Source organism: Dendrobium catenatum, unplaced genomic scaffold, assembly GCF_001605985.2.
Source record: "Dendrobium catenatum unplaced genomic scaffold, ASM160598v2 fragScaff_scaffold_1546, whole genome shotgun sequence".
Classification (NCBI taxonomy): Eukaryota; Viridiplantae; Streptophyta; class Magnoliopsida; order Asparagales; family Orchidaceae; genus Dendrobium; species Dendrobium catenatum.
The window spans coordinates 265,808-337,896 of record NW_021320008.1 but is presented as its reverse complement, the minus strand read 5'-3'; the positions used below and the strand labels follow the sequence as shown (position 1 = coordinate 337,896).

At 33.4% G+C, this 72,089-nt stretch overlaps 2 protein-coding genes and 1 non-coding gene across 9 annotated transcripts; 1 reads left to right on the top strand and 2 right to left on the bottom strand.

Moving 5' to 3' along the window:
* Positions 1–26,330: 26,330 nt before the first annotated feature.
* Positions 26,331–26,410, bottom strand: TRNAL-UAG. The gene has a single exon. It is a non-coding gene; the product is annotated as a tRNA-Leu (tRNA).
* A 932-nt stretch (positions 26,411–27,342) lies between these two features.
* Positions 27,343–58,923, bottom strand: LOC110106354 (ABC transporter G family member 28). 2 transcript variants are annotated; one of them, XM_020836235.2, is made up of 14 exons: positions 58,371–58,923; positions 58,216–58,292; positions 54,045–54,317; positions 52,633–52,696; positions 52,404–52,550; positions 52,210–52,244; positions 49,037–49,110; positions 44,015–44,880; positions 40,982–41,278; positions 33,341–33,781; positions 33,021–33,169; positions 30,294–30,583; positions 30,071–30,195; positions 27,343–27,652 (listed from the first exon to the last, which is right to left on the bottom strand). In XM_020836235.2, the coding sequence occupies exons 1-14, from the start codon at positions 58,595–58,597 to the stop codon at positions 27,496–27,498; spliced, it is 3,222 nt and encodes a 1,073-aa protein (XP_020691894.2). In that variant the 5' UTR covers positions 58,598–58,923; the 3' UTR covers positions 27,343–27,495. The 2 variants fall into 2 exon arrangements, with proteins under 2 accessions (XP_020691894.2, XP_028556341.1); XM_028700508.1 differs by lacking the exons at positions 58,216–58,292; positions 58,371–58,923 and having other exon boundaries at positions 54,041–54,175.
* Positions 58,924–61,886: 2,963 nt separating this feature from the next.
* LOC110106351 (serine/threonine-protein kinase PCRK1) lies at positions 61,887–69,014 on the top strand. 6 transcript variants are annotated; one of them, XM_028700512.1, is made up of 6 exons: positions 61,887–62,169; positions 62,453–62,485; positions 63,256–63,670; positions 65,804–66,064; positions 67,185–67,307; positions 68,309–69,014. In XM_028700512.1, the coding sequence occupies exons 3-6, from the start codon at positions 63,290–63,292 to the stop codon at positions 68,813–68,815; spliced, it is 1,272 nt and encodes a 423-aa protein (XP_028556345.1). In that variant the 5' UTR covers positions 61,887–62,169; positions 62,453–62,485; positions 63,256–63,289; the 3' UTR covers positions 68,816–69,014. The 6 variants fall into 6 exon arrangements, with proteins under 6 accessions (XP_028556345.1, XP_028556346.1, XP_020691888.1 ...); XM_028700513.1 differs by having other exon boundaries at positions 63,185–63,670; XM_020836229.2 differs by having other exon boundaries at positions 62,453–62,489.
* The last annotated feature ends 3,075 nt before the right edge of the window (positions 69,015–72,089 follow it).

Below are 72,089 nucleotides of genomic sequence, written 5' to 3'. Positions count from 1 at the left end.
ACAATAATAAAAATATACAAACCTATAAATATATAAGAAATGATGTACTAATTAAACGTGATTTGGTCAATACGAGTGTTCAAGTTATAACCGTAATATTCACTATAGGAAAATCATTCATTACCGGCGGAAATGAGCTATTTTCCAGCGGTTTTCCGACGTAATTTATTCTGCTGGTCTAAACCACGTAGGAAACATATACCGGTAGATTTTTTTCATAGTAAACACTCTAAAAATATTTTATCACACATACTAGCAATATATGATTATGAAAAGTAAATTTTAACTTACAAATTAAACCAAAATTTATCTAAAATGATTAGATAATGTAAAATTTAAGAACTAATCACTAATGGTCATGCCAATGAAATCATATGTACGATACTCAATTAGTGATCATAGCAATCATATGCTCGATCAATAATTATATATTTGATTTTCTATTATAGAAAAATTTAGACTATTGATCATACAATGATGTCTATATATTAGCTCAATAAATAGTGTTAATCATTCAGTAAAATATTGTTGTATTAATACATAAATAAAATTATGTAAAATATTTATATTTTTCAAATAATGTTCATTACTTTAGGATTTTTTGTTAGTGAAATGGTAACTGATATATTCTTAAAAAATTATCTTGATCGGGCACGAATCTCGAGGCAAAGATCAATTCGGAAACTTCAAAAATTAAATCCGGGAGCACCTGAACTCCGATTTCAGCGAGCTTACAGTCAAACTGAGCGTCTCGGAAACACAAACCAAACGACACCAAATTCAACCCAATCCGAGCCCAAATGGGTCCAAATCAAGGACCCGAAGCGCTGTTGGAAGGTTCAAACCACAATTTGAGTTACCAAACGGTCTCCGATTTTAACGAGCTTATACTCAAATCGAACGGCTAGGCGAGAGGAGTCTAACGAGCCCAAGACCGCCGAATTCCAACATCATTAAGACCTCCAAATGTCCAACGAATGGTGCACGATCGAAGGGTTCAATATCGGCCGTCCATTCGACCACTCCCTTTCGCCCATGATCTCACACCTATTTACGAGCTATGCCACTTCATAAAAACTATAAATAGAGCCCTCATTCTACACAAAGGAGACTCAAGGGAAGAGAGAGAAGAAGAACGAAAGAAGAAGAGAATGGGGAAAGGGAGAATCCACTCCTCCTCGACCACCGCCGGAGCTCTTCCCGCCGCCTGAATACGCCAGAACTCTGCCGGATTTTCGGGAAACGACGGTATTTTGTAGAACTTCGTAACTTTGTTAGAAGCTAATTTGTAAACTGATTGTCTCAATTTGTGAGACGAATCAGACTATGTATTTCAAACAAACACTAGTGAAATTATTTCAACTGGGCGTGGCCCCTTGATTTTTTCCCTCTTCCAGGTTTTCCACGTAAAAATCCTTGTGTTCTTAATTTTATCTTCTGTTTGTGTGTGCTAGATATTCGTACAACGCTCAGACGAAAATTTTCTAACTCTACCGCCGCGTATATTCTAGCCCGCAACAGTAAGAAATACACTAAATCAATGGATTCAAACCCACTAATGTACCTTAACCTCAAATATATTGGTTCTTCACTTGATATTTCATATCTTGTATAATTTAGCTCTCTTCTAGCTGGCATATCTTTCAAATTACTTAGTAAAATATCCCATCATTTTCAAAATTGATATGAAATGAAAATTTTAAAATCAAACAAAAAGAAAATTTATATTATAAAATCATTATTAAGACACATGAGTTATATTATCTCACAAAATTAACAATTTAATCACAATTAGATTTAGGTTAGTTTAGGACAACTTCCTTATTACTTTAAAAAAAAATTGTACTACCAAGTTGCTTGCTATAATAGTTTTAAAAAGTTAATTTCTCTACAGCAGCTCTATAAAGAAGCCAATGAGCGGTGGCGAGGGTGGACCGCATGCGGGTGCGTCAAGCATGACTGAAATGAGCAAACAACTATGTTGTGCGCGAGCAAGGGCTGGTCGGACTGATGCGTGCCGCGTGAGTTGCGCATGTGGTGCGGGACAGGGGTGGGGCCGTTTGGGGGGGAGGTACAGGTCAAATCGAGTTGATATAGGATTATCAAGCTGAACCGAATTATAAATATTTCAAAAATAGGACCCAAATCAGACCCATTTCTTTATTAGGTTAATTTGAACTTAAATTTTATGGATCGTGTTGTCACCCCTACACTTCCCCTATAATTTTTCAGCTTGACAATATAATAATAATAATAATAAACAATTTCCATATTTAATAAACTTCATAATAAATTAAAACTTAATTAAATAATATTACACAGCATCCACCCAACGCTATGAAAAGAAAGTAAGAAACCTTAAATTCTCAGCGTTAGGGGTAAAGCATGTAATTAACTATTAAGCAGAGAAAGAAAAAAAGATAGCAGGAGACAGGAGCCCGTTGTAACAGCTGTAAAATGGGCCCCACCAATTAGGGCAAAATATGGGTGGAACGTGCCTGGCGATTATCGCGGATCCCACAGAAACCCAACCGCTATCCATCAATGCCAAATTATCACATCCACTTATGGTTTAATACAATATTCTTACAGTAAGATCATTAGCTGTTGGCTTCATTTAAAGTGTATGCTACAAAATAAAGTTACAATCTTAAAGAAGATCAGAAGGTGTTAATTTTAATGTTTAATCTTCCGTATCAACAATCGTGCATAGTGTTTTTTCCCTCAATCACTCACCTCCCTCCCAAGTAAAATAATCAAATCTCCTGCACCCAACTTCCAATCCCACCGCGCGTTCACCATAAGCCACGTGTCAACGTCTTTGATGTGATAATTATTTATCGTAATAAAATGGTAATAATAATATAATATATTTATTTATTATTATTATTTTTAATTGGAAGAGTAATACGTTGGGTTAGGCTTATGCGTGCGACGGGACATGATAATATGAACATGATAACCACGGTGGTGGGCCATGCTTGATAGGAATCTTCTTTACACGTGTCAGACTGTCAATTTACTAAGAAAAAATCCGGCTACATTTCTGGCTACACAAACGGCAAAAGGCCGGTGCTATTCTTTTCTTTAAGACGCCGGAACTCTGCCGGATTTTCAGGAAACGTCGGGAATTTGCACAACTTCCACGTGATGCTGAAATTCTTCTCATTTAACGACAGAGTTCCCTCCTGACGCCGAAACTCCGCCCAAGGGAGGCCGGATTTCTCCTCTGCCACCAACAGACGTCGGACTTCTACCCGATGTCGGACCTTCACTCTTCGGCAAGTCTCTACCTGATGCCAGACTTCTACCGGTTATCAGATTTCGCTGGACATCTATGCGAAGATGCATTTCTTTCCATTTCTGTACTTCTACCTGACGCTGTCCTACTGATCTTCGTCGTCAGACTACAGTCCTTCCGACCTTCGTTACCAGCCGACTACGGTCCTCCTGACTTACGTCGCCCGCCGAGTACAGTCCTTCTGACCTCCGTCGCCAGCCGACTACGGTCCTCCTGACTTACGTCGCCCGCCGACTACAGTCTTTCCGACATCCGTCGCCCGTTGACTACGGTCCTCCTGACTTACATCGCCCACCGACTACAGTCCTCCGTCGCCAGCTGACTACGGTCCTCCTGACCTACGTCGCCCGCCGACTGCAATCCTTCTAACAAAGCGAACATGTCAATAGTGATTCTTTGTATTTACATCATGTAATGTACTCCATAAGATGTACATCAAGCTAAGACCTTCCACCAAGGATGGGCCTCATTTGTAATCGACTGCAATACAAGTGGATTCATTTAAACTGGGCTAGGCCCCGTGGTTTTTCCCTCTTTTTCAGGGGTTTTCCACGTAAAATTCTTGGTGTCTCATAAATGCTAGACCCTTTCTCTTATCTGATTGCGTGCCGTATTTTCGTACAACGCTAAGACGATAAACTTTATATTTCTCTACCGCCGCGAATACTCCTGGACGCAACAAGTATATTACCACAATCCTCACTACGCAGTGTGCATCACTGAACTGCGTTGCGACCACAATAAATTCTAACATATGGCTTGAAAGTTTGCAGTCAGAACGAAGGGCTACAAGCCCGAAGACCATAAGTCTATGGCGGATTGAGCTCAAAAAGAGTAAAAAGTGGGTGGGTATGAATGGATATGACATCCCAAAAGTTACCATATATAGGTGGGTGTGGGTGGGTGCAGCTTGCACGCGCAAAACTTGGGTATCCAACCAAGACCCAATGTGGTCCCTTGCTGTTGAAAATGACTAAAGAATGCATTAATATAATGTAATATAAACAAATCATGAAATACAACCTTTGCGATGGTATGATTGTAGTTTTAAAATTTTAGACTCATTAAGCTTCAAGTGATGAATGTCAGACAAAAGTTAACGATGAATGTCAAAATATTTGGAATAGATATTACTAGACGTTCTCCGTAATCAAATTGGAAGGAAGACTCTACAACGTAAAGTACAAGCCTTAGATGTCTATGGTTGGTTGACAATATTGATGATCGAGATGCATCAAGTGATAGCTAATGAAAAATATTAAAAGGCATACAATGAAATGGTGATTCGCTTGATTCTTTTCTTGATGGAAGAGGAGATTGAACTGATAAGAATATGAGCATTAAATATTGATGGTTGATGGACGTCAAATGATAGTCATTATTAGGGTTTCTCCATATCAATGGATATAAGCTTTGATATAATTATTTTTAATTTACTTAAATTCAAGTCATAATTAAATCAAACAAATCTAATTAATAGCAATATCCCATACTATGACCATACTATAGATTAAAAGCAAAAAAAAAAAACTTTATTTTTAATTACAGTGTGTGAAGGCCATCGTGATTACTTTGAGGACCACCGTTTTCTCTCTCTACAAGAGTCTCATAATTCATGATTGCTTTTGTTTCTATACAAAGTTATTATATCTTTGTAGAGGAAGTAAACCAAACGTAAAGATCTCCCAATCGCATTCATTTGCTCGTAGAAATAAAACAACAGGGAGGGCAAATGGGGAAAATGCATGGTTGTTCATTTGAAATAGAATTACGATAATGCCCTTAATTGATTATAGTCGTGTATATAAACGAAAAATTATTAGGTCCGGTCACTGGACCTAAAAATAGGTCCAAACATCCAATTAAAACTTGTCAGGTGGACTGCACTTTGACAGCGTTTTACCAGTGCTTTTGACGCGCTTGACATAAAATTTTGCGGACACGTGTACATTTCACATGTCAATATTTTATTGGTGTACGGACGTTTCTCTACGTTCGGTGACCGGACCTAATAATTTTCTGTATATAAACATTGCCTAATTGAGACATTATTGTCGTTGGTCTGAAAACTCCACATACGTACGTTGCCACTTGACGGCATTTTTCTCCATTGAAATTTTGTGGTTGAGATCATGTTCTAGGTTTTTTTTTTTTTTTTGACTTAGTAAAATGTCAAAAGAAAAAAAAAAGATGTAGAGTAAATGAGTTTGTTTCTCGCATGCATGTGAAAAAAGGGCTATAGAGGATGGTATTTTGCATGATTGTTAGAATCTTAAAGCAATGTTATCATCAATGGTTGTGTCTTATACTAAAAAAATACTTTAGAAAGCAGTAAGAAAGCTAACCCAAACAAAGCCTACGGCGTAGTGTGGGATAGCTTCTCACTACTTAATTTTCTTTTCAAAACGCAACTACAATTTTTGTTTGATTAATATTTTTTTGTTACTTTCAAAATAATTTCTTATTAGGAAGTTATTTTTTTACAACAACTTTAAAAAGCAGCTTTCTAACTTTCTCTACAACAGCTTTGCAAAGCTGTATGAAAGCCGTTCCAAACGAAGCCTAAGGCTTTATATTATTTTCAATTAATAATGGAAATGTGGTGGTATTTTGGTTTAATGGCAACATAGTAATTAAAATGCATAGACACCATTATTATTAGGGAATGAAGACTGTGCATAAAGAGATTTATATCTTTGAATAAACAGTTAAAGTTAGTTTAAAAATGTATTTTCATCTTTAATGAGAAGATAATAATAAATAAATATAGTTAGAAGGAAATTAATCATAGTAGTTAAGCTAATTAAAATATTTCTTCATATATATAACCCCCAGGGTTTGATTGGAAAATTAGTTTTGTTGAATTCTTCAGCCTATCATTAATGCTCATCCTCCCTTTACCTGTTGAAACAAATTTTGCACTAAAGTCCCATTCCGGAGTAACTATAAGCTGCTAACTATCTATAGTTCTTCTGTAAGCTTATATTATTAAAATAATAATATTGAACAAAGTTTACTGTTTTTTGCAAATGACGTTGCATTGATGTGACACACAAAAAAAAATTCATTTGATCAAGCACGGATTTTGATGTAAATTTCATATCTCAAAGCACATGAGAATCTGCGTCAAAAGCTTGGAGGATTGATGCCCGCTTCTTAGAGCAATTTTTTTAGTATAAAAATTTTAATTTTTAAACTAGAAAGTTATTTTAAAAAGTAATAAAAAAACTGTCACAAATAAAATCTTAGGCTTCTTTTGGGGAACTTTTATTTGGTCCGGTGAACGTACGTTCCTCTTACTGTTTTTTGCAAATGACGTTGCATTGATGTGACACACAAAAAAAAATTCATTTGATCAAGCACGGATTTTGATGTAAATTTCATATCTCAAAGCACATGAGAATCTGCGTCAAAAGCTTGGAGAATTGATGCCCGCTTCTTAGAGCAATTTTTTTAGTATAAAAATTTTAATTTTTAAACTAGAAAGTTATTTTAAAAGGCAAGAAAAAAAATGTCCCAAACAAAGCCTTAGACTTCTTTTGGGGCGGCTTTCTTGCTGCTTCTCTAAATAACTTTTTAGTATAAAAATTAAATTATACTAAAAAGTTGTTATAGTCCCAAATGAAGCCTTAGGCTTTGTTTGGGATGGCTTTTTTACTGTTTCTTAAAGCAGCTTTCAAGTACAAAAATTTTAACTTTTGTATTAAAAAATTGTTTTAAGAAGCAGGATGAAAGCCGTCCCAAACGAAGCCTTAGACTTCCTTAGAGATAGCTTTTTTGTTAGTTTCTAAAACAACTTTGTTGTATAATTTTTTTTTTAATTAAAAACTTTTTATGGTAGAAATTTGTTTTAGAAAGCAGTATGAATTTGAGACAGTTTTGGTACTGCTTTCTAAAGTAGTTTTTTAGCATAAAAATTTTTCAAACTAATTTTTTTTGTATTAAAAAGCTATAAGAAAGTTGTCACAAACGAAGCCTTAGTTAGATAAGAGATTATGCAATTCTATAAGTTGAACCTAATGATACAGAGAATGTATGAATATGAGTTTAAATGGACCTAAGGCAAATAATTAGAAGCACAAATAAAACTTTTTTGAGGTTTTTTAAGGGATCGAACATCCTCTGATTGATGAGACAAATATATAACATTTGAGTTTAGTAAAACACTGAAATAAAAATATAAAATAACAATAATGATCTTTTCAAACAATCAAATTGAGCATCACAATTATTAGTGAAAATGACCAAAATATCCACTCATAAAATTCATAAATAGGCCAAATTTCTATAAATTAAGGGAATGATTATCATGAAAGACTAATATGTGATTTGTTGATAATTGCAATGCTCTTTATGTAGTAGCTTGCCGGTCTTCAATGATCAACATCAACATTTTATGTTGGTTGTCACCGAACACCGACTATTGGCTTACGAAATGCTAGCCATCAAGCAACACCAATGCCCATCTTCTCAATCGCTCAATCATGTCATCCCAGTCACTCCAATCTCCCCTCATATTAGTAGAATGATCAAGATGGCTTCATACCATCACTAAATCTCTGATGCTTGTTGTCGGCTGACACCAATGTCCATAAATAATTAATATCTAACATCTATCGGTCATCAACATTTGATGTTAATCTTTTCAGTCACCTAATCACCCTCTTATTGTGATTGTGACACAACTAACGACCTACATTGTTTGACCTTCAATACCCCATATCAACCTTTGTACAAGTCTTACAAATGACCTATATTATTTAACCTATATTATTATTATTATTGGATGACAAGATTGCTAAAAGATCATAACCTAGACTAAAAGAGTTATTTTCTTCATTATGCAATCCATCTCAACCAAAAACAAACCTTTCATTCAAGGCTAAAAAGGTACTATTGTGTTTTCTTGAAGTGTGCTGAACATTATTGGATTTTAATTTGAGAAGATTTGCACTATATGAAAGGATTAGAGATAATTTTTTTTTTTTAAAAAAAAGGTTAGATATAATTTTCTCCAACCAACTAAGATGCTATTAGATTAGTCATAATAGTTTCATTTGCTCAAACCCCAAAATCCTAACAATGTTAATTTTGTTCTCTTCCTCTTTATGTTTATAGATCCACCATATGTTGTTGTTTTCTTTGTTGTTAGTCAACCTTGCAAAATTTGTTTGATGTATACAATCCTTTGTAGCGCCTCATCTACAAAACATTTTCTGCCAATCATTATATCTGATTGATATTTGTAATCTTCTAAAACTCTTCTAGAGAAGAAAACCTCGAAAACCTACTCTATATATAGTGAAAAATCTTAGGTCTACTACAACCTACTAATTTTCTCTTTTGATTCAAAAGATTTTCATATAAAATAAGGGTTCTACTTTTTAAAATAATCATTTCCTTATTCAAAGAGGAGTAGATTTGTCTTTAGGTATTAGCTTCTTTATACATTATAGATCACTACCCCACTTGATCAAAAAGAGATGCATCAATTTTCAACATAGCAGCAATAGTCCTTCAATCATTTGATCAAAATTTGAAGGGAAGGAAATTAATATAGGGAAAATTATGATATGAACCTCAACATTATTGGAACTAAAGTCAATGGATTAAGTACACAATTTGAGTAAGAAAATTTCTCATAAAAATTTCTTCTAGTAATTTTTTTATTCAATATTAAGTTATGAAAAATAAATAAAACTTGTAGAATGAAACATTTCTTCAATAATTCAATTAGAAAATACCTCAAAATACTTTCATCTTGAAAAAAATTTGCTTATCATTTGATAATAATGCTTAGGCATTAACTAGAATAAAGTTTATTGATTATCAATTTAATTATAATATTAACTAGCTTCCTATTAGAATTACATGTTATATATATTTCTACTTTTATTAAACTTGATTTTATCTTAAGTTGGTTTAATTAATCCCTCTTTAAAAAAAAAGATTAGATGAAGTCATTAACTACACATTAAAGTCAATCAATATTGACCAATACATCCATAATATGATGAAACAAACAAGATGCCATTTCGTTACATATATAATAGAATGAAAGGGCCATCATTTTGTAGAGGCAGTAGCTTCCATGTTACATCAATGTCCACCTAACTCCAATCAAATCCTAAAAATATAAAATACTTCTAAGGGCAATATGGTAATTTCCTATCACTATTAAAATACATATTTTGCCAGAATATTAACCAACTTGTACTCTTTTTGTATTAACCAACAATCATGAATGTAAAATTCAATCATAAAATGTAATTTTTTTTTTCATTTTTATAATGATAATAAACTCTTACTTGTCCTCATCTTGTGATCTCAACAGTCACCTTCCTCCATAAGTTTATCAGCGCCCCTACTGAAATAATATGTTATCTGATTTTTTAGACACATATCAAAAATTAGAGACAGACTTCTGATCAATCTTCTTCAAATTAAATATATTTACTAACTAGTTGCCTTCATGAAATTTAATTTGTAACTAATATTGTGTCCTCATTATCTATAGTTATTTAATCTCATACCTATTTTTTTATTAGAATTGATTTCTACATATATTTCTTTAAATATTAAAAAAAAAAAAAAGCAAGCTCACATGTGCTTGCTAGCTTTAACAACTATTCAAATATCTTTGATTCTTATATCATTTTGTCTTATAAGGTACAATTCATCATGATATACCTAATTTCACCACTATGTTCCTCCTAACAAAGTTCTCAAATTAAAAGAGAAGGCCAAACCTTCTCATCTTATTTTGTTGAGTTAGGGAAATTTGATAGTTTTGATCTTGCATGCCATCATTAGTATACAAACAAAAGTTATTTATGATTTAATTCAAATTTTTATTTTATAGAATTAAAAAAAATAAAAATAGAAAGATATTTCAAGCTCTTAGTGACCTTATCAAAGCTAAAATAATGCATCATTGTGAAGGTATCTAGTAAATTATATGTCACATGATTCCTTGCTTGGTATTTTAGGCTGAGCAAAGTGCCTATCCCATGTGATCTCACCTTCTTATGCTTGCCAACTTAAAAGCATCCAAAGCTAATAAAAATACAAATTAAATATATACCAAAGTTCTTAATTATATAACATCTTATACCAACTTAATTAACTTTTGTATATTAAAATCATATTTTAAATATTATAATTAATTTTAACTTTTTTTTAAAAAATATTAATATTATTTACCTTTTAATATTAATATTAATTAACTAATTTCACTCCTTGATTATCATTGACTCACAAGAAACTTAAAAAATTATTATTATTTTCCTTAAAAGATGGATTGATGAGCTTTTATTTATCATAAAAATATGTTCTTTAATATGAAATTAATATAATATGATTAGTGTCATTTATGAAGATATTTTATAGAGTGAAGAAAATTAGGTGACATAGCACATGTCTCTGTTATTATATAGTGGCTTATCATTAAAAATTTAAATGGACAGCTTCAATGTGAATGGAAGAAGCAATTTCTTCTTTAAAGTGGAAGTTGAGATTAATTAATTTAATTATTATTGTTTGGTTGTAAATCACTGAGAGAGAAGATTTTTTCTTCTATTTTTTAATTAATTAATTGAATTACAATAACTATATTTTTATATTACTTTTTTAAACTTTTATTCAAAGCTAACAATAAGAGCTAAAAAGCTTTTTCTAGGTTAGTTTTGTGATTAGGTAATTAATAGTTTATTTATAAAAAAATTATAAAATTGCCAATTAATTAAGGATTTGATACATTGATTTATTTAAAAAATAAAATGAATGGTAGAAATTAAAGTCCTCACTTTGTGAGAGACAAATGAAAAAAAGGCTAATAGACATCAATTGATCTAATTGTGTTGTATTTTTTTTTTTATAGAAGTTAGGCAATCAGAACATGTAGAAAGCAATTTATTATGCAAAATTAAAGTTCATGATAGAGAAATCATTAAAAAAAAATTATGAATATTGAAAATACTATTCTCATAGTTCATTTTCAATGTTGTTTGAATCGGTAATTTCTTATATGTTAGGGACAAATTTTGATGAAAATTTCATATATCAAAGCACTTAAAATTGTATTAAATTTGTCAAAGATTACTTTTAAGATCAAATGAATTATTAATTTCCTCTCTTGTCATGCATGGCAATATCGCTCAAAATATTTTTATGAGAAGAGTTATGATCGATGTAATATCAAGAAGAATTCTCCTAAAGGAGTTGGATTCAATTTAATTGTCATTAAAACTTTTATTGGTCATTACAACTCATTAGTGCCATCCTCCAATACCTCTTACCGATATGGTTCAAGTTATCAAGCATTAATCCATATTTGGCATTATCAAGACCATCGTTGCTACCACCATCGATCTATCTACGAAAATATATAATTTATTGACTCTAATTTTGATTGTATAAGCTACCCTATTTGGATTCTCATCTCATTCCACTTAGGGTAAGAATTTCTTCAATAAATGCTACAAAGTTTCTAGTTTATAAATGTAATTCAATAGGCATAACGTTCTTTCCTATCTCATAAAGGTTCTAGTTCATTAAAGATTGTGACTTGATCACCTCCTCTATCAACTTTCTAGAGACACCTTTGTAATCAACCTACCTAGCTCAATTCTTGAAGTTGGATATCAGATTAGTCTATCATATTACATTTTGTAAATCCCTTACTTCATTAAAGCATTAAGAATGATATTAATCATCCAATGCCACCAACTGGTTTAACAAAGAAATGTCATGTCAAGAGATTTTCACCATGAACTCATGCATGTAACAATATCTTCCCAATAAGTTGTGTATGAGTTCTTAATTTGACTTTTCCCATTAAAATGAGGGGCAAATGACATGTCCTCGTAATATACTTCGATATACATATAACATCCACTTCAACACATTTTGCTTTCAAATAGTTGAGCAACTTGAAATTAAGTGGGGAATAAATTTGAGCATGATGCTAGAATTCAACAAGCTCAAGTTCACTATATTATGAGGTCGTTATGTCATTTAAATGATTCAATAGCAGTTGCTTGATGGTGTGTTATCAAAATTTGATCAAATTTATCAAAATGTCACTCCCAAAATATTATAAATAGGCTTTTATTTTCCACATATATGGAGGGGACTTAGACTTGAGTTTGGAGGAGTTTGAAGATATGAAGAACTCTAAAGCTCTATATGATCTTCTATCCTGATGACCTCCACTACCCACTGTTGTCATATGACTGCCATCTCCTGACAATTGTCGACCATCTTTGTCCAATCATCATAATCAATTTACCATCATCAGATTGTCATCTTTGTGTTTTAAGATGTATTAATTATATATATGTAATTGTGAATTGTCTAACATAATATATATGTATGTGTGTGTTCGTGTGTGTGTGTGTAATTTGATGAAGAAATAAATGAAGTTAACTAGATATGATATGGATTGAGCAAAAGACATATTTTGTCCATCATTTTAAGCCTCATGTTCAAATGGCGAATCTGATCGGCCAATTATTTTAGTTAAATAGACCAAATATTTGCCTCCCCAAAATAATAATTTTGACCTATAATAATTAAATAATTGTGTCACTTTTAATTAAATTGGTCAATTTAAAACTAAAATTTTCAATTCATTCTTGTTCTATCAATATTGAGATTCCTCATTGATTCGAAAGATGTCACTTTAAGGACTCCATTAATCAGATTTGACTATAATATAATATTATAAGTTTATAATGTAATATATGATATAAAAAAATCATCCAAATAAATATATTGTCTCATTATAACATTTTTTAGAAGCTTAATCATTGCTTGGTTGATTTTTTTAATGGTTGATTTATGATTATTAATATGCGCATAAAATATAAAACATTTTAATTGTATAATTAGATTGAAATACCCTTACAATAGAACATAAAAATATTGATTACATTAAGATCAATGAGATAGAGATCTAATGAAGAAGTTCAACATAATTCTTCATTTAGACCCTTTCGGAGCTTCAAGATCAAAAACAAAGTAGAACTGTTAAAGGCGATGTATTTGATTTACAAAATATTCTCCTTTTATATAAGAGAAATTATTAGGTGCTGACACAGGAGGAAGAGAACCGTCCGGTTTTTTCTCTATCTACAATGAAAGCACAGTCAAAATGCAGTTACTATAGCAACTGCGCTTTAACTGTGTTTTCACTGTAGATAGAGAGAAAACTGGACAATTCTTTTTGTCCAGTGTCTACACCTAATAATTTGCCCCTATTATATAATATATGAGCTGAACGGAGTTTGTAATATATATAAGATATTGATATTTTACATGAATGCAAGCCCCCATAATTAATTGCATATTGTATGTGATATCCTAGAACACTAATATTGAAGGGTATTGATTATGAAATGGATTAGTGGTTGAAATTTGGGTTTATAATACACTACAAGAAATTTAGTAATTTGCAACGGATTTTTTTTCTCAAAGAAATGGAGTACTATATGTTTATCATGCTATGCTTAACTTATTTAGCAAAGACGAACTTAAAAGGAGAAGTTATTCTGTACAGACACCGGATGGGAAGAACCGTCCAATTTTGTCTCTATAAACATTAAAAGCCATAAATAGTAAAAGCGCAGTGAGCTACGATTTTATTGTTCATAGAGACAAAACCGGATGGTTCTTCGGTCCAATATCCGCACATAATAATTCATCCTTAAAAAGACATGAAGCACAGCCGAGAATAGATCATGTGTGAACATCCTTCATTGAATCAAAAGATAAATCTTTGACAAACACACACTAAGAGAGATATATATATATATATATATATATATATAGTTGAAAAATAAATAAATATCCAAATTTCATGGAAGTGCTTTCTAGATCTCTAATTGCCATCATTGGTATGACAGGGCAACATTTTTATCAACAGGGAATGACAGCTACTAATGCATGTCTAATCAGCATAACCAATGAAAGTTAGAGCGCATCTTTAAGATTGGTGTTTTCGCACATCTGATGGCGGAGATTGGCCGGAAAATTTTATCCGAATGAGAGCATCAAAAGCCAATTATTTTTGAAGTTTCAGAAAATTATTTGTGTCATTATTTCTTATTCATATTCCATTCGGATAAGCTTTAAGTTGAAAATATCATATCAGAATATTATAATATAATTTCTGTAAAATTAGAAAGATAAAATAGTTAAAATTAGGAAATAAATGTTTAAAACTATAAGATATTGTAGTATGTGTTAAGAATAATTGTTTTAATACAAATTTGTAGATCTCAAACTGTCCAAATATTCAATAGATTTATTATATATATCATACAAATTTTTATATCAATATTACACAATTAACTTGAAAATGACATATTAAACCTATTTAATTCCATCTGAGTCAGCCTAATTTGAACCCTAATAATAATCAGGTTAATTTTGAATTGTGTTTAGGTTATTCGAGTCGACCTAAATCCAACTAGAATGATATTATGTCTATAATTTAGATCCGAACTTAACCCCAAATTTTATCAAATTAATCAGAACCCAAACTTTTTAAGTCAGATTATCAGATTCAGTCATTTATTGACGCCCATTGTTTTGATTCTTGTAAATACCCATAAACCACAACCACTTATATTCAATTTATTCTAGTTTAAGCTTAATTTTGTGTTCAATTAAAATCCAAACAAGAAGCGTTATTCATGATTAGTACTAATTGGAGGAAGCTAACAAAGGTCCTAATATATTTTAGAGACCTATATATTATATCAATACGGATGTCAATTGTGGTTGACAAGTTAGGTTCAACTATGATCTGAACTTAACCCGACCAAAATCTTATTGAACTGATTCCAACCCATTTATTAGATTTATAAGAATATAATTTTTTGGATCAACCTAGATCAATTAACTCGAATATGACATGTTTCATCCAATTTGCCATCCCAAATACGCTTAAACCAAACCCGAGTAGTAATCGAGCCAATTTTGAGTTGATTTCAAGTTATTTTGGTTAACCCAAATTAACCTAACCGAAATAATAACATGATCTATAAATTTGAACAAAACAGCAATAATGGCAAGCTGAACAGGAATTTTTTCAGTTGGGTGAATCGGGTCATTTCTTGACACCCCCTTATAAGTATGTTTTTAGAGTGCGGTTGAGTTTTAGTGCTTTATAATATTTAAATTTTATTCTTTTATAGAATTTTCGTTCTCTTACACTCATTCATAAAGTTTTCATTCAAATATTAATATTTATAATAAAATCTAAAATAATATTTTTCATTCTAATTATATTTCTCATTAATTTGTTTGTAATATGCATAAATAATAATTTATTTTATAGATATTAGATTTATAACTATGTATAAATTTGTTGACATTTACATAACTTTTATATTTATATATGATCTTTTACCCTCCTAGGAGAATAGTTACCACTCTTTTACTTAATTAAATTTTAATATTATGATCTTGAGTTTGAACTAATATATTAAAACTTTGCTTTAGATAGTTTTTTTGTCATTATTTTTTCACTGCTTTCAAGACATTTTTATACTAAAAAAATAGTTTAAAAAGCAATAAGAAAACTGACCAAAACGAAACTAGAGATGTTCGCAAAATCTTCTTCATCGTGTACTCCAAAGGGCCCAATTGTAGGGAAAATTATTACGTCTGGTGTCCGGATTCGTCCGGACACCAATCCAGACGTGTCACGTCACCAAAATACACCAGACCCAAGTGTATTTGTGTGACATGGCACGTCTGGACTGGATGTCCGGACGTCCGGTGACCGGACGTAATAATTCGCCCAATTGTAGAGGTCAAACCATATATCCACTTTACAAGTTGGCACAAAACTTCACTACACCACTAATTGCATACAATGAAACATGAGAATTATGTCAATGTTAACTTCATAAAATTTAACTTCAAAGTCATCATCATCAGCACTGTGACACTTTAGATCCTTCCATCAAATCAAAATTATACACATAAGTGGAGCCATTTTCAACATTGTCAAAACATATAATTGATAAGAACAAACTGTTGGGAAATAGATGAAATTTAATTCAACTGTAGTGCGCAAAAAATATTTATGAAATAGATAAAGAAAGTCAACATTCAACACATGCCAAGAAACTCACATTATATGTAATACAGATTTAATTATTATTTGATTATGAATTTACAGACTCATCGTATGTGCACCCAACCCTTTGTAAGAATAGTCCAAGTTCCAAATCAATTACATAATGAGTCATATGTACAAACATTGCCTTCATCATCAAATGGTGGCACCTGTGGTTTATGGGATCAAGGGCAATATATGTCTTCATCTTCTTATTCCAGCTTCCACAAATAACATCTTATGTCATCTTCATTCCAAGGTAAACCTATTCTTTTGATTCCTATTAATGTGCTTTTAAGATTGTTGGATTTATTGGAGTTAGGGGTGTCAATATTTGATACGACACGAAAACCCGACCCGAATTCGACCCGGAAAATCCGGGTTTGAACCGACCCGATTTCAAAATGGGTCAGGTTCGGGTTGACCCGACGGGTTGCCGGGTCAACCCGAAAATCCGTTTAAATTGAACTAACCACAGCTGCCCGAGCTGCCCCCGCCTGCCAGCTGCCGCCCACGTGCTGCCCGAGCTGCCCCCACGCTTTTTCCGCTGCTGCCTGCGCTCCGGCCCATTGGCGCTCGCCCGCACGCCTGCGCGCACCAGCCCGCTTCCGCTAGCCCGCGCACCCGCCCACTCACGCGTGTTCATGCTCGCGTCCACACACACGTCAAAGTCGGGTCAACCCGGCAACCCGCCAGGTCAGGTCCGAGTTCGGATTTTCGACCCGTTTACCTAACCAAGTCGGGTTAGGGTCAACTTGTTTGAACCCGGGTCAGTTCCGGGTTCGACCAGAACCTGACCCGTGACCCGAAATTGACACCCTTACTTGGAATTCACTGTGATGAAGAATTTCATGGCCAATAGACCTCTTCTTCAATCCATTAGAACCAATTTGGGTCTAATCAAGAACAACTTCTTCATCCAATGCCACTCTATACTCATTAAGAGCTTTGAGAATTCATCTATTGATTTTTTATCAGGACGAAAATTGCTAAAGCTATAATGGAAATCAATATTTCTCAAAGCCTCTTCTTGGATGTTATTTGGATCGGTTCTTAAGAGAAGGGTTTTGAAAAAAGAGTGATTTTTAATAGGAGACTATGCTTGTGCTCTTATAATTGTGATTTGCTTGGGCATAACATTCTATCATGTAGAAAATACTCTAAAGGGATCTCCAAGTTTCATGCCATCGATCTCTTAGAGTTGTGAATTTTAATAAGACTCAAAGTTTATGCTCAGATCCAAACAAGGAATCTAATACAAAAAGAAGCATTATATGAAATACCCCCATTTCACGATATTAGGCGCTGCTAACTTCTTGGATCGTAGTGGCCCTTCTAAATGGAAATTAATTATGATTACTTTTTTCTTTTTTCAATAACGGGAGATTTCATATTGGTGATAATGTGGACCAATGCTTCCTTTATTATTACTCTTTTTCTTTTGGGAATAAAGTTCACATCTTTCTATTTTCATCTTAGTTTTGAAATATACTTTATCTAAAAAAATAGCTCCCCATCTTTATAAGAAAAATAATGAAACCAAAAAAATGTAATGTAAAAAAATAGCTCCCCATCTTTATTGCTTAGATCTACAACAATTTAGAATTCTTTTTGTTGTTGATATTTCTAAGGTTCATTGTGACGTGTTTGGGCTCTACAGTACTGTTCTATAAAGTTGGTTGGGAAGTTACAATGGTAAAGTAATTTAACTATTTCGCTTGCAAAAGTAGTTTTTCATTATAGAAAGTTTTGAAAAGCGGTGAGAAAGCAGCAAGAAAGCAGTAGCCAAATAAAATTATGATTATTATCAGAAAAGTAAGGTGGCGAAAAAGCTATCCCAAACACACCCAAAATTTCAGAGGACAACTCTCTTTGAAATCAGCAGCAAAGATGAATTGATGAATCTGATTTCCCATCAATTTAGCAATTACTAGGAGGGATAAATCCTTTGGGGGATTCCGAAGTACAAAGGAATTATTTCTCCAAAATCCTAAGAGAAAGAATATGAGCCAATGTTTATTCGGTTTAGAATTTGTTCAACCTTTAGAATGAGATTCTGATGGCATCATTTGATTATTTAGTAAGAGATGGCTATAGCTTAATTGTAAAGAACAATAGTTTGGTGCAAGGGAGAGGAATTAGTGTTAATTGGAGATTAGATAATCAAAGAAAGCTGATATGATTGTTGTAAAAATATAAGGATCATTTCGTGTTGCTCTTTCAGATCTGCATATTGCTTTTCATGTTGCTCCGTTTTGCTACCTGCTGGCAACCAGGGAAGGGTGGCTCATCCGTTCAGACTGATCTATTATGATGTATAAGCTTTTTGCTTATTCTGTTAGTTCTTTTTCATGTTGACTTTCATACCATTCTATAATTTCAATGTCTATCATTACTTGTAATATGGTCTTAAATATATCATTTAACATCTATATAATTATTTGCAATATATATGATAACAACTTGTGATAAGAGAATCATTATATTCCTTTGCATCAATTTTCAACTTTAAAAAAATATTAAATTAGTGCCAAAACATACCATGAGATCAGCAAAAACAGATAAGCATCTTGAAGTAATAATCATGTACTTATGACTAATGACTCATATCCTCATAGGAACTTCTTTGATGTTACATTACTTGAAATATTTTAAAAAAATAAATAAAGAGAAAGAATAATTATATCAAATAAGGACAAATAGATAAAGATAATTAAAGTTTTTTAATGCTTCATCAATTAAACAAATATCAATCCACATCCATCACAAAAGCCTACTTGTTGATTAAGAAAGATTTAACCTTTTTTTTTTTTTTTAAGAAAGAAAAAAGATTTAACCTAGTTCAAAAGTAAGATGAGAATATAAAAGATATTTTCATAAAAAAAAAATATTAAATTTATATTCAATTTAAATTCAAAAAACTTTGGTAGACTTTTTTTTGCATAAAATATATATTATTATTTACAAATAAACCAAATGTCCTCATCCTGAAAAAAAAAATCTTCAAAAATAAATAAGAATATCATATACATAATTCAAAAATGAATTTCACCAAGCAAAGCCCACTTGGCTATTTATATTTGGGAAGAAAAATATTATTGCAATTTTTTATTAATAATTCATTTCTAGACCAATTAAAAACTTAGAAGTAAAGAAAATATTACATGTTGCATTTTTTTAATTCATATGGTGGATGTATTATAATTTCATGACTTTAGTGAATTTATTTGATTTATATGTTGAGGCATGTATTAAATATTTTCCTAAGCTTGTATGTTGCCATTAGGGTACTTTGTATGTTCCTTCATTGTTAATTTATTGGGCCTATTAAAAAATAATAAAAATAATTTTGCATAATAAGTGAAATTTAATGTACTAATTCTTGTAAAAAGAATTGATTAAGTAATAAATTCATAAATAAGTAATATAAATTTATAATAAAATTGTATAATATAACATATGTATGTATTAAAATTCGTGTAGTGCCAATGTATAAACTCATCTTTTTACTACAAGAAGAATAAACCATTCCATTCAAGCGGATTTTCAGATGAGAACATTCGTCAAATTTATGCAATTTTTTCGAGTAAACATTTCCTTCAAAAACAGACAATATGCCTTCCAAGAGTGCTTACATTGTTCTTATAATCAAAAGGGCAATTGCAAAATGATCTTTTGAAGGTCATAATGGATGTACTTAGGAATTCGTAAGTGATGATAAGAACTCTTGATTATGGCTTCCTTTTTGAGTGGGTCAGATGATTTCTCTTATCTGGTGATGCAGGTTTGGTTAAAACTACGACGAAAATTATGGTGTATCTTTCGTGATCATTTTCTTTTTTATAATTACACTTTGTGGTATGTCAATCTCACTTCCACGTCATGTCTTTCGTCGCCTCATAGCGATAATGAAGAAATTATAATTTCAAAAACTATAATGATGACAGTAACTCTGCAAGCCCTGCCTACTCATTTGCTTGAGTAGGCATAGAAAGTGCTAATGGTACAAATTGGACTAGTGGAGCTCTCACTGAGGCTCACTTGGAGTGTAGCTCGCCACTTTTCAAGCTTGCATGGCTAATAAATAGTCCATTTTTGAATGAATTTCTAACATTCCAAACATGGCCATCATGGATTGTCCTGAGTTTTCAAGCTAATAATTTTTGATCCATTAGTCTGCTAGGATCAAACTTGATCCTCAATAATGTTGATCCCAAGAACAACTGATCTCATGCTAATGATTTGATTAAAATTTTATTTGGGATGACAAATAAAATTCTTATAGCATAAGCTGCTTTAAGAAGCAATAAAAAAGTCTAATCAAACAAAGCCAAACACCAAATATCATATATTATAATTGTGGATCCTACAACTCCTGTGGCTTCTTTCATGAATGGTAGGGTTTCAAGACAGTATGACTATGAACTCTCTCTCTCAGTGCCTTGTTTATCGAGCCTTCAATCTTGTTACAGCAGGAGCCATCAAGCCTTGCCTTGCCTATGAATTGGTAAGCACTAGTACAAATCATAACTGTGACATCTCTCTTTCTCTAATGAGGTGCTCATCATACACAGCTCCAAATTCTTAACATAATAGCATGATTGTAAAATATATTACAAAAATTATGAGAGCTTTGTAAATACTAAATGATGAATCATCTTCTCTGATCTTAATTAACCTTTTGACTTAGGCTTCATTTGGGACGGCTTTCTTACTACTTTGTAAAGCCGCTTTAAGAAGCAAGAAGAAAGTCGTCTCAAACGAAGCCTTAATTATTTGGAAATACTTATGATTCGTTTGGGACGGTTGCAGCTTTTTATAACGATAGTTATAAAACTATTATGAAGAAAGTAATATTTTTTAAAAAAATTATTGTAAAAAATAGCTTTCTAATATAATTATTTTTCGAGAGCAATGGAACTGGGGACTGGCAAAACAATAATGACTTAGATATTTGTTAGTTTTTTTTGGCTTTTATGAATAAGCAAAACTGTGTGCATCCTCTATGAGATGGTGCTGTCATATCTTCTTAGTTCCTGAAAAATAAAAGGACTCTCTCAATGAAATGATCAAACTATCAGTAAAAAGCTAGAATAAGCATTGTAAGCTGTGCTCCATTAAAGAGTAAATTGTTTTGTTTACACCAAACTGGAATAAGCAGCAGCTGGAATTCTCCTAAAGCTTATATAAACTGCTTATATCAAGCTTTATATGATGATTGCAGTACACATTCTATTTTTATGAAACCTGATTTAACTGCTGTTTTTATGATCCATCTATTGCATTTTATATCTTTGTCTAGCCTGTTTTGGCAAACAGTTATGATGGTCTTGCATGATTGAAGCTGTAGGAGTTATTCAGCTTCAGAATTGTAAACAAAATCCAAATAATGCAGTGACAATAGTTGATTTAATATCATGTAATAATTGTCTCTGCATTAGGAGAAATTATTACGTGCGGTCACCGGACTGTCTGGAGACCAATCAGGATGCACCACATCACCCGATACACAATAAATTAGTAACGTGGCGCATCCTGATTGGCATCCAAATGGCATCTGATGACCGCACGTTATAGTTTCACCTAAGTTAGAGAGCTCTGACATCAGTAAATGTCTTCTGCAACAATTGTCACCATCTTTGCTAGCTTTGGTTCTTTCTCTCCTTAAGTGATCTTGCAAGCATTTGTACTACAATCATCATATAAGCTTCGTATAAGCAATTTTTTCTTCACCCTTTGAAGGCATATTGAGAAAAATATCCTGAGACTTTGCCTAACTAGAATGAGGAGTTAAATAAGGCTTATTTAAATCTATTATGGGTAAGCTCGTATAGTGAAATATTTCAATATGTATGATATTTAATTCTTTTTGTTGGATATATTGATGAATTATAGAAGCTTTAGATCTTGGGGTGTGACAGGTAATCATTTGACGTCCTTGACTCGTCACCTCCGCATGAGTAGGAGTGCAAGGAGGACTCGTCGGCTCGATTGCAGTGCAACTGCAGTGGCCGACTCACTTGCAAGAGCACCTAATGATCGTCAACCTGCTTTACAGGTAAGCCTGGTTTCATGTAAAAAATATTTTTTATTATTCAACTTTTTCAGAATATTAATAACAGATTCTATAAATTGTAAGTATTTTCATCTTATATTTAATATTTTATCTTTTAAAATTATAAATTCAATAAAAAAATTATAACTGCCAATGTCAAACTCAACACTAATAAAAAAAAAAATTGTGAGAAGTTTTTGGAATACTCACAAAAATTTCTATTGTATGTAGCTTCCTCTTCTAATTCCTTAAAAGTATTAATGTAAGGTAAGAATCAACATACAATACAAGATGAGAAAACTATCTTTGCAAGTAAGAAGGCAACAAAATACTTAAAAAAATAAATAAATAAATAAATAAGTTCTTTATCCCTACTCCAACAATGAAATTAATCAAATAAGCCCCCCCTAAAATTTGTTATTTACAACTACATTAGAATCTTGATGGAAGTAAACACAAGTGAAGAAGATATTATATGACAAATATGTAGTTGACATACAGAAGGAATCCAAAACTTTTTTTTTTAACGATAGTTAGAGGTTTAAATGTAAGCACCAAGGAGGAAACAGCTTCGCTCAACCAACGAGCTGCACGTGCGAGCTCTCAAAACAACTCAAGCCACGTAGATAAATATATATCAGTACAGAGATCATTACAAGAAAAATCATTTGTTCACACAATTTTTTTTTCATTTTTAACTCATTATTATTATTTCATCTCTCTATCTCTCTCTTCAAACATAGCATAATTTCTCCACCTCATATACTCATTAGGGCATCTCCAACTGAACTCCATACGCTTGCATGGCGTTCCTGGCCAGCTCCAGTTGAACCTCAAAATTTCCGCTGTTTGGCTGCGGTTGAACAGTTGGACGCCAATATTGGCATTGCACTGTTCATCTCCCCACTTTTACCTCTCTACCGAACTTGCCGCGGGAAAAAAGAGGCGACCGTTACCTGGAAAAGGGTGAAAAATGGAGTTCGATTGGAGATGAATCACGGCATTTTACAGTTTCACGACATTTAGGAGTGAAAATGAGATTTTTCGTTGGAGATGCTCTTAGTAGTTATCTCCTATGTTGGATTACCTCATTAGTCACTAACTTCTGTTGCAACTATCATTTTCCTCTTAAGAAAGTCTTCGGGTTTCAAATATCACATCAAACACTTTTGTAACTGCGTATATATAATTACTAAATTGAAGACTTCTCAAATCTCCTATCTATTGAATGAAAGAGAAGAATCATGAATTCAATAGCCAAAAATCTTTAAAAAATCAAAATTAAATCTTACCGGAAGACTTTAAGACCCAAATAATAGAGAAAATGTAGACTTTACACCTAACAAACTAGCCATTATTTTATTGGTTTAGGTAATTAATTACTAAACAACCTCATAGATTAATTCTATTAATACATTGTATTGTAAACATATTGTTTGCATTAATTGCATTTGTTAATTCCAAATAGTTGAGATCCTAACTCATTATTGCAAATGATTCAAGCTACTATCAATTGAATTTTTTAATACTTTATATTCTATACATATACATAAGAATAATGCATCAATTATGAAAAAAATAAGGATTAGTGATTATGAAATGTACGGTCGTAGATAGAACATTCCTGCGGGTTTGGAATTTCTGACAGTAAACTCGTTTTGTTCCGGTGAGCTTAATCGCCGCTTGTACCGGCGGTTAGATTGTCGGTATAACCGTTGGTAATTTCAACTGTTAGACTGCTGGTAATTCCGGCGGTCAAATGATCGCAGAAAAATTGCCGGTATTTAGTGCTTTTAATGCCTCAAATAATTTGAATAAAGTTAATGATGATTATGAGTTATGACAATGATAATTATGTACTTTATTAATTAATTTGTTGTGCAATGAATCTGTTGCTTGTTCCAAGCAAACAACCATTAAAATCATTTTTTAAAAAGTGTTCTAAAAGTATATTTTATGTTCTTAGTCAAATTTCAATGTCATGAAGTCAGTGCCTTCAAGAAATAAAAAGCAATCCTTGATTAAAAAAAAAAGCTAAAAGTGTTTGTTTTTTAACTCACATTTATTTTATGACTTGATAATTAAAATATTTTTTAAAAAATAGAAATATGTTAATTAAGAGTTAGAATATAAAGAAAATAGTTATAAACATATCAGTATCATAGTTTTATAGAGAGCATCACAATTGATAATATGTTGTGATAATTTTATAGCATCTTTTTTATTTTTTCACATTGCTATCACACTACTGCTTAGCTTTTTTTTCTTTTTTTTTCTTTTTTTTTAATAAACTTAAAATCTATTTTTATACTATCAGATCTGCTAATCTGAGATTTATAATGTTCACAAAACCTTTTAAAAAAATTACTTTCCCTCAACCGTTGTCATTTATCGTGATTTGGAAGAGAAAAATGGAGGGTTATTTTAGGTAGTCAATAACCAGTGTAAAACTTATCGATTAATCACAAATTAGATTTAAACAAGAATCTGACTCTCAGCAGGAAAAAAATAGAAAAAAATGATTCATGCTGCTGACCCCACATTATGGGATAAAACTTTGATGTTATTGTTGTTATTATTGTAGTACTCGCCCGCAATCAATATCGTTCGCCTAGATATTCAAAAGAGACTTGAATTTCTTAGACTTATTTAATCATAATTAAAGATCAACTATAGTGAGAGGAACTATTAAAAAACTCCATTAATAAACCTTTGAAAGTCCTAAGCATAAATGAATAACTTCAATTAGTAGCTAACCAAATGACTTAGTTATAAAATGGGCAAATATTAAATAATAATTGATCCTTTACCTGATATTGCTTTAGATAGGAAATTAATAAAATAAAATTCTTGCATAAAGTTTCATTTATATAGTTTCCAAATAATAATAGAAATTTAAAGAGGAATCATAGAGTTCCAAATCAATTGAGAGACTGAACACAATACACATAAATGATTATTTTTTAGCTATAATTAGTGTGATATTTATTAAAAAACACATAATTAAAAAAAATCAAGAAATTTGATAAAAAAGACTTAGGCTTCATTTAGGGCAGTTTTTTTTATACTTTCTAAAAGTAGCTTTTTAGTATAAAAATTTTTAATTTGATAATTTTTTATATTAGAAAAATGTCTTATAAAATAGTAAAGAAGTCATCCCGATTCCTTAGGATCTAACTCATTTATTGTTTTACTTTTCAGACACAATCGAAGTTCAATTTGACTATTATTTTTGCGACGGCTTCTAAAATAATTTCTTTTTGCATAAAATTTTATAATCACTTTTACACAAAATTGCAAGCAACCCTAACAAATCCTAAGTAGATTACAAAAATAATTAAGAGATGATTGATTTAGAGTAATAACTTTCTTATCTTAAGATATTAATATAAATGGAATAATTTAAAGTAAAAGAAAGGTTTATGTACATAAGTTTACCTTTATCTTTGCTTCTTATACCTAAAGAATAAATAAATATTTTATTTGCTAAGAACTAATAAATGGTACTTTAAAAATATATTTAAATATCAAAAAAATTGAAAAAAAAAATAAATACAAATTTTTGTATTAAAAAGCTGTCTTATAAAACTGTAAAAAAATCATCCCAAACGAATCCTTAAGATCTAACTCATTTATTGTTTTACTTTTCAAACAAAATCGAAGTTCAATTTGACTATTATTTTTATGACGGCTTCTAAAATAATTTCTTTTTGCTTAAAAAGTTTATAATCACTTTTACACAAAACAGCTATAAGAAATAAATAAATTTTTTATTTGCTAAGAACTAATAAATGGTACTTTAAAAATAAATTTAAATATCAAAACATTGAAAAAATAAATAAAAATGACAGCTGTGGGATTTGAACCCACGCCCTTTCGGACCAGAGCCTAAATCTGGCGCCTTAGACCACTCGGCCAAACTGTCATTACTAATTAAAATTCTCAAACATAATACTTAATTAATAATTTTTAATGAGTAATCATCACAATTAAGCAACTCTTACCCTTTAAAATTTATAATAAATTTACATCATTATCAAATTAGATGATTTGATTAGAGAAACATTACATTTGTGTTAACATATTTTAATATATTTTATATTATAACGCATGTGATTAATTTCATATGTCACATATTATCACTCATTTAATTAACTTGTTAATTGATATAATATAACGGCTAGACAAAAATAATTAAAATATTAAATATAATCAAAATAAAAAAAAATCTATTTTAAATATCTTTTTTGTTTAATTATATCAATCCAATAACTTAGATGTATTTTTTATTAATTTAAATATGTTTACTTAAATTGCCACAAATAAAAAATATAATAAAACGATTATTTTCTGAGGAGCTCAGTGTCTGCAATTTATTCATATCGCATATTAGTTCTAATAAGTGATTGAAATATCAAAAATTAATATATCTCATCTTGGTCTATTCGTTAGATATTTTAACTATCAATTAAGAGATTTTAATCTTCCATATATGATGTATGAATTTATCTTAATTGACCTAAATATCTAAAAAAAAAATTCCATAATAGCATGCACATTTTTTAGGCTTCCGTCCCAAACAACACAATCAATATGAGCTATGAATGACAACTCTGATAAAGTTTCTTATTCAAAACAATAAACTGAAACGCTGTCAAACAATGGAGGAATTATTACATGCAGTCACCGGACCGTCCGGAGAAAAATCAGGATGCGCCACGTCACCCGATACACAACGGTACATAGTACCGATACACAACAAAAAAGTGACGTGGCGCATTCTAATTCACCTCCGGACAGTGTCCGATGACCGCACGTAATAATTTGCACAAAAAATAATAGTATAATTTAGCAGTGAAATAATGCCTAAGAACTGCGATGAAAAGCAAAATCAAACACAATACAGAATCAATTCCCTTTGTTCTATACAAATGATTTTTTTCCCAACTCTCACTATCTTAATATTTTTCATTGATGTACAAAAACGTTAGCAAAGGCATCTCCAGGTTCTCATTTCCTGAGGAAAGACACCATACAAATAAACGCAAAGCAGCGAGAAAGCAAACCATATGCAACGAGGACGACTATGCAAAGATTCCATTCATGGATGTTATACCCATATTTCATAAGAGAGGCGCATCGAGTAATCAGCCACACGCCAGAATACCTGCAAAATTTATCACCAGGTCAGAAATCAATATCTTTCTCTTCGTGATTAGGAAAATATTTTACTAATTCCAGAAACTAAGGCTTCGTGTGAGACGGCTTTCTTACTGCTTCTTTAAGTAACTATTTAGTACAAAAATTAAAAATTTTGTACTAAAAGCTGCTTTAAGAAGGGGTAAGAAAACAGTACCAAAACTAAGACTAAATTTCTCAAAAGCTGTGAGACAACAAAGGCAAAAGAAATTATGGTTGCAGCTAGAAAGCTATCCCAAACAGATCCTAAGGCTTCATTGGGGACAGATTTCTTATTACTTTTTAAAGCAACTTTTTAACATAAAAAGTTCTGGGAAGCAGTAAAAAAATAATAATCAAAAGGTGTCTCAAACAAAGCCCAAGTCTTCTCTTCATTTTGGCATTAAATACAGTCCCTCATAAAATTAGAAAGAATGATGATTAGAATATATTTTTAGACAATGAACTTATTATAAGATGAATGTAATACTAGAAATGATTGTTTAGTCATATAATACTCTCATCGTAAAATAAATCTAATCATTATGAATAAAATTTGTGTCGAAATATTCTGATATAAATTGTCTCAGGATGGGTGGTTAAAAAATGTTGGATTTACTTTTGAGATTAGTTTAATAAAAATTCTTCATATACAATATCATTCTCAAAGTAAATTCAATAATTTTTAAGCAAATTTTGATGTAATTTATCTAAAGGATATACTGACATAATTTCTTCCATAATTATTAAATTCTTCTTAAATTTTAGTTAGTATCTTAATCTAAATTTTCTCCTATTGCATATGAAGGTTGTATGTTTGGATATCAACTGCTACTGAAAATTACGAGTCACAAGTTTTAAAGGCGATCTTATGTAGCATTCAACAAGGAGAGATTATTAGGTGCGGAGTGCAGACGAGGAGAACCGTCCGCACACTAATATAAAATCCAACTATGTACCATTCGGTACCGCTGGGTACCACTAGGTACCGCTTGGTACCCTGTGTGTGTGCAGACGGTGCTCTTCCCGTCTGCACTCCGCACCTAATAATTTTTCCTCAACAAGATGGAATATTAATAAAGCCAATTCAAAATAATAAGGATAAGACAATGAAGATTGATGATGATTTGTATGTTTTTTGTACTAGAGGTACATATTCAAAGCTGTTAATGGAAAGCATAAAGTCATGTTAAAGTGAAAACAGCCATTAAATGCAGTGTCAGATTAATCCAGCCAAGCAAAAAGGCCTAACAAATTTTTTTGTGCAAAAGAGTGATTGGTGATTATATTTTGGTTTCAGCTTCTTTCTTGCTCATCTTCAGCTTGATTGTCCATGTGGGGAAATGTATAAATTCTTAGAGCATCTCGAACCGAAAATCCCATTTTTCACTTCAAAATACAGTGAAAATAAAAAATATCGTGATTCATTTTCAATCGAACTCCATTTTGCACGCTGCTGCGAAGGTAACCGTCTCTCTTCTTTCGAGCATTTCTTCGGCAAATCCAGTTGAGACAGAAAAATCCCGTAGGTGAACAGTGCAAGGTCAATATTGGCGTTGCACTTTTCACCCGCAAGCAAATAGCGGTAGATTTGGCATTCAACTGGAGCGACCGAACAACGCCATACACATGTTTGACATTCGGTTGGAGATGCTCTTAGTTCTTCAATTATTTTCTTCTTTCAACAGTAAAGTCAAATGTTTATCCTTATTGTAATTGTAAAAATCGGGTACTAAATGAAACGCAATTTTTGATGCAAAGCACGGATCTCAAAGGATATCAAAATAACCGAAACAACTCAAATTTTTTAGTTCAAAAATTAATTCAAAAGAGGCAAAATTCAAAATAATATGAAACTATTATCGAATGGACCATCGCCACACAACAATTCCAACAACTCTAAAAACACCAAAATCAAGCAAAAAAACCAACCCAGATAGACAAATCATGCTTCTCTACATGATATGTAAATCACATGTGAGAATGTCAGCCTCAGGGGGCTCTGTTAGGCTGCCCTATCAAAACATCTTAGCCCCAATCTACATGAAGATGTTATAAAACCGGGAAAGATACTATGAACTATACAATTCTCCCTCCATTTATAAGTCGTTTGGGGTGAATAGTTACTCTAGAGAAAATGAATATTCGATACAAATATGGAGGCATATCTTCACTGCTCTTCAGTGAATCCAAATTTGATCCGCGTACCTTTTCAAAAATTTTCCCATCAATCAACTTAACTATCAAAATTTCAATCTAACAACTTAATTGTATTATATTTTCAAGATCCAGTTGTTACTTATTACAGATCGACATTGAGAAAAACAAAAAAACACAAAAAAACAGGCAAGCTTGGAAATTTAAGCCCATTGTTGATATGGTAAAGACGATCTGGTAGATTACGCACCTTTCTGCGTTTGCTAAGACAAATCCCTCCAGTGCCCACTTAGTGTAGCATAAATTAGACAAAAAATTTGAGTCTCTTTGCTGCGTTGCTATCAGAGTCAAGACGACAGGAAGAAGAGCAGAGCACTGCAGGAAGAAATTTTGAGGCTATTAAAAAAAATATAACCTTGTGTTATTTAAATGATATAAGCAGTTAAAAAATTCATGAGACTTTCTTTACTCACCAGTTGAGCTGAACCAGGTTGGAAACAAATAGCAAAAACATAACCAATTCCAGTGACACAGTAGACAAGTGCAACTAAGATGATGAAGTTATCAAGAATTGATGACCTTGGGTTGTTGAAGAAATAAAACATTGAGAGATAAACTACAGGCTTGACGAGTGTGTTGAATTGATCAATGGTGTCTTTTGAGAGAAAATAAGCCAATGAACTCATGCCAGATGCCCTCTCTCTCCAATAATGCAATTTGTCAAGTGAAAATGATCTCAAAGCTCCAATCTTGCATAAGAGAGCTGCAAAAAATGAACAAAATTCATTTATTTCAAGCATTTGAAGGGAAAACATCAACAAGGTTGTGAAAACCGGATTTGATATTGAAATGGAAAAATGAGAGGTTTAGGGTTCAATGATTCTACCGGGGTCAAACCGGAGTTGAACTGGAGGATGTAAAAAATATGAAAGTTATTTAGATAAAATTTAAATGATAGAATAATCTTGTACTAATATAATTTTTTACAAAAAAATAAACTAAATTCACACATTAATAACATCTTATGTAATTTTAAATTTAAACATCTAATCTTTAAATTTAATTCACATTTAACATAAATTTAGTTAACATATAGATAGAATCTTGTGAAATGCTTAGTTGAAATTTCTTTGATAAATAATTATTTTAGAAAATTAAAATAAATTAAATTATAAAATAATATGTGAAAGTTAATATTTTATTCTAAACATATTAAATCAATTTATGTAATTATTTAAATTATTTATTGAACCGACTGATTCAAAGGAACCAAAATCGATTCACCGGTTTGCTGGTTCAATCCGGTTCAATGTGAAACCGATATTTATAATAAACTGAAGACCGGACTAGCCTGAAAACTGGTTCACAGTTGAACTAGTCGAACCAGCCAGTCCAGTTTGGTTTTCGAAAGCTTGGAAAATATCAAGCTTGCATTACTTTTCTTTGTTTTGTGCAATTTACAAATTACCATTCAACTGTCATGAAAATACTAGTATTTTTTAACATAGATGCAATGGAGATAAGCTAGGAATTAAAATAGATTGAACTAAATTGCTAGTTTTGATAAAAATAATTATCATGGATGTCTAGATTATTATATCCGAATCAATGCCAAAAAAAGGAAAGCAAATTTATCATTATTATAATCATAAGCCCATCATTTAAGTTTAATTTCATTCATTTTTTTAAGTTGTATTTAGTGGTAATCCTAGCTTAGCTTAGCTTGTGAACAGTATTCAATCATATTACCATAAACTTAAATCAGCCTCACTCCAAATGACACAAACTAAATGGGCATGCTCTATAACCACCCACTATGGCATAACCATAAGACCTCTCTCCATGACCTCCAATCTCCCTACGACTAGATGGTAACTTAAGGATGCACCAGTAACAAAGCGCAATGGTTGAGGATACAACAAAGAACCTTCATAAAGGGAGGGGAGAGGAGCAATAGATGTAGACGAAAGTCCATCAAACCATTTACATCTCCTAGTAATTTTGGTATTACTGTTCCTCATTTCTTTTATAATTCTTGAGCGCACACACTGCATGAAACAACAAAATAATCTACAAGAAAACTCTGCATAATTATAGTTAGCTATCACACAATGGATTGGGAATATTAGGCCTGCATTCCGACCAAGCTCGCATTAACAAGTCTTGCCCATTCACATATAGCCAGAGTGTTATTCACTTTCTTAAAGGCCATATATATAATGGTGGAACCAAACATATAGATATTCAATACTAGTTCATCAGAGATGAAGTTAAAGATGATGAGGTTTTAATTCATAAAATAAATATGGAGCACACCACTATTGATATGCTAACCAACGTCATCCCCATACTAAAGTTCAGGCAATGCCTCTATTTGATTATTTTGTACAGTTGACGAAGCCCTTCAAAGTTTTTAGCAATGAGCTTTAGCAATATGAGCATACTTTGTTGTCCGCTTTGTTCCTAGTAGATATAGAAGATTCGATAAAATTAAGGAGAAATTGTTGGCATTATATCAAACCTTAAAGGCAATTTGATAATTGTCTTAAAATATTAATCTTATTCTTCTATGGCTAAATTGTGTTAGCTCCTAGATATATGATGTGTTTGAGAAATGAACATGACTGTTGACTTAAGTCTAGAATATATGAGAGGGCCTAAAGAAAAATTTTGGTGAGATCTTTCCTACCACCTTGCTGATTTTTTTAGGATTTTGGTTCTTCTAGGGTTCTTTCTTGAAGAATTTAGTGAGAAAATCATATTCTCTTCAGCTTTTTCTTGAAAAAGATATTCCAAATTTAATGAGATCTTTTCTACCACCTTGCAGATTTTTTGAGAAGAGGACTTGGTGTTTTAATATTCTTCTTAATGTATAATTCACTTTATGGATATATACATTTTTTATTGAACAACATAAATCTTGATGTTAATCTCTGTGACTGCTTTATTGTTCTATTTTACATATGATTGTGTGGAGCTAATTTTGTTGCTCCTAGGTTAATCCATTTGACCTCTGGCACTCAAAAGTAAGTGATCTAGACGCTTCCGTTACAAGTGAATGCAAACAATTTATAATATTGCCATCAATATCTCTCAAACAACTTGGAATACATAAATGTTTAACATTCTATTAATTGTAAGTTTTTCAATAATTAGGCGAAAGGAAACTTAATATGAAGAAACCTAAATCTTGCACTTACAGACTGCAATGACTGTGTATGTATAACCAACTGCCCCAAATGATTCATCTCTCACTTTAGCAAGTGTCCCCAAGCAAACTCCAGCTAGGCATAATATTAGATAATCAATTCCTTGTAATCTAGCATCACGCAATCGCTGCTTACCAACCCTGGAAATGGAAAATTATAAAACATCACACAAATGATAATTGAAAGTATGGAAACATCAATCAGATCTTCAACCAACAAAAGAGCAATTGCTCCTATTGAACATCAATCCTCTTTGCCGCCATGAAGTACAGTGAAGCTAGTTTTAAGTATATGTCAGTCGAGAACAATACCTTCCCAAGAAGAGTCTGTACTGCTGCAGAACACCAGGTGTTCGGCGGTTAGATAAATCTTTTGCTTTTGATAAACTCTGCTCAATATGTTCTCTTATATGCTCAATGGCATTCTTAGTATCATTCCAGAGTTCACCAGAAATTGGCTGTTCATTGATTCCACCAGAAGATGTGCTTGCTTGGTTCTGCAGCATGAAAGGGGGTACATTATACCCATTAAGCAGCATCCATCTGAGGGGAAGTTCTCCAACATCGATTCCTGGAGGCTTTATTATGCCCTCTAAGATATCAATGAAGTAGTCTGGAGGATTAACACGCTCAGGGACAACAATCCCAAAATCTGAGAAGTACTCTTCAACTTTCTTCACAGCTCCAAGATATACAATCAAACCACCTTTTGCTAGTATTACCAGGTCATCAAACATTCTGAACAAGGTATAACTGTACGTAGAAAAATATAAAGCATTAATCCAAATAATGATTCTTTTAACAGATAATGCAATGATGCTAATAGTGATGATGATCTAACTATTGTAAAATAAGCTGATGCCATTAGTTAACATGCTTTATTGATTCATGTGCTGCTGTATGAATTGCTGCACGGATTTGATTCCATACCTTAACTTCATTTCCTGTAACTGAATGTCACGGATATGACAAAGAATAGTGCTCTATTTAAAAAAAAACAGCAATGTGGGTAAAACATGCACCAATAAGATGAACATATATATGAATCAGATTATCAGTGAGTCAATGTTAAAAAAAACACCAATGTGGGTCCCACGATCGTTCAGCACTCTCTCTCAAATTGACTAGTATAAATCCACCATTCTAAGCTTACTTGAGATTGCTAAGTACTTTGATGAGAACATCAACGAGTTAATTTCCTGTTGGCACATATGAAGTTCAAATCAACCCATTTTATAGTTTCTCTTTTTATGTAATTTCTATCCATCTCCATATGTTTGATACGATCATATTATATTGGATTATAAGCAATGTGATGATAGATCTATTGTCACAATATACCATCATTGGCCATTCCCATTTGATATTTAAATCTTTCAAAATAACATGGACTCACAGAAGCTCGCTAAATGAAAATTGTTAACCTTTAGGTAAAGAACAAAAAAAAAAAGCAGCTCGCCTCGTATATGTCAAGAAGATCTCGTAAATCCCACAAGGAATCCCGCCGGGTTACTGTGCACTCGGCGCCGCTCACGTCGCCTCCCACGAATCCTGAGAACTCACCTCGATCGTTACTCCGATCACGCCTATAAAACGAAGCAGAGCCTTGCCTTCGGGGACCTCTTCCATTCTTCGCCTCTTCTTTCTCGGTCGAAAGCTCCGAACAACATCCCGTAGCTAGGGGTGTCAATTTTTGACACGACCCGAAACCCGACCCGAAAAAATCTGGGCTCGGGTCGACTCGTTTGTGAAACGGGTCGGGTTCGGATTCAATAAACTGACCCGTTTCAGAAAACAAGTCGGGTTCGGGTTGACCCGGCAACCCGGAAATGACCCGGAAATGACCCGAAAATGACCCGAAGTTGACCCGAAAATCCTCTACCCGGGTATGCTGCCCGCCCTGCCGGAAACATCGAGTGCCCTGCCCGAAGCGTCAGCTGTCAAGTCGCGTTGACGCCTGCAGGGTGCGCGTCCCGAAGCGTCGAGTAGGTCGTCTCGTGCGTGCGTGACTGAGCGCGTCCCGAACCGGCGAACCTGAAGCATCATGTCGACGCCGTCGAGTCACGTCGCTCGCTGGGAGGCTGTTGAAATTTCAGATGAACGTGAGACTTGACTTAGACCTAATTTGAATTCAAAAGAACAAGAATTTGGACTTGCACCAAATGGACCTAAATGAACTTAAACTCAAATGAATTTAAAAAATATAAGACTTGAACTTGATTGAACTCAAAGGACCGCAGGGGACATAGAACAAATCTCAAGCAAGGACTTGATTCGAACTACAAGGTTGAATGAACTTGAATATGAAGCAAGGAACTCGAACTAATTAAAGAACTTGAACCAAACGAAATGCAAAAGACTTTGAGTAAAAAACTTGAACTTGCAAATGAACTACACTTAAACTTGATTTGAGCATCCAATGAACTTGAACTTGCATTTGATTTGCTTGAACTTGCATTTGATTTGAAAATCAAATGATATGAACAAAGATTTGAACAATTTGAACACAAGCAAAGACTTGCAATTTAACTACGAAGGACTTGAACTTGTACTCGGAACTTGAATTATAATGAAGCTTGAGTTTGGATCATAGCAATAAACTCTCAATAAAGATTAAGGAATTATCATTCCATTAGGAGTTGCAAATGCTAATCAAAGAGGGTGATCCATTTGAATTTCATCCAAGCAAGCAAACATTCACCCATGAAGTCATTACAAGCTTTGGCATAAGCTTATTTGAGCGATCATAATCAACCCATAATGAATTGTTCATGAGGGATATACTCATAAACAAGATAAGGGGATCTAATTTCTCTACAAGAAGTATAGTGAACATATTAGCCCACTTATGATTTATATCAATGGCTAAGGTGTGAAAGTAATAGCTCCCCTACAACCAACATCAGCTGTCTCGTAGATACAAACGGCGGCAGCCACAAGTACTAAATGACGCATATGCGAATGTTGCAGGTTATCAATCAACATACATGGGGAGATTATTGATGAATGTAATCCATTCAACATTCAATGTTAATATACAAAGTGAATGTGCTAAATCATCCCTACAAACATACAACGTTATGCCACAAATGATACGACATGTTTGTGAGCAAGGTATGAAGAACATTTGGTAGATGAAGCAACTGCTTTACAATACTTCTACCATCAACATCAGAACATAAGCAACCATTTTCAATCTTGCAAGCAACGAAATAGGAGGGGATGTATAATTTGATCTCGAACAAATATACAGCAATAATTCTTACGAGCATTAGAAGACATGCAAGTAGATGTGGCAGTTCACCAATCAACAATACATAAAGAAGTTAAGAACGTATAGAAGCGCCTACAAGCTATGTAGTAGAAGATAATAGGTGCTTTATCATCCTTGTGGTCAACTCATATACAATGTCAATCAAATATGTTGATCATTTGCAAGCAGTATTTAGAAGATCTACAATATATACAAGTTCTCTACGGAGAGAAGTGGTCATTTTATGGGTAGATGAAGAAAGACTTCAGTAAATGTAGTATCATGTAGTCAATTTCAGTATGTGAAAGAATAAATCTATTTTCCTACCCATAGCAGTAGCGGATGTACTACATGAGCCAAAGACCACAGCAAAGTGCATGAAGAATACAACAGATACAAGCTCCCACGAGCTTCTGTTGGAGCCCCGCTATAAATATCACATACCATCTACGAACAAATGCCAAAGGGACTACATCAAATGCAAATTTCTACGGGCTATCGTAGAAGATCTTTAAAGCATCCAAAACAAAAAGCCCCCGCACATGCACTGTAGTTTGTATACACATAGGTACACAGAAAGGGGGTATGCAACCAAAAACTCGTATGGGCCCCGGCGAGTGTGTTATTGATACACACGTGACGTCTAGGGATGCTACGCGGGTCAATAAGTGAATTCAAATTCGAACCTGATCCTTCTATGAGGATCAATATGAGTCGACGGGGTTCGAACCATCAAACAAATATACGGTTGTGGGGATCGGTATATTTATTTTAATACATTCATATTATGCATTCAAGCCCTATAATTAAAAGAATTCACTAACAAATGTATAAAGCCTATGAAACCCGATCCTATGTTGACATCTCAACAAAGTTGATAAGGTTTAATCCATAAATACAATGAACCCATATTCACCCAGATGAATGCCGCGTTGAACAGAAAATCTCAACTGGAGGGGCTCACTCCGATCATTTCAAATGCCTCCCAAAAATCCAAGCTCCACAAAAATTTCAAAACTCAAATATTTAAAATTGAAATCAACCATCTGAATACTTAAAGCAAAAATTCATTCACCCTCCACAACAGTTTGCTGAGGTGGACAAATTAAAATTTACTTCATCTCACATAGAGCTAATGCCTAGTCGAAAATATCACTAGGATCCATTCTCAAACAATCTTCTGCCAGTAAAGACGTGGTACATGTCCTTTAACCGGCGGTTTTGCGGCCAAATGGCACAACGGGAAAAACGGTTATGACTCGGGGCCCGCTAAACCCAGTGGTTTTACCGTCAAATGGCACCACGAAATACCGGTTATGGCCATAGCAAGTACGTTTCTTAGTGGCATCAAATCCTTGAGATATGAATCAATATGATATGATCGACATGGCACAAAGCCCTCTGTTAGCTAAGGTGGATTCAAATTTGTCCCCTTAGACAAACATTCACCCCATGTCTACAAGGTACCCTTGGACGAAGCAACCCATGGCTGCCGATAAGGTTCCTTCTGTCAGGTTGGGTCGACTACCTCCTCTGACTAAGTAAACCATGGACCATGATGACCCGGGACGACGGAACCCTAGGATCTTGATCGGGTCCATCATCCATTCCCCCACCATCCGCTTTAAGTGCAAGATGGTGAAATTTCTAATTTTAAATATCAAACTTTCTCAAATATCTCAACCCAAATCTTCAAATTCCCAAATATAAATTCATGTTGCTATTGTATGCCAGATAACACGTATCTCTACGTATCTGATTGACGACTAGCCTTAATCAAAAGTTCTCTCTCGTGAGCGGGAGAGGTAATTAACTATAGGGGTTTGCGCCTATAGGAAACCAAAACTCATATCATAAAGTCCTCACAAAATGAGGGCGAAATCTCTGGGTAGTGTCTTATCTACAAACTCATATGCCTTCCAAAATTTACCCCGGAACTTAATTCCATTAAAACTCCCCTCACCGAAGAAAAAGCAATCAGCGGGCGGAGGCTAGGGCCGAATTTTCAGAGCCCACAAAAATAGAGATTTTTATTTTTATTATTGTATTAGTAAAACCGAAATTAGAGAGGCTTATATGAAGCTATACAATTGTTGAGAGGTTTGATGGTGAAGTATAGAGAGAGTAAGGAGGATCTACCTATAATATTTATTGATTTAGAGCAAACATATGATAAAGTTCCAAGAGAAGTGCTCTAGAGTTCTAGAAAAGAAAGGAGTTAATAATACTTATAATCAAGTCATTAAAGATATTTATACAAAAGCTATTACCTGTGTTCAAACATAAGGTGGTTGACCAAGTATTTTCCTATTTCAGTCGGATTACATCAAGGATGAGCTTTAAGCCCATATCCTTTTGCTTTAATCATGGATGTTCTTGCTTTAATCATGGATGTTCTTACTAGACATTTGCAAGAATTATGCCTTGGTGTATACTAGTTGATCATATTATTCTTGTTGATAAGACTAGAAATGGAGTTGAAGAAAAATTTGAATTATGGAGGTTAACCTTAAAGTAAAAAAGCTTTCGTTTAAGCAGATCTAAAACCAAAAAAAGGGAGTGTAATTTTAATAGTAATAGATCTGTATTGTGACATTCTATGAACAAGTCATTAAAAATAGTGCTCGTTTTAGATATCTCACATTTATTGTTCAAAGTAATGATGAAATAGACTTTAGTGTATTTTATTAATTAAGTATGCTGAAATTAAGACTATTTCTTCCCAATATCTTTTTGGCATTTGATTCTAAAAGAGAATAATCATTGTGCCTTTTATAAGATGTTGATTTTTACGTTTTGCCACTCCATTTGTTGGGTAGTGTCATAATAGAATGATTGATAGATGATAAATTTATTCTAAAAGAAAGATGATAATATGTTAATAAAACAATCACGGCATTATTAATCTAAAATAACTTAATGTCAATATTGAATTGTTTTTGCCTCATAGCAATTAAAAGGGTGAGAATAATTCTAACATCATATTTTTACTTAAGATATACCTATATAATTCGAGTATAATCATCAATGAATGTTACAAATCTTGTTACTCCAAAAATATTATGAATTTTAGAAGGCCCCCAAATGTCAAAATAAACAATTAGAAGAAGAGTAGATAAACTAGAATCACCTTCAAGAAAAATAACACAATGATGTTTGGCAATTTCATAAATCTCACAATGAAAATTTGTCCTAATTATATTCAAAAAAGAGAAAACATACATAATAAGATTATGAAAGAGGAATGCTCTAGCCTATAAAAATGTTCCCAAATGACTTCTTTAGTGAAAATGAAATTTATGTCTTCAAGAGGATATAGCACATCTTTTTTTCCAACTTGCCCAATTGTCTTTCCCATAATAAGGTCCTCAAATATATAATGATTTGAAAAACGTCTACCTTGTAGTTATGACCTTTAGTAATTTTATGGATTGATAGAAAATTAACTGGAATATGAGGACCAAGCAGTACAATTTTTAGGATAAATATGAAGAAAATTAAAATATTTCCTTGACCTACAATAGTTATTAGAGAACTGTCGACCAATTTTATTTTTCTATTGCTAGTGTAGGATTTGGAGGTTTAAAAAAGGTTGGAAATATTGATCATGTGATTAGTGGCTCATGAATCTAAGATTCTAGTGTGAGAAATTATTTAAGGAACTAAAAACACGGAAGTTAGAAGTCATCTAAATAGCATGATCTGGATAATTTTCTATTTTAAAGAGTTAGGAAGTTCTTGTATTTGTCGTATCATCATAGCATGTTATCTTGAGATATTGGTAATAATTTAGTTCAATCCAATAAATCTTCATTTTATTAGAGTACGTATTCATAGGAAAATTAACTTATTTGGTTATTGAAATCTTAATTTTGATCTCATAGATGAGAGCAACATCCTTCACTTTGGTTTATCTGACGGTGTCCAAAACTTCATTTGCAATAAAAAAAAATATAAATAGCCACTGATTTAAGGTATCAACATATTCCACAAACATGACATAATCATGGAATCTAGTTCATCCTAAATTACAAATTTTAGGCCTTTCAACTCCAAAGGAGGATCTACAAAATGATAGATCTTTCCCTTTTCTTTTATAAAAGTCTTCACAAAATGAGAACATTTCAAATAATTTCTCTCATTCATACAATACGAAGCTTGTAGCCCCGGCAGTTCATTAGTATGATTTTCACCATTCCTTAGAAAGAAATTTAATGAAATCAGCCATAATGAAGAGAATGAAGAATCTCGATAAAAATGGAGAAAAAAAGAACAAATGTTCGATAATAGAAATACTAACCTCGCTCTGATACCATGTAGAAAAGTAAAAAAAAAAAAACTACTTTGAATTTTATTACTTGACTTCGTATAAAATGTATAAATCTTAATAGAGTTCTCTAAAAACCTTACATAAAAAATAGATCAAAATTGTTTACAAAAAAAAAAAAGAAAAAAATCCTCATTAGGGGCTAGAAACTAGGATGGGAAGACATGCATATTATAATCTTAGGGACATAAGATGATCCATCCAACAGTTAGAACCCTTAATTCATGTGCCCATGGATTCCTATTAAGAATGGTTGGCTTGTGAGTCCCCCAATCCTTCAACATTTGTTAAATATGCAACAAGTATTTGAGTAGATGTAAATAAAAAGGAACTAAAAATTAAATAATCACGTCATGATGAATATTGTATAGACCTGGGTTGGTGAACCACCATGCAGATGTTTACCCCTTCAAGTGCCTCTCGACGAAGAGCTCTTAGAAGTAACTGAGATGAAGCACTATCCAATCCAGATGTGGGTTCATCCAATATCAGCAATGAGGGCTCCATCACCATTTCAAGTCCAACATTCACTCTCTTCCTCTGGCCGCCAGAGATTCCACGCTTTTCTACTGTTCCAACAAGAGAATCTCGAACAGGTTGCAATCCCAAAGATTCAATTACTCTTTCCACAACCAAAACTTTATCAGCCTTTGACATGTCTGCGGAAAGCCTACAGAACATATGAATATATATCAACAACTGCAAATAAAGAAATAAAGAAATTAAACGCCCCATAACAAAATGGAAAGATATATATATATATATTGGGACCAAAGAATCACAATTATCACTTGTCAACAAAAACAACGGCTAAAGAATAATAAAGCGCAACAAAAATGATAAATAAAAATTTGGATTTTATTGCAAAAATGAAGTTGAAATAATTAAATAGTCTTACAAATGCTTCTTGTAGACTATACTTCATTCAACTGCATGAAGGAGATGTCGAACCAACAAAAGTTCAGAAAGAGAAATGTTTAAGTTGTAAGTTCGACAAAACATATCAAAAGAACACATTCATAAAGAGTGCAAGCGTTCGAGAGATTCACCATTCAGAAAAGTGCACTTACAGCACAAACATGTCTAGCCCCAAGGGAAAGATGATAGATTTAGAAGCATCACAAACAATAGCAGTTTTGCCCATTTTCATCAAAGCTACAACCAAAGGATAAAACAAATAAATGAAGCAACTAAATATTCAATTTTGTCTGAAGCATAAAAATCCATTTCTAAGCACGAATTTTAATAAAGTGCATGCATCTCAAAAAAAAAAGGTGGCGCCTGAATTTACTCAGGCTGGCTAAATTGAATATCATATAAGCTCATAATAATGTGCTGACCACAATATTAGATCTAACACATTGCGCCAAACCCGCAGACACTTAGCCCAAATTAAATGCCTAGAAGGCCCTAAGTCGGTTGAACCTACCTATTGAAGGCAAACTTGGCATCTTCCTTTCGTGGCTTATGTGCAACCAAAAAGCCGTTTGCAAGGAAAAAGGTGGGCATAGAAAAGGTGATCACAATAGCTTTGCCACAGCACTAACACTGGCAGGGGACATCAAACTTACACTTTAGGCTTACTTTAACACAACTAATGCGCTCTCAGTTTCTGATTGTGCCAATGTGCACTCATTATCATACAATACATTCCATGAAACTTGAACTTCTCAAACCTATTATGCATCTATTATTCCATTTCACGAGACATGCATCTCAAAATGTTCTTCTTGAGGAGAGGACTTGATCCATGTAAAAATAGCATGGCACTGACAGCAATTTCCCGCGACCCCATTCAAAAGGCAATAAACCTTATCAAAATTATCTAATACAATCTAGCCATCGATACTCCAATCCATCACCAAATTATCGCCTACAACTAGCATATTAAGATCATCAATGGGAAAGAATCACCAAAAATTTCTCAGATCAACCATACCTCAAGTTAACAAGCAACGTTAGCCTAGCAGGCAACAACATCGTATGATCATAATTTGATCATACGAGGGTCTCCACCAACTATTTTTGATAAATATGAAGAATATTTTTTTTTAAGACGAATCCTTCATAAAAAACTAAAAATAGGCCCAAATTAGCTCATCTGAAAGCTTTTTTCTAGTTTTGGAATAGTCCAAATTGATCACTTAGGAAAACCAAACTCCTTAAGCCTCCTCTCAATAAATGAAAGCCGGTAGTAGTTTTTCTTAAAGTAAATAGCACAAGTAATCAAATTCCCCCTAATAATAGGGTATTGTTTATCTATATATGGTGTTGAGACTTCCTATAGGGCCAAATCCACACAATGATCACCCCTACTTTTGTAGGAGGGTACTCTCTATTAAGAAGGTTACTTAGGTTAACTTTTAGCCTTTTATTTTTAGTTTTGAATTCGGCTAACTTTTAGCCTTATATTTTTTGTTTTTAAATTTGAATTTGATTGAAAAGAGGGAGGTAAAGCCAATCAAACTCCTATAATTCGCTCACCTTGGGTTTAGAAGTGGATATAATCTACCAATGTCATAGGGCTTTGAGTTTAACATTCAGGGAGCCTAATTAACAAAAACTATTCTCTTTTCAAGTATCCCAATAGACTAAGTGAGAGAGTGTATTAAATATAAGTTCCTCATCTCAACTTTAATTTGTTTATCACCTAAGGACTTATCATACCAACTTGATAGAATGGTTCACAGGTGCATAGCATGCCCACTAATAATTCTAAGATGCAAGACATGAATGTTAAGGGCTGCAAGGCATGTCATGACCATCAATTATTCATGCAATTTAGTTTGCGCAGAATGAGCATCTCTAAACACATGAGATTTTTTTAGTTTGGTTTTACTTAGTGATCTCACTAGCCTAAAAGTTGGCCCGAGTTCAATTATTTTTAGGGCTTGATAACATTAGAGCTAGCCCAGAGTGATGTAGGATATTTTAAGGTCTCGTGTCATTAATGCAATCTAATATGAGATGCATAATAAAACACACCAAAAGGCCACAATTAGTATGTTTCCAACTTTCAACTTTAGCAAATATTAGTTATGCTAATGAAAAATAACAAATACATTTTTTTTAATTCTAAAAGATAATGTAATAACAATCAAGATCTGAAATCTCAAAAGAAAAATTGTAAGCAAATATAAAATCTCAGCAACAATCCAAATTCACACCACAAAAAGAAACATGGCATGCAGGACAAAGCTTCAAGCACATCGTTGAGACTAATAGCTAAAAATATTCATTAGGAAAAAGAAAAACTGACAATACATTTTTTTTCACCAGCAGTTGAACTTGAATTACTAAATTGCACTATATATGCTGTTATTAAGGTCATATACTCTAGCAGTATAATTTCAAAATCATGATAATTGATGCATGTCAAAAAATATTGACATATTTTCTACGGTACCTGCACCGTGCGCTAAACCATAGGTTTTCCTCTACCGTCAAGTTTCCATGCACAATATCATCCTGTGGCACGAATCCAATGATTTTTTTATATGAACGTATGGACTCTACTTCACCATTTATAAGAACTGAACCGCTAACATCAAAACCTGTTGTCTTTCCAGCGAGAGCACTGAGAAATGTAGTCTTTCCCGCCCCTGATGGTCCCATAACAGCAGCTACACGACCAGGCATTAGCTTCCCAGTTACGCTCTTCAGGAGATGCTTTTTACTCCCTTTCAAAGTAAGGGTTAAGTCATTAAAAGCAATTTCGATTTCAGGCCTGGTCCTTCTTTCAATATCAGCGGCCATTGAAATTACTCCTGAAAAGGTCAAATTATTGGTTTGCTGCTGCATGACCTTCTCTTTTTCAATTTGACCATAAGCATACTTGAAGATCTGGCTACGAGTATGTATTTTCTTTCCTTTGGTCATATTTTTCTTTATATTTTTATCTCCAATTTGCAAATTGAACCCACCACTACTACCAGGGTCGTCCTCAAGTGAATGTACCAACTGAATCACATGGTTTGGCTCCTTATTGCTTGATGTAGATGGTTTTGAGTGTATTGGGAGTACGTCTGAAGTATCTTGACCAGAACTTTTAACCGAATGCTTGCGGGAGAATGTGCGTGATAATTGAGTCTGAAGTTCGACTGCATGCTTTTTTGCAATATCTTTAGCAGCTTTCCACTTCTCCCGAGCTTGCGCTGTTTCTCTAGCACATATGGCAGCAGCTTCCCTGGATTTGGCTTGTCTCCTATCGCGATTTGTTAGAATTTGGCCAGAGAAGTTGTAAATAATCAACAAAATCAAACTCATTGCAACCTACAAACAATGTGGAATGGTCAAATAGTTCATAAAAGGAGTCCAATAATGACCAAAAATATGAAATATCATATTTATCATGAAATCATCAAAGAGAATTATATTTGGTATAATAAAAATATTATGTACCAATGATGAAAATTTGTTGGAAGTGAGCGAAAACTTAGCAGAAACGCATGCATAACAAGCACAACTTCATTAACAGTTTGAGGCGGCATATTTTTTTCCACTAAAATACATTAGATTTTAAAAATTGGGTCTCCCAAATTGTAATGATGTGACTTCCTAAAAGCAGCTAGTGCAATAGTTAAGCAACATGAAACCAATAGTATTTCTGAATTCTCCTAAGAAAGATCTGAGCTATTCTTAGGCCTGTGCAAATGCATGGATCTCAGTTCCTGTGGAGAAGTATGTCTGGGTGTAAAAGATGTCTAGAAATGTAAATAATTTGACCATTGTAAAAACACTTCGCCCAAGAGAAAGTGTGGACCTCCGAAAGGACACCGCTCAGCTGCAGAGTGCAGAGGATATACGACCGCACCACCCCGAGGGATAGAGACAATTGCGGGCGTCCGCGCTCCTCGCAAACGGGCCGATGGAAGGGCATATTAGATCGTACATACGACTTACCATTGAGGATAGTGGCTCTCGCCAGCGCACCCCGATGGGTAGTAATATATACGACGTGAACAAAACAACGGGTTCCCCCACCAGATACATCAGCTCGAAGTGGGGTTTATTAGATGGTGGAATTCAGTTTCCCACGCCGCAAACCCCTGTGGTTAATTACATCTCAGGCTGGAGCCTGAGAACACTCTCGATTAAGGATCATACATTATCATTTCAAAAATGGGATTAATTACCGATTTTATTGATTAGTTATTAATAGATTAAGACATGAATCCTAGGAAAATGTGTCACCAAGTTTTCTATGTTTTAAAGTCTCTATCCTAAAAGAAATATGCACCCTAAGTCTATGTTATATAAGACTCGGTCCTTAATTTTTGTCCTTAGGTGTCACTAAAGTTATGGGACGAGAAAGATGTGTTTCTAACCCTTAGGACATTCGTACATATGTCAACAGGTTTAGAGATCTAAAATAAAAGAAAGCAATCCTAGTTATAAATGAAGTTTCTATAGGATCCTAAAAGGTAGGGAGCGCGCAACCATGAGGGCCCCTAAAGGTTTTCTAAGTTTAAGGAGACTTACAGCACCGGGGGCTATGACCCGGTGGTTCCGCACGTAGCGCCCCCACTAGACTGAATGGGGGCGACTGATGCTCGGATTTGACTGTCCATGCTCCTTCAACTAGTGCTCCAATGCTCCTTCCTTTCTTACTCTCCAAAGAAAGCACCTTTTTGTTATTTGCATATCGAGTGAGTCACTTGCCATTTGAATGGCCCCTTGGTCTTAAACCTCTCCTCTTGCAGGTTATCTCCCTCTCTCAATTCTCTCCTATGCCAAAACAGCCCACCAAAATAAAAGCCAAAACTAAAACCAGGGAGGAGGAGAGAAGTTCTGCTATTATGAAGAAGATCAGTCGGCGGCCAGGGCAAGGGGTCCGTCAGCCTAGCTGGGGATTCTTGCAAACTGGAGGGAGGCGAGAGAGGGGTTCAGCCTTCTCTGGTTCCGACTGGGAGAGACGGAGAGGGAGGTGGCATGCCCAGGGCGTCTCCTCTGCTTGTGCGAACTAGAGAAAATCCCCATTTTAGAGCCTAAAGGTATCTCATAAATGCTCGTTAATCCCGAGATTACACGATTAAATTGAAGTAACAGCACATTATTTGAATTTAGATGAGATCTCTATCGTCGGTTTGATTTCTTCATTTGAGAACAATTTAAATCGTTTAGAAAAGTCAAATGGGTGTTAATTGAAATTAAATTACCTCTATTGAGCTGAAATCCTTAATTAATGAAATTAAACTAGGATCAATGCAAACTCTATTTTGAATCGGGCTCGACGAGCTTGATTAAATCAATCAAAGGCCCTCGAGGGCACTTGAATGAAAATAAATGTCAACAGAAAGGTACTAGACAGAAGTCTATAACAACCATAAATATGTAGGAAAATAGTTATCAACACCCGTGAGTAGCTGTTTAGACAAAAATCATTGGCAAAGGACCCAAGTTTTAATAAAGTTTGAAATGACTTTGGAGCAAGATGGTCTAGGGTTTGAGTTTTTCTAAAGAAATTAGAATAACACGATGCATCTACATCATGCAAGGGAACTTAAAATTTGAAGATCAAAGACCACTGTTAGAAATAAATATAAATGGGTATTTTAGTAGGCATTAGGTAACTAGGTCTATTTGATTGTTTATAAATAGACTCATTTAGAAAGAATTAGGGCATGCAAACAAAAATGTAGAAGCTCAAGAAATTTGGAAACACTTGAGCTTTGGCTTAGTAAAATTAAGAGAACATAGATTTACGGCAAAAGCTCAATATTAATAAAGAAGAATTGATGTTAAAATAATACAACATGACTGAAAGATTTAAAATATTTTGAAGACGGGATCATAACATACATAGCTTCATGAAAAGTGTTGTACCCCATAAGTGAACATGTAATATATTGAATAAAAAGTTTATAATGTTCGAGTGCTTGTAGAAGGATAAAATAAACACAATCAAATGTGTGCAAATCTTTGTAATTAGGATGCTACAAAAAGAGACGATAATAAGAAAAATCAAACTCTATATATTTAACAAACTTCCATGCTCAACGCACCAACCTAGAATTTAGGTGGGACTAAAGATTCTAGTAATAAGGTTCCAACAACATTTAAGAGGTGGCAATTTTTACGTTAAGCAATACCATTTTGTCATCCCTGTAGTCAAATTTTAGTACTTTAATGTAAGATAAAAATTAAGTCTCAACATAAATAATATATTTTTGAAGGACCGTGAATACTTCATATTATGACGAAGAAAGTAAATGCAGGTATATTTATCATTATCATCTGTGAATGTTAAAAATTATGCATAATTTGCATGCAAAATAACAAAGATGAAATTTCATACATCATTATGAATGCAATTAAATATATTTTCAGCTTGACTACAATACAATGGGAAAAATGCTCTTAATCTTCTCTATTTTACAAAAAGCACTCAAATGAGGGATGAGAACTAAATAAATCTTTCTTTTGCAACAAATAAGAGTTTATTAATGACATAAATTAGTTAAATTTGGAATACATTATTCTAGAGAATATTACTCTGATTAAACTTTAGACCTATTCATGAGTATTTTCTCAGTCGCCTAATCTTGTACCAGGGGTGGAACTAACCTTAACTTTCAGGGGGGCAAACTTATAAGTAACTGTCGATGGTACAAGGGGGCAGCGCCCCCTGGCGGGGTACTCCGAAACAAATTTTGGTTATAAGGATATTTTTGAAATTCAAATTAATAAATAAAATGATGAATTCTCTTTACTATTTGTTGGAGGCAATTGCCTAAAGAGTAAAGACCATAGAATTTTAAAACTTTTAGAGGGGGCAATTGCTTAAAAACCCTTGTAATAAAGACTAAAAAATAAATGGACAGACAAATTACCTAAAGAAAAATATAATAAAGAATTTTTTTTTTATTTTTTTAGGGGGGGTAATTGTCCCCCCTGAGCTCAAGGGGATCCACCCCTGTCCTGTACAATACAATCATCATAAGAAAAATGAACATCACAATTAGTATCAATCAATTTACCAACTAAGATAAACTTAGTAGGGAGCTTAGAAGATATAAGGCCATCTTTCTCTAAATAATTAATATCCCCAATAGTTCTAATAAGTAATTGACTACCATTAGCAATATGAATAGATGATGATCTAAAATATGGCCGAATATTATAAAGATGTGAAGTAAAAGTTAAATTAATTTGAATCACAAGAATTCACAAGTCAGGATAAAAAGGATAGTGCATTCATAACTTGGAGCCCTAAAGTTGACAAGCTTTAATTATCATCTATTAAACCAATCATAAAAAAACTTTAGCTTTGTCCGCAACTGCAAAATCTACAAAATCTGAAATGTTCCTAAGCAGTAGTATCCAACAGGACAACACGGATTGCTTACTTTTCTAAAGCAATAAATTACTGAACTATAATATGAAATCAAATTTAGATTCGGTAAAAAAAAATAAAGAGATGACGTACCATTAGCAAAACACCAAATATAGTAATATCTTGGTTGACAGAATTTGGTTTACATGAGCTCTTTTTAAAGCATCCTGCATAAATCAAAAGTAATCAAAACAGCTGATAAAACAAGTATATAAAAAATAATTACGAAAAACAAAGCACAAAATTAATTATTAGGACGTTTCCAAACTGTTAAGATCCAGTGGTGAGACTTTAATAAATGAATGATAGCATCTATATAGTGCAGTGGGCTGCAGAACTTGAATTTTGAGTATCAAACGACCTGCATGAAAGTTAGAAATACTTCTAAAATAATTCATGGAATTTTTTATTTGCTGACATCCAGCTACTATGATGTAGTGGATCGGTGGAATAAAGAGCTGCTATAACAAAACCAGAGAACAATCTAATAACTCAAAAGAGAATGTATATTTTTCTATATATCCTCCTCTTACATATTACCCTTCTATATAGCTTTTTCATTGTATTTGAACACAATAGCTCATGTATATATATCCTTAATGACTTGAATATAAGCATTATTAACTCTTTTCTTTTGTAGAACTCTCTAGAGCACTTCTCTAAGAACTTTATCATATACTTTCTCTAACTCAATAAATATCATATGTATATCATCCTTCCTGTCTCTATACTTCCCCATCAAATCTCACAATAAATGTATAGCTTCTATAGTAAACCTACTCGGTATTAATCCAAACTAATTTTGGGAAACATTAGTATCATGTCGTAACCTATGCTAAAATACTCTCTCCCATTACTTTAATGTATGACAGATTAACTTAATTTTTCTATAATTGCACACTCTTGAGCATCATCTTTATTCTTCAAAATAAGAAGCAATACACTCTTACACTCATCTAACATTTTTTTAATCTTCAAAATAATATTAAAAACATTATTAATCCAATAAATTCCTTTATCTCCTGAGCATTTCCACATATTTATTGGAATATCATCAGATCCAACTACTTTTCCACGCTTCATTTTATTTAAAGTCTCTCTAACTTTGGTTTTACTAATATGATGATAAAAATAAGAATTTTTATTATTTTTTAGGGTGCTAAGATCACTAAATCGTATTGTCACAATTTGTATTGAAAAGCTTATCGAAATATTTCATCCACCTATATTGAATATTCTCTTCTAAGAAAAGTACTTATTAATCTTCATCCTTAATGCATTCTACTTAAACTAGATTCTTATTTCTCATATATTTCTATTTGGCTAACTTATACATACATCTTTCTTCATTCTTAGTATCTAATATATTATATAAATCACTAAAAGCTAAATGTTTTACATTGCAAATTGCTTGCTTAGACTCTCTATGAGCCCCTCTATATCATTCCCAATTTTCTGAGTTTTTGCATCTAAATTGATTTTTATAACTAAGCTTCTTAATTTTGATAGTTTCTTGCACATTTTGATTTCAACACCAACTATTTTTACTATTAGAAGCTTTTTCTTTTGATATTTAAAATATATACTTTGCAATATAATTAATATCACTAACAACTTTTTTTCACATAAAATTAGCTTCCTCATGAACAATTATATCTTGAGATCTTGAATTTTACTTTCAAAAATATTTTTATTATCATTCTTTAAATGTCTCATCTAATCCTAAGAAAATATTTACTTTATTTTTCATATTCCACCACTTCATTTTAAAATCCAAAACTAATAAGTGATACTGGATGCATAAACTTACACTCAAAATAACTTTATAGTCTTTACAATCTAAATGACCTATTTTTCTTATAAAAAATTAATTAATCTAAATTGTACTATATCCATTCTTTATAACTGACGAAATGACCCTCTTTTTTCTTAAATAAGATATTATCAATTACAAAAATATAAGTTATAGCAAAATCTAATATGTTCCTATCACCTTCATTAGTCACTCCAAATCCATAACCATCATCAATATTTTTAAAATCTTCTACCACTCTACCAATATATCCATTTAAATCTCCTCAAATAAAGATTCTTTTTCAAGAAGTATAATTTGTATTAATTCTTCTTAAATCATTTCAAAATTTAATTTTTAATACATATCCAAACCTACTTAAGGAGTATGAGCACTTATAATAGTAATAATCTTAACATCAACAGTAATCTGTAAAGTTATATTTTTATCCTCAATTATATTAATTTCTACAATATTATCGTTCAAATATTATCTATAGTCACACCACCATTTCAAATACAACTCATATCATAATTTAAATCCTAAACCATGAATACATAAAATATTTATATTCCTATAAATTATAATATCTATTAATTCCATTAATTTACCTATAAGAGAACGTATATTCCAAGTTCATATCTTAATTCTAATTTCATGCACTAGCTTATGTGCCCACATCCGTCTATGATGTGAGAACCCTTGCTCATTTAACATTGCACCAAGGAACTCCCTGGCATACAGAGCACTACACCAAGGAACACCCTAGCATACATGTCATACAGTACGTAGCAAAATTTAATATCCAATACAACAACCCTTGCACACTTTTCGCTCTATTCATCATACAGTACATCGCATCCAAGGAACACCCTAACATCAATACAATGTATTAAAGGATTCATGTCATGATTATTCGATAAATTTTATACTAGTTGTTAACTACTTAACGTAATCCTCGAATTTTTTCATCCAACACTTGAGACCCGACAACGGCAATATTAGTTGGTTGAATAAACAAGCTAGAACAAAAATCATTTTGCATTGGAAGGCCAACCTTCATTACTAGGACTAAGAGTGCCTGCGAGCACCAATGCAATCGTAACTAACACAAATATTTCAACCAAAAAGCACAATTCCATAGAATTTATTCATACCCTAATATGCTTTCCCAGCTCAGTGACCTCTGTATTAGATCTGATTCCCTTATGAAGGCAAAAATGAACTATTTTTAATCAGAATCGAGAATAACAAACAAAAACTATAGCATGCATATTATAAAGTAGCGTTTGCCAACCAAAATCTTGGTGAAGATGAAAATGGATAAGTAAATAAATAGAAATGTTAAATGTAAAGCACGTGATGAAACAAGTACTCTCTTTTCATGTGCAAATAACTTAACAAACTTCAAAATTACTTCAAGGAAGCATCTTAAACACTGATATTCTCTATTAACAAGGTAAAGAGAACCAACTTGTTTGTGATGTAGACCCCTTCCTGCAATAATATCTGAAAATGAAAATGGATAGTTGATTAGGTGGAAATGAATTGATTAGGAGAAATTCAGAAGTACCAAGCAGTTCCCTAAACATAAATCTAGTCTAATGTTTATAAAACAAAAAAAAAAAGTTTGGAAAGAAGAGTCAAGACATAGGAAATACGCAATACCCACTACTGCAAGAAACTTTTCTAATCGTGCTTGGGCAGTAATATCCAGCAGGGCAGAATATTTCACCGCTACTAACAACATCAGCCCATCTATCTGCACCACCACAAGAATGGTTTGTCTGTCCAGGAGGGGCCTCGTATTTGTACCTAACAAAATTGTAGCGTTCATAAATCGTTCTGTATTATCAAAGAGGAAAAAACAACTTTGTAGCAAGTAAAATTAACTTACGGGCCACAAACACCAGTGGATTTATCTAGCATTGCGCGTGGGCAGTAGGCGCCTAAGGGACAAGCTTCATTGAATTTAAAGAAAAGAAAAATAATATGTCAGCAACTGCTGCATAAATTCAATAAACTGGTGGTAGCAACCGGGCTAACAGAACAGCGAGAAAAACAAAGTTGTGACAATGACAAACCAAAAGCTTCAGTTTACCAACCTATATTAAATTAATGGTTCAGAGTACCATTATAAGAAATTGACTCCCAAGATAATATGTACTGTATGATTCACCCTCAACGAAAAAGACTGGAACAGATACATAATGAGAAAATAGTCTTAGTGCTCACAGAAGTATGGATTGTTGTACAATTAATCTTCTTGAAATTTTTTCATGGTAACTAAATCATTCAAGTTCCTAAGTAGCGCAAGTGATGAAGGACATCTTCCACTCTAATCCTAATATAAGTAAATAAAGTGATAAATAAAACTCAAGCAATCAAAACTTTGAATTTAAAGACAACCAATTAAAACAATCAATCATGTTATTAGCTTAAAAGAATAAAGAACTCATTCCATATAATAATTCAACAATCGTCGAGTTAGAAATTCAGGAGAATTTTGAAATTGTAAAAATCATTCTTCAATCAGCAATCACGCAACATTAAAAAATCTCGTAGCAATTGACTAAAATTAATCACTTGCAACAATTGATGCAGCGCATCATTGGAGCCGGGACCACTTACCGTTAGCTTGCAGCTCCCACCTCCACCTTTTGCTCTATTCGGTTATGGCCAGTACTAGTTTACCTTTTGGGCTGTTAGTCCTCCTATAGTATTTCTTACTTAATATTTTATTTGAGTATTTTAGCTACAGGTTTTATATACCCTGAGATGCTGCGGGAGAAAGGCAGCCTTGTCTTTACACCAAAGTTATTTTCTTCAATAGAAAACCATCCCAGGCTCATCACCGCCTGGGGTCTTACTGTTCCATTGGTTGCCCTTTGTTTTTCTAGTTTTTCTTGCAGGGCTTCGCGGAAGCCTTCTCGACGGACGACGATCTCGGGTTGCATCAACAATCAATCTCAATTTATGTACATAAAAAAGAACAAGATAACAAATAACCAAATAAGGAAATTTAGACAACACACTACATGCATACACACTTACACTGAACCCCTAACCCCAAACCCAGAAGTATATTAAGCAAGAACACCAAGCAGCATATAAGATAACTGGGAAATGAATTTCAAGTGGAAAGATAAGTAAAAGAATAAGATGTGAATGAGTAACGAGCAAGAAGGCCCCAATCTAATGCAAAACACTTTGCAATGAGAGATGACAGTATATTAGCAATGCAGACTCTAGAAGTCAGAAAGTAAAAAAAAAATTATAATTTTCATATTAAGAATGTTGCATACATACGTATCATGCAGGTAATACCACGAGGGCAGAAGAAGCCCTCACAACAAGGAAGACAGTTTTGGGTTCTAGAAGGCATGTTATTAGCATCTGTAAGCTGGACTTTTTGGTCTTCTCCAGCACCACACGCCCATCCAGGCTCACATCCAGAAACCCAAGTAGTTATATTGCAGTTTCTGTTAGGCCTCAAGAAACTACTGTTTCCTCCATTAATTAAAAAACTGCTGAAATAGAACTTTATTTCTGCTGCTGTGCAGAGTCGTCGCCTGATATCCCCTGTTAATTCAATTTATTCTGAATGAGATACTAAGTTTGCAATGTCTGCATCTGTAAATGAGCACTAAAAAAGACTTGTGGCGCTAAGAAGCTTCATATGCGAGAAGCTGCTATCAGATAAACAAGAATAAACTCAGAAAAGAATGCAAATTGACCTAAAGTCCAAGCATTTGTGATAAACCAACATTGAGAAATATGTAATCAGGTAATATCAAATAGTTTAGAGTACATTTGTTCCACGTTGAAGCTACAATCAATCATCAAACAACAAGCTGAAGAATAAAAACAGACTAAGTGTTGGCCCTAGCGTAAGTAATAAGTTTCACATTGTGAGCATCTTTAAATAATCTCCGTTTCAGACACCCAACAATTTGGAGTCTTCTTCATATAAACAATTCTTTGGACATATTCTATGGCTTCTATTAAGACGTGAGGTTATGAGTTTGGTCCCATATTGAATTGTGGAAGAATATATCATTGATAAAAACCAAGAGGCAGACCCTCAGCCAAAAGCCAAAAGTTTTTGGGTTGAAAACTGATCTGCCCATTGGTGTTTCAAGCTCTACTTTGTGCCTTTTTGGTTCTACACTTTCTAAAAAGCAAAATTAAAGATGATGGTTCCAAAATGATCAAGTGGTTCATGTGTTTGAGGCTTCCATAGATCACAGACCATTCTACTATAGTTGAGCAAGTTAGAGGGTATCTCCAATGATGCCTTAAATGTTGTTGGATGGGCTATTGGCGCATGATACATGATAATGATTAAAAGCTTTTGTTTGAGCAAGAGTGATGCCTAATGTGGAGAGCTCTCGTGTGAGTGGAGATTGTTAAGGAACGTGAGGCTATGAGTATAGTCTCATATCAGATTATTGAAAAATATATTAGTGTTGGGGGGCAAATGAGCTGAGCCGGCTGAAACTCGACTCTTTAGCGAGCTCGCTAGTCAAGCTTATCGATCCACGAACTCGAGTTCGAGCTCGAACTCATAATAAAATTTATTATTTAATTTTATACATTAAATAAAAATATGAATTTAAGATAGTTGTATAGTTTTCAAATTTTCAACCATCTTTCAGCAATAAATGTGTCTAGATTTTTTTATTAGACATTTAGGTCAATTAAGGCAAACTCACACACACATCACATATGCAAAACTCGAACCCAAGATTTCTTGGTTGGTAGCCAAATCTCCCAACCAATGGACCAAAGTGAGCTGCTGATGAGGACATTCGACAGTGGAGGGTTTATCAGAGATGGGGTCGAAAATCGACGGCCACGATTGCATCCCTTTATTTCTAAGTTATTATTTGTATTTTTATTTATTATTGTATTGTTTTCGATTTTACCCTCGCCTGAGGGAGTAGGCCTTGTGATCCTTGAGGGGCACTTTTGTCTTTTGATGTTTACTATTGTACTTGGCTATTTATGCCCCTTTTCTCTTTTTGAGAGGGGAGGATGATTATTATGAGATTTCTTTTTCCACTTGTGTTCATAGAGAGCTTGTGAGCTTATGTGAGAGTCAAAGTCCCTAGGTGAGGGCAACGGAATACCCACCAGCCGCAAGAAGCGTCCGGGCTCGTGGTCTTCTTCCTCCACCATCTTATTCCTCCTATTCTCTAACCGGCCCTCTCCTTCCTCCTCTAAGTCGCTAGCCTCACCACAACTCCACCCAAAATCAGCCCCACCACCATACCCGAGCACCTCTCATAACCGTTGGCCTCTTCCTCCCTGCCCTAGCCGCTAGCCTCCACCTCTAAACCCTAGCCGCCGGCCACCATTTCCCCCATCCTGAGATCCTAAAGTTACCCAAATTTACTACTTTCCTAATTTATCACATTATTAATTTGGAGGGTCTCTAATTCACATTCAAATGAATTTGAATTTCAAACCCTTGCTAATTGATATAAACCTATTTTAGGAAAGCCCCCAATTCTTACAAATCTGAAATAAATTAGGATTTGATTTTAAATCCACATTCATCGTATGTGGACACATTCATCATATGTGGACACCTTTTCTTTTTCCCCCTCATTCCCAATTGGGAGCTCCAATTAAGGAGACAATTAGCAACCCCATCCCCCTTATTCCCTCTCTCTCTCTTTCATTTTAGAGAAATTAAAATCAAGTTCCATAATCATCTTCTCCCTTAAATCTGAATTTAATTTCAGATTTTTCCCTCCTTGATTCAAATACAAGTTCTAAAACTAAATCCTCCCTTTCCCTCCTCTATGGCCGGCCCCTACCTCCACCCTCCACTTTGAATTAGCCTCTCTAACCTCCCTCCCACCTGTACATCAATTATTACAGGTTTTCTCCTTCACCAAGACTGCTAACCTGCATCCGGAAATCATCCTAGTTGCTGTCCATAATTTCTTGTATGCAATAGTTTGTTGTCTTGCTGTCCAGGACGTCCTAGCTCGTTGTCCAGAGCTTCCAACACGTGACAGTTTGTTGTCCCGCCGTCCAAAGCTTGTCTAGTTCGTTGTCTCGACTTTCGGGAACTGTTCGATCATCATCCAAACATCCAGAATTGTTGTACTGCTTCCTAAAGCATGTGGGAAGGGTTGTGTAGCCATTTCTCCGCATAAGCAACCAAACGACTTTGCCAGAGCTTCGAATCTTCTTCCTTGTTGGTAAACTCTTTCCCTTCCTTGTACCTTTTAAATCCCCTTCAATTGTGGCATCATAAATATTGTGTTAACTTTCTCCGCAAGCCAATTTATTAGAGTGTGAGTGAGTGGACCCAACTAGTGACTTGTCTAAATGTTATTTTAAGGATTTCCTTTAAAAATCCCCCATGTTATGCTAAGCTTGATTGAATTGGTTAAATGTAAGGGATCTATACATACATAAATAATTAAATATGTAAATGGATATGAGTTGAAAATGATGAATAACTGATAAGTCATATTGATGTGCGATAATACCTAGCATAATTGTATGAGAATATTTTAATGAAATTGCATTAGTGATACTTTCACATATATATTTGTAATATCATTATACAAAAATAAATTGTATGAACTATGACATTATATTTTTGCATTGATACATTAATTATTTGATATTATGTAATCATTCTTATCCTTTTCTAGTTGTTCATACTTCATGCTCCATCACCTTGCCGTTTATACTTTAATAAATAGAAGTTTCTAGTTGGTTTTGATTCTCAAACTCGCTCGTTATTAACTTTTCGTATAACAAATCCTATCGAAGTGTTAGATGGACCATCAACAAAGAGCAGAGTTGCCAGCATTAGAATATATTTATTATTTTATTTATTTATTTTTTGTAATAAGTCATTCATATGTTCTTTTTGAAGATTTGGTAGCTTTATTTCAGTAATTGCTTCTTTCAATTTTCTTTTCATACATTGTTGTTCTCATATTATTATTGTACTATGATTTTGATTTATGATAATGAAATAAAATTTTATTTTCATTGTTGTTGTTTGCTCTGATATATTCTATTATATTACTTGCACATGAAATTTCTTCTTTTGAGTATATAATGGGTTCTATTTATCGATTCATCACGTCCCGTGTTGCCAAGGTGAACCACCTTCCAAACCTGGGATGTGATAGTTTGCTCATGCGAGAGTCACAAAGGGTGTAGATGAAAGGGAAGGATGTACTAGCGGCGAAGGCAATAAGCTCAAGTGAGCTTACATCCATATAACATCATGGTAACCTAAGTGCCTAGCCGGGGTTGTGGAAGGGACCGGCAGTGTACAGAGAAGCAGGAGGAAGAAGTATATTAATTAAAATTTTTATTGAAACTTTATACGCACAAACCGCAAAACTATTAAAGCATTGTTCCTATTTCACCAATTGGACAAACCGCAAACTACAGAAATTTTAACCAACAGGTGTCTCCCACATATATGGCAGGATCATACCGTTTATCTCCTTGATACAATTTCCCACAAAACCTAGATCCGCTGAGAAGTTGAACGCTCCATTCCAGTCCATCACTCTGAAAAAAAAGCATTTCTGGCATCAGTCCCCGGCTCGATAAACCCTAGCGGGAAATAACAAGGATTGGCATTCGTACGGATCATCGATGCAGAACCCAAGGTGCTGGATCATCTCCGCGGCTAAGCTCTCGCTGTAGATCATGAATTGGTCATGCAAGACCTGAGAGAAGTTGGGCGCCGCCGTCATTGACCCATTGCCCAGTCCCACTCCGACGGCATCGTCCTGGCATCGGCCGGCTGATGAGCAGAAGATGAGAACGTTGGCGACGAAGACGGCGACAGCAAGTCGACAAACCGCCGGCATTTTGAGCTCATTAGACTTCTACGGATCACACGCGCTGCTCAGAGTGATGAAGCATTCAGGCGGCCGTCTTATCCCGCGATTGACGCCGATGAGGGGAGAGGGAGGGGTGAGAAGGATAAGATGACGCGTATAGAAGCAAAGGGAGGGGAGCGGAGGAGAGGAGAGGAGGGGAGAGATTGCCGGCGAGAAGAGAGGAAGGAGTGGCATTTCCAAAACTCTTGAGTGCTAATGGTGGGAGAATCGTTACGCGGCATTCCATTGCCGATAACGAGCACGGCGCTCAGAACCTATACTTCCTATATTTATGGGAAAAAGGAAAGTCGCACAGAGAGATTCAGAGGGTGGTTAATGAGAAAACTCTATCCTTTGGATTTATTTTAATTTTTATTTTCTCAAATATAAAGGTCTATTATATTTATATATAAAAGATAAGTTTTGTATTAAGGAATGTTTGATTATTTAAAAAAAGAGATAAATATATTTCAAATAAGGGAAATCATATTTTGGTATATATATATTGGATATTTGGTTTGCTAAAATAATCAATAAAGTGTAATTTTTTAGTGAATTCACTTCTCACTCTAGTTTATTTTATGTATGGTAAATAAGATTAATTTTAACCTAATTCTCTTTTCACCAAGAGGTGACTATGGCTTCATTTTGGACGGCTTTCTTACTGTTTTTTGAAGAAGCTTTCTAGTATAAAAAATTTAATTTTTGTAATAGAGAGCTGCTTCAAGAAGCAGTAAAAAAACCGTCCCAAACAAGGCCTTTATTTTGTAAGCTGACTGCATTATTGTTGCCCACTACCTGCCACTATTCATTGCCATTGACAATTCTCAGAACCAGTTGCCACCTACTGTCATAGTCGCCGACCACTTACAACCTCTTTCTAGCCACCGTCGCTTACCACTACTATCATTTGGCTTTAAATTGCATTTATTTTACTTGAAGTAAAATATAAATAAATAAATATTATCTAGTAGCAATAATTATGATTGATTCTAAAAGATTATTTGGTTGGTGAAAAATGAATGCAGAGTAAAATTTTGACAAATTTTTATTTCACTCTGTAGTTTACTTTTGGCATATTATAAACTCGTTCAATTTTAATTGAATTTTATGATATAATGTAAGCTTACTCCGCTACCTCCTCACATATTATATGGCTTCATAAGCCAAATACTGTAGTGATACTACATATCTAGTTATAATGCACTCCGCTGCCACCTAACATCTTTAGAGCGCATTAAGATAATGAAACTAATATACAAAAAGAAAAAAAAATGTATATGAATGTAAATACAAGAGTTCGCTGACTTATAATACTAGTTGAGAAAGTAATATGCCCGAGCACTAAAAATGAAAGAAAAAATGAAAAGAAAATAAAAATGAAAATATTTGTTCCTTAATTGGGTCAACATTAAATGAAACTTTGGAAATAAATGATGCACTAAAAGTTATAATATAATAAATGTTGTATCAAAGAATATTTCATGAAGAGTAAAATATTAAGTTGTTCAAGAGCTTTAATAAGGTTCCAAGATGTTTGAACAAGCTAGCTATAACATGTTCTAATTTATGGAATGATGATATATACTATGAAGACTCATCAAATAGATTGATGATTTTTAAAAATAATTGATAAGGGCCATTCTAAAAAAAATAGTACAGGGCCATTCTAAGGACTATTTACATATCTAACACTTAAGACTTTAATATTACATTTCTATAATTCATGTAAAATTTTAATATCATATCACTCATACCATACTATAAAGTTTAATATTTTACTTCATGCATCCATATTTGTTCTGTGGCAGATAAGCATGAAATATTAAAGTTTTAGGTGCTAGATATATAAATAGAATGAAATATAGTGGTACATATGTAAATCCCCCACTTATATATGTATTTATACATACATTTTAAATTATAATTAATTGCATGATAATATTAATTTATTCTGCAAGACCCATATTAAACTTAAAAATATGTAATTTTTTTAAATCTAGAAATGCAAAAATAAAAAAAAAAATATTTCATCTATTAACATATCATGGTGAGCCGGCTGTAATAAAATCTTATTAAAATTTGTGAATGTTGACTAAATTAATAAATCATATTTAACGTTTAGGCTGCATCATGTGATGGCTTTTGCGTTGGCGTTTTCCCACTGATAAATTATGAAAAATGGCGGATTCATATTAAATTTATTACAAAAGTACAATTTTGACCTCAGTGTTTTACCTAATTTTCAAAATACCCTATTTCTTTCTCTTTCAGACGCACACGGGAAAGCTTGCCTTTGCCAGATAGAGTGGAGATATTGAAATAAATAATGGCCACGAAGTAAATATTAATGATTTGTTTTGGATAATTTTCTTTCATTTTCATTCTTATCCGCTGCAATTAAATGTTTTCATTTTTAGTTATTTTTTTATAATTTAGTTTATTTGGATGAGTTAGAATATAAAAATAGCTATTATATTCTTATTAAATAGAAAAATTCATAAAAAGCATACAAAATTTAATTTTAAAATTTTATGATGATTTTATAACTATTTTCACATATTGTTATATTCTCTTCAAATGGATCTTCAGTTTTAAGAGAGATTATTACGAGAGTGGACATAGAAAGTCGTTCAGGTTTATCTCTGTAAATAATAAAGCACAGTGATGAACAATAAAAACAGACTTCTCAATTTTCAGAGAGATTACCACCTGTATAGACTGGACATAGAAAATTATTCAATTTTGTCTCCGTGAACAATAAAAACACAAGTATTTTTATTATTCACAGAGATAAATCGGATCACATAATAATTTCTATAATTTTAATAATTTAAAAAATTATCATTATTTTTACTTTTAAGAATTTAAAGTTTATTAAAATTTAATAATTTTAATAAAAAATTAATCATTCAATTATATAATCTCAGATTCATACATTAAAAAAGAAGTCTTTAAATTTCTTAAATATTAAATTTCAGTATATTTTAACCTAAAAAAAATAAATATTTGTTATTTAATAAAAAATGCAATGATATTTTCAATAATAAATAATAAATTAAAGAGAATTATTATATTTTTTTGAACTATTGAAATCGTGTATTCATATGGAATTTGATAAAAACTAAAAATATAGAATTGAAACTTATTAGGAATTGTAATATTTGAGTAAAAATAAAAAATGATTAAGATTTAAATATAATGTTTTTATGTAATTATCCCTAATCTAAGGGGGAATCTGAAATTATGAAAGCTAGGAGTTTTAAAGCCTTGGTTAACTGAGTCGACTTTTGGAGCCAGGGAAGATCTTCCGCTCTTCCTTTTACACCTATGCTTCCCACGCTTCTTTTATATAATTCTCCAAAGCTTAGGTGTTCTATGTGGTTGGTCAGAATCCCAGCTGCCCCCTTTTAATCCTCTTGACTTTCCTGTTCACATAAATGGGAACCTCGTTGCCCATGATTTACTTAATCGCTTTTTTCAGACGTTTAACTGTCGAAGAATCCCTCTCACGAAGGCCGAACCTTCTTCATCTTCTCCGAATCAATCTATCCTAAAAAGTAAGTTTTGATTGTTTTGTATACTTTTCTTTTTTGAAAGGAAAAGGAGCCGTTGGGTGTTAGAATGAGTTGGCAGAGAATCTGAGGGAGAATGGCCCAGCAGGCGGAGATTGATTTAAGAGAAGTTTGTTTAGGTTTTCGGTTGAAATTGTTTAATGAGTTGAAGAGAAAGATGGTGTTTTTAGTTAGTTTTTGGGATTTTTGGTGTGTTTCTTTCTTCTTCAGTGAAGTCTTGTAGTATTTTGATGAGGATTGATTTTTAATTTTTATAGAATTTTTGCAGGCAACACAGCAAAGGATCATGTCTTGGAATGAAGTAGGTGGAAATTCTCATTCTCTTGCTTGTTATTTTATTAGGGAAGTTGAAGTTTATTTTAAATTGATTAATTTTCTAAATTCCGTTATTTTGTTGGGTATACTTAGAAATCAAAATTTCTCAGAGGTGAGGATTTCTAGTCGAGTAAAAATAAAATCATCAATATTTGAAACATGTTTTTTATCTACAAGCAACGAAATGATCTCTGAAGGAGGTATTGTGTATCATTTGCTAGAAATGTTTAAGTTGTGGAGGCTAATTTTTGTCAGAAAAAAGAAAGCGTCTACACAAACTTAACTTAATTGCAAGTCAACCTTTGTGGTAAGGTGGACGCTAGAATTGGGAGAGATAATTAAGATTTGCCTCCGGATTGTCCGGAGGCAAATCCGGACGCGCTACTTCACCTGGATGCACTGGGGCCCAGGTTACGTGGCGCATCCGGATTCGCCTCTGGACGAATGCGGATGTTGCACGTAATAATTTTCCCTAGAATTGGTAGAGGGGTGGGGAGCCCCCTCTCGGGGGTTTTGGGGTAGAACCCTCAAGTGAATTATGTAGCAGTGATAACATGACATAATCATCAATTTGGTGAACTTAGTATAAAATTCTTATGTATTTTTCTGGTTTGATCTTCTTTTCTGTTTTCTTTCTTTTTTTTTTTTTTTTTTTTTTTTTTTTTTTTGCTTTCTATATTTGAAGTAGGTCTGGCATATTTCCCAAGAAGAAGTTGCTATTACTTCTGAGTACATTTATTCACTATTTACTGATAGGTAGAATTTTGAGATTGCATTTCAAACTGGGACAATGAAGTGTTTCCAATTCTCAAATGGAGAGGGGAAGCAAAATCCCCCAATGAAGAAGTCTGCATCAGGTCTTTCAAGCAGCACCACATCAACTGATCATGAAATGAAGAAATCAGGATCTGAATTGAACTCCAGAAATGTTTCTAGCTTGAGTTCAGAATCTGTTGAGAGACCTCCTTTTCCTAGTTTGCATCAGAAGCCAAATAATCTTAGAAAATTCACTTTTGAAGAACTAAAAGTTGCTACTAGAAATTTCAGCCGCTCATTGATGCTTGGAGAAGGTGGTTTTGGATGCGTATATAGGGGCATAGTGAAGGGTCATGAGGATCCATACGCAACCATTGAAATTGCTGTTAAACAATTAAGCCGCAAGGGCTTGCAGGCAAGACTACTTTAACAAGATTTTTCTCTTTTTCACTTCCGATTCTGTAATTTTGAAGAAAATTCTGTCATTCATTTGAGTTTAGTTACTACTGTAATTCCATCTGTTGGAACTTTATAAAACAAGAGTGGCATTTAGAACTTTATAAAACTAGAATGCCACTTGTAGCAGCCACCGTTGGCTACCATCACCGTATTATGCAATATTAATAAAAACAAAAACTACACTTATATAGAATATAAAACATATTTTTAATCACATATTAACGAATAAGTAAAACAAAATGAAAAACATAAACAATAATTAAATGTAGAAAATGATTCCAAATGGCCCCTTTTAGGTATTTGTTCATTAATTAAGATTAGAATGTTGTATTATAATTGAATGAAATTCATCATCATTTTTATTTCAGTCATAAATGAAGTCATATTTATGTTATAATAGTTTTTATCAAACTTAGACAAGTGTTACAGCATTTTGAACATCAATATAGACATTCAACCAAACACTCTTCGATTTTATTTGATAGAACAATGTAGCACAAGAAAACATTGGCAATGGAGCCTATGCTAATATATTTTTTGACTGCTATAAAATCTGAGTATGCATAACTCTGGTAGCGCTTATATCATATTGAATGCCCGAGTGGCCCAAAGCATATATAGTTATAAAGTACTCCTTAATAAGTGTTTTAATTCCTTTGAAGATTTTATGCCTCGCTTGAGTTTAGCAAATGGGAAAAAGATACATGTACATTGATATACTCTATTCTAGTTTACTTATCCAAAGATTGAAACGATGCAAACAATTTTAACATTTTTTCCATGCATACTTGATGAAACTCCTGCAATTTTAACATTTTATCTGCAATGCTTTATGGTGCAAAATGTTGGCCATCAAAAGAGAAGAATAATATTAAGTTAAGTGTTGCAGAGATGAGGATGCTCAGGTGGATGCATGCGTTTACTTTCAGAGGCATGATACGAAATTAGCATATGCGTGAAAAGGTTGGAGTAGCTCTAGTGGAAGACAAGATTAGAGAGAGTCGCCTTAGATGGTTTGGTCACATAAAATGGCGGCCATCTGATGACTCGTTTAGGAAAATAGATGTATTAGATTTGACTTATGTTAAGAAAGGTAGAGGTAAGACTAAAAATATTTGGTCAGAAAATATTAGAAATGACCTTTCTTTATTAGATTTAAACGAGAATTTAACTTTTAACAAGGCACAATGGAGAAAAATGATTCATGTAGCCAACCCCATATAGTGAGATAAAGGCTTGATGTTGTTGTTGTTGTATCCTTGATGGAACTTCAGTTTAGTTCTTGGATATATTCCTTTTTCTAGGTTAAAATACTTTGTTAGTGATTTTTATTGTGTTTTAGAACAATGAGGATAAGATTTTTAGAATTAAGGACGGGTGATTAAAATGAAGATGTGCTTTTATAATATTATGTGGTGACAGAATATTTATAGAGACTTAAAAGTTAAAATTACAAAATTGCAATTCAATTTGCCTATGATGCATGGTTCAAAGTGTTGGACTCTAAAATGTTCATTAATTGTTAAGTTGAGTGTGGTGGAAAATATAATGCTAATAAGAAAATGCGGCATAACTAAGAAGGAAATAAGAAACAATTATATTCAAAAAGTATTTAGAATTTTATCTATTTAAGATAAGGTAGTTGAAAAAAAATATATTTATTTGATTTAAATGCATACAATGATGAATCGAAAATACACTATTTGATGCATAGATAAAATTAGCACCGAAGGACTAGAAAGAAAAAAATAGAAGATCTCACATAACATGTCTGGGCATGTATTATAATTGCATGCATGCTTGTTCCTCTTGAGATTTGACCTTGTTCAAGAGAATTTGTTAAATCACCTTGAATGCTCTTCCACAAGTTCATTGAATGAAACTTTGGGTTTCTCTACAGGGCTATAGCTGCAGTAGACTTGGAACACTTCAACTTTCTAGTTTATTGTAAATATTTAGATGAACTTTTCCAGATTTAATGTTCATTGTTAATTGCTCTCTTCCTATCTCTAGAAACTTATGAAAAATAAAATTTATTAAATCGAGATAATGAATTTATCTAATGAAGTTTCCTTCATTGCATTTCCAGGGACATAAGGAATGGTTGACTGAGGTAAATGTTTTAGGAGTGGTTGAGCATCAAAATCTTGTCAGATTAGTTGGCTATTGTGCTGAAGATGATGAAAGAGGAATTCAGAGGCTGCTTGTTTATGAATATATGCCAAATAGAAGTGTAGAATATCACTTGTCACTAAGAATTTCTGCTCCTCTTTCATGGTCCATGAGGTTGAAAATAGCTCTCGATGCAGCTCGTGGTTTGACATACTTGCATGAAGGGATGGATTTTCAGGTACATTCTTTTCTTTTCCACAAGTTTATTTATCTAAATGGTTCTTCAACGCTGACTACTTAATATTTTAATGTTATAAAATGTCTTTAGGGGAAGCAAAATAAGAGTCATCTCTTACCTGAGAGCATTTATTCCATTTATTCCATTTATGTCAATTGATTTTATTTGCAGAAGTAACTATAATCTGTCACTTTAGTTATGAGATTGAGCTAATTGGCGGCTAATTCTTTTTATTCCCACATATTCTCTATGGATGTTCTAAATTGAAATGGTTGGATCCAATGATGTTCTTAGAAATATACAAAGAATTTGCAGTGAAGTAATTCAGAGAAAAGAGATTACTATGAGAATCCTAAAACGATTAAGTGCGATACTGTAGTGATAAGAGTTTAGACTCAGATTTCATATGGCCTTGCTAAACTAGTGACCCCCTATCTATGTGCAAGGTTTAAGATCGTTGTTACAAAATTAGCTCTATGATATAATTATATGAAATATACAAAGGTTGGATTAGGCATCCCTAGTTGTGTAGCCGCTGAGTTGGACTTGTAATCGGGCACTTTAGCCGAGTTTTGGATCGAACGTGAGTACCTTTACTGAGTTCTTCAAGCTAGATCTTCTATTCGGTTGAGTCTTTGGGTGAATTGCCTTGATTGATACGCAATTTTGTGAGTCTCTTGGACGAGTTTACTAGCTCAGTACCAGCTCAGTACCGAGGCTCGGTTAAGGCTAGTGCTTAGGTGAATTGGTGAGATTTGTTTCTAGGCTTCTTGTGGCTTTGGGCAACTTCAGGCTTTGCTAGTGTTGACTTATCTAGGCGAATATTGGTGTATATAAATAACTAATGCCTTTGTCTAAAGGTGGTCAAAATTTATTAATTGCTTTGTTTGGAAGGAATGCTATGATGGAGAATATGTGATTCCCGATATGTTTCTAAATGACAAATCAGAAAAAGATTTCATGTGGAAGCTTTAAATGGACCTTTTGAACTCCCCTCTGCATTCATTTTTACCTTTTTTTTTTTCCTATTCCTTTCAATATGAAATGCATTTTTTTCCAAACATGTAATATTCATAAATGTTGTTTTTAATGACTCTTCTTATTGATGATGTATTGATAGATTATTTTTCGAGATTTCAAGACATCCAACATTTTATTGGATGAGCACTGGACTGCAAAACTATCAGACTTTGGCTTGGCAAGACAGGGACCAACAGAAGGATTAAGTCATGTTTCAACCGTGGTGAGTACAGTTAAAATGATATGTGACAATAGTTGAATATTATCTTGGCAATGTTACATATTATATGTAGGCATTACTTTTTGATTTTTGCAATGCTTTTTATTTTATTTGGAGATGATTGGTAAATTAGATTTGCATGTTTCTTTTCATTTTTGGTAAATCTTAGAGTTAACTTTTCCTAAGACTTTTAGCTTTGTCATTGTTGACTAAGGCTTCGTTTGGAACAACTTTCTTACTGGTTTGTAAAGCAGCTTTCTAGTACAAAAATTTCTAGATCAAGATTTTTTTTACTAGAAAGTCATTTTAAAAAGCAATGAGAAAGCTGTCCCAAACAAAGCCTAAATTGCTAAATGGTTGGATCATGTTTGGTTGGCCTTGATCCTTACAACTTTACTGCACTACCTTTGTATTTTGTTAGTCTGAGATGCAACTTAGCTGAACGTATTAACATCCTTTTGGCTGTGTTTGGATGCTAATAATTTGAGTAAAGGAAATGGAAAACAAGCTTTAAAGCTCAAATCAATTGAGATTTCATTTCATTTCCTTCACTTTCCTGCACCTTCCTTCAATCCAACAAAGCATCAAGAAATAGCCACAATTTAATGCCTACATGTCTTATTAATGCTCATATTGGCCACAGGACATATAGCTTTTGAAGTTCAATTATCTTAAATTCTTTGCAAGTTCATACTGGTCATTCTTTATCTTCAGTTCTGCTTATCACAACTTCCTGAACATTGAAATTTCTTATGAAATGAATGAAGCAAAATGTTCATCACAAAGTCGCAAAATTCCCAGAAATTTCCAAATTGCTCATTACTTCACAATTTGAATCTACAATCATTCTATTTCATGAACATTGGATTAACAGAAAATGCTTAGGATTCTTCAGAAGCTTAATGAAGTAAGAAATAATATGGAGACAAATTATTCAAAGAAAACTTGTTACTGTTACAGGTAGTTTGAAGTGAATCTGATTCATCCAATAATTAATCTAACAGGTGGTTGGTACGGTCGGCTATGCTGCTCCCGAGTATATTCAGACCGGTCGTCTCACCACGAAGAGCGACATTTGGAGCTATGGTGTGGTTCTCTATGAACTCATAACTGGCCGCCGTCCTATGGATCGAAATCGGCCCAAGGGTGAACAAAACCTCTTGGAATGGGTCAAGCCATACATGGCTGATGCAAAGAAGTTCCACTTGATTACAGACCCGAGAATGGGAGCAAACTTCTCAATAAAGTCTGCAATGAAGCTTGCTGCAGTGGCCAATAAGTGCCTTATCAGACAGCCTAAGTTGAGGCCAAAGATGAGTGAGGTGCTCCAAATGGTGCAGAGTATTGTTGACGATCAAGAGTCTGAAGCTCCTCCTCAAACGCCCATAAGTACACCATATGAGAAGGCATCAGAGCGGAGGAAGAGCAGAGGAGCTGAGTCGAAGATTAGGATAGGAGATCTGAAAATGTTATGGCGTGAATGGGCGCCAAAGCTTGTTAGAGCTCATTGAGGCCATCATAGATAAAATTATGCTTGTGTGAATATGCTCTTGAGATACAGTTCTTGATAAGGAACTTATGGGTACTCTTAATAAGGTTAAGGTTGGTGTCCATTGAGAGACCTATGAACTTCTTATATGTCAAGATTAATGCATCTACAAGCAGAAGTCTTTAAGAGTTGATCCGAGTTCAACTTTTTCTTTACATCCATCAACATTGCAGTTTGCAGAGACCGGAGAGCCTGTAAATGGAAAGGTACAGATCCTGCATGAGATAGGTAAATATATATAAAACCTTGCTTGAATAAAAATTTTGGGGTCATTTAGGTTTCGTTTGGGGGAATGATTATTCTGTGCGGACACCGGACGCAGCTTACCGTCCAGAGGCGAATCAAGTGCAGCCACATCATCCATTACCGATCAGTACCGATCGAGCCGCGATACCAAGTAGGGGGTGACGTGGTGCATTTTCATTGGGCTCTGGACCACATTCGGCATCCGCACAGAATAATTTCACTCATTTGGGACAGTTTTCTAAATGCTTCTTTAAGCAGCTTTCTAGTACCAAAAATTAATTTTTATATTATAAAGTTGTTTTAAGAAGCAAGAAGAAAGCTGTACCAAACGAAGCATTAGTCTACTTAATCAAATGAGCTAGTCCAATAATTTGACCAAAGGATCCATGATGATGAGAAATTATTTCGTGAGGAGACCGGACACAGAACGTAGTTTGGAGACCAACTGCCACGTCAGCTGTACCAGCAGCGGTATCGAGCACAGGGTGACGTGGCGCATTATGGTTGATCTTCGGACGGGATTCAGTATCCGCACAAAATAATTAATATCTAAATAATAGCTATGGGTTGTTTCTTCCAAATATATTTTATAAACCTAATGTGTTGCATCTAACAAGTATGATTCATCAATATTATAAATGGAATAATTTTATAAGAATTATTTGATATAGATATCAATATTATGAATGGAATTAATTGAATTGATTTATAAATGTTATAAATTAATTGATTAGTACAAATTTTAAATGCTAAATTATGATTACATTTATAAGATAAAAATTTTTCCAAAAGTGAATTACAAGTAGAGCTCCATAAAACATCAATTAGGAATACATGCATGCATTGTGAGCAATAGTGGCTGTTGTAAAGAGAGAAAAAAATCCATTGTGGGTAAACAATTAATTTCTTTTTCTTCTTCTTTTATGAATTATTAATTTATTCATACATTATTGTTCTTTTCTACAAATAATTAAATTCAGATAGTTTCTTTTGAATATCAAGGCAAGAACAAATTGTGGGATTGAAAATTTTAATTACTTTGGCTTGACATATCTTTAAAATGTTCCTATATGAAAGAGCCAATTAAATCATATAATTTTTATTTATAAATATTTCACAATTGACCATTCTCTTTTAATTATCTTTAGAATATAAACATCTCATAAAGGTTGCCATTAGTTTTTTTTAAATAAAATTAATATTGATACATCATTGAAAACCACCTTGATCGAAAATCTCCTAGATCTGGCCTAAATCTCAATGAATATTTGAGTCGAAAACTTTCAAAAATAACTACAGGTTAATTCATCCTAACTTTGATTTTAGAAAACTGCTAGTATTATTGAACGTTTTGACGAGACAAACCCAATCGTATCAAAAGTGGTCCAAGATGAGTCCAAATGAGACCGGATTGAATACTTGAAGTATAATTAAAAACTTGTGGATATTAATTAGATGATCAAATAATCTCTAGATCTTATATGCTTATAATCAAATCGAGCATCTTGATGAGACGAAGCCAACGAGGCCCACTATGTCTTAATTTCAATAGCATTATCGTACTTACATTTTGAACTAACGCTCTATAATCAAAGGAATCAATAAAGTTCGTTCAATGGAATGTTCTAAATTTTTCTCTATCTTTTTTATGGGTGATGCACCTCTTAAAAATCCGTAAATCGGTGAAGGAACTAGGAGCTTGGACTTGGGCTTGAGATTAGTAGAACTTATAGACCATAAAATCTCGGAGCTCCACTTAAGTACCATTGTCAAGTCACCACTCGATTGTCGAAGTCGAATTCACCGCTTGTTCATCACCATTGGAACACAACCTAACTTTCGTTATTGTAACATTGCTTGACCACCACGTCCGGTATAACATTGCTCAACTGCCATCATTGGAATACTGCTAGAACGTTCTTGTTGGAACACAACCTTATCATTATCATCGGAACACAACTTGATTGTTGTCATTGGAGCACCACTTGACTGCCACTGTCAATAATTTTCCGACTGCCATTGTTAGAACATTTCTTAATAGTCATCATCAGAATACTGACAAACTGCTTTTGTCTAAACACAACTTGATTGCCATCAATGGAACACAACTCGACCACCACCAGCATTGCCAGAAAATAGCCAGATCATTATCTTTTAACACTGCCCCAACTACTAACATCAAAACATCGTCTAACTGCCGCCATTGGACCTATGCTCGGACGTCACCTTAGAACACACTATAGCCTCCCATCAACATCGCCCAACTATAGTGATTTGACAACAATGTCCTGATTATTCTCATTCGACCACCATTACCTTATTATGCTTCTTCGACCACCGTTGCTTGGCTAGGGTCTTCCAACCATCATTGCCCAATTTGGTCATATGAATACATCACATGACTATGATCCTACTACTACTTTTGCACAATTATGATCTGACGATAACACTCGAGTGAAGCTCCAAGATTTTTACAGTTTTTAAGCTCTACTAATCTCAAGCCAAGTCCAAACTTTTAGTCAGGAGGTGAATCCGAACGTGCCATGTCACCCGAGGCCTAGTGCAACCGGGTGATGTGGTGCGTCCGGATTTGTCTCTGGACGGTTCAGACACCGCACGTAATAATCTCTCTATTGAGAGACCTATGAACTTCTTATATATCAAGATTAATGCATCTGCAAGCAGAAGTTTCTAACAACTTGCAACAGTTGTTCCGAGTTCAATTTTTTTCTTTAAATCCATCACCATTGGAAAGGATTTTAACTGCAGAGACCGGAGAGCCTGTAAATGGAAAGCTAGCTACAGATCCTTCCTGCATTATATATATATATATATAACCTTGCTTGAATAAAAATTTAGGGGCTATTTAGGTTTTGTTTGGGACGATTTTTTGAATGTTTCTTAAAGCAGCTTTTAAGTATAAATTTTTTAATTTTTGTATTAAAAAGTTGTTTTAAGAAGCAGGAAGAAAGCCGTCAAAACGAAGCCTT

Bases quoted from the DNA above. Each gene is read 5' to 3' on its own strand.
- LOC110106354 (XM_020836235.2), bottom strand. From the start codon at position 58,597: ATGCCGGCGGTTTGTCGACTTGCTGTCGCCGTCTTCGTCGCCAACGTT. The intron at 52,245-52,403 runs GTATTGCGTATT...TTTCATTTTCAG, and splicing joins AAAGTTTCTTGCAGTAGTGG to ATATTATTGCAGGAAGGGGT. The intron at 49,111-52,209 runs GTTGGTTCTCTT...TGATTTATGCAG, and splicing joins GGGGTCTACATCACAAACAA to GATGCTTTAAAAAGAGCTCA.
- LOC110106351 (XM_028700512.1), top strand. From the start codon at position 63,290: ATGAAGTGTTTCCAATTCTCAAATGGAGAGGGGAAGCAAAATCCCCCA. The intron at 66,065-67,184 runs GTACATTCTTTT...ATGTATTGATAG, and splicing joins ATGAAGGGATGGATTTTCAG to ATTATTTTTCGAGATTTCAA. The intron at 67,308-68,308 runs GTGAGTACAGTT...TTAATCTAACAG, and splicing joins TAAGTCATGTTTCAACCGTG to GTGGTTGGTACGGTCGGCTA.